At 37.5% G+C, this 72,089-nt stretch overlaps 4 protein-coding genes across 8 annotated transcripts; 1 reads left to right on the top strand and 3 right to left on the bottom strand.

Moving 5' to 3' along the window:
* Positions 1 to 13,244: 13,244 nt before the first annotated feature.
* LOC125185136 (SWI/SNF complex subunit SWI3C-like) lies at positions 13,245 to 18,988 on the bottom strand. Of its 2 annotated transcripts, none has more exons than XM_048081630.1 (8): positions 18,768 to 18,988; positions 17,657 to 18,232; positions 16,270 to 16,805; positions 15,515 to 15,857; positions 15,361 to 15,434; positions 14,678 to 14,783; positions 14,444 to 14,607; positions 13,245 to 14,131 (listed from the first exon to the last, which is right to left on the bottom strand). In XM_048081630.1, the coding sequence occupies exons 1-8, from the start codon at positions 18,784 to 18,786 to the stop codon at positions 13,622 to 13,624; spliced, it is 2,328 nt and encodes a 775-aa protein (XP_047937587.1). In that variant the 5' UTR covers positions 18,787 to 18,988; the 3' UTR covers positions 13,245 to 13,621. The 2 variants fall into 2 exon arrangements, with proteins under 2 accessions (XP_047937587.1, XP_088921274.1); XM_089065148.1 differs by having other exon boundaries at positions 17,657 to 18,229.
* Positions 18,989 to 24,821: 5,833 nt separating this feature from the next.
* Positions 24,822 to 37,747, bottom strand: LOC148934113 (uncharacterized). The gene is made up of 6 exons (XM_089062192.1): positions 36,616 to 37,747; positions 36,221 to 36,408; positions 36,023 to 36,106; positions 33,182 to 34,864; positions 25,545 to 25,898; positions 24,822 to 25,214 (listed from the first exon to the last, which is right to left on the bottom strand). Exons 1-6 carry the CDS (start codon positions 37,745 to 37,747, stop codon positions 24,822 to 24,824), a joined length of 3,834 nt encoding a protein of 1,277 aa, XP_088918318.1.
* A 2,751-nt stretch (positions 37,748 to 40,498) lies between these two features.
* Positions 40,499 to 52,398, top strand: LOC125221211 (P-loop containing nucleoside triphosphate hydrolases superfamily protein). The gene is made up of 23 exons (XM_048123337.2): positions 40,499 to 40,727; positions 40,822 to 40,919; positions 42,085 to 42,174; positions 42,433 to 42,485; positions 43,243 to 43,308; positions 43,429 to 43,482; positions 44,185 to 44,244; positions 45,755 to 45,833; positions 46,139 to 46,206; positions 46,696 to 46,755; positions 46,989 to 47,093; positions 47,185 to 47,289; positions 47,406 to 47,513; positions 47,612 to 47,758; positions 48,419 to 48,601; positions 48,774 to 48,941; positions 49,025 to 49,264; positions 49,443 to 49,583; positions 49,839 to 49,964; positions 50,626 to 50,676; positions 50,856 to 51,149; positions 51,273 to 51,985; positions 52,073 to 52,398. Exons 1-22 carry the CDS (start codon positions 40,555 to 40,557, stop codon positions 51,981 to 51,983), a joined length of 3,180 nt encoding a protein of 1,059 aa, XP_047979294.1. The 5' UTR covers positions 40,499 to 40,554; the 3' UTR covers positions 51,984 to 51,985; positions 52,073 to 52,398.
* A 943-nt stretch (positions 52,399 to 53,341) lies between these two features.
* LOC125221212 (aldehyde dehydrogenase-like) lies at positions 53,342 to 59,310 on the bottom strand. 4 transcript variants are annotated; one of them, XM_089065128.1, is made up of 10 exons: positions 59,023 to 59,310; positions 57,223 to 57,291; positions 57,051 to 57,147; positions 55,755 to 55,961; positions 55,367 to 55,482; positions 54,458 to 54,562; positions 54,210 to 54,382; positions 54,027 to 54,117; positions 53,817 to 53,924; positions 53,342 to 53,738 (listed from the first exon to the last, which is right to left on the bottom strand). In XM_089065128.1, the coding sequence occupies exons 1-10, from the start codon at positions 59,212 to 59,214 to the stop codon at positions 53,505 to 53,507; spliced, it is 1,392 nt and encodes a 463-aa protein (XP_088921254.1). In that variant the 5' UTR covers positions 59,215 to 59,310; the 3' UTR covers positions 53,342 to 53,504. The 4 variants fall into 4 exon arrangements, with proteins under 4 accessions (XP_088921254.1, XP_047979296.1, XP_047979295.1 ...); XM_048123339.2 differs by having other exon boundaries at positions 53,817 to 53,957; positions 59,023 to 59,309; XM_048123338.2 differs by having other exon boundaries at positions 53,817 to 53,966; positions 59,023 to 59,307.
* Between the last annotated feature and the right edge of the window lie 12,779 nt (positions 59,311 to 72,089).

Raw genomic sequence — 72,089 nt, 5'->3', positions numbered from 1 at the left:
TTAGTTTTTAATTGTTCTTCGTTAAATTGTTTTAAATCCAGTCTGCTTCGTTTCCGATTCACGTTCCATCTCTGTTTTGACTGATTTTTTTTGCAAATCGATTGGAGAAGATGATGTCGCTGTTAATTAGTACTTTAGTTAGTTGTTTTCCAGCTTTTCATCCGTACTTTACATTTTCAGCAAATGGTCCCCACCATCAGTTTATTTCTCAGGTCTAGGTAATTTAGAAACAGTTTCTTAGATCTAGTGATTGTCTCGTTTTCCAGTTTACATGCATGATTTCTGTTCTGCCTAGATCTAGCTGTTAGCGTAGCAGATTTCAACTCCAAGTTAGTTTAATTTCCTCAACCCAAAAATGCGTGGCAGCAGCCAACCCAAAAATAGTCTCGAATCCTTGATCATGTTTAATTACGCATTCATCTATGTGGGATCGATCCCTACTTCCTTGTGCTAATTTCAGTATAAGTGGTTGAGGGTTTTTGAAGCGATAATCTGTGTGTCCGACGACCGAGATCTTCCAATGATCCGTGAGTTCCTAGACCTTGTGATCTAGTGGATTCACTGGACCTAGGAGACTTGTTATTCCTTTCTGTGCACACAGTATTTAAAACACATTCACGCAAGTGGGCTTCACCTTTCCTCGTCAAACCAAACCTCTTAATGGTTATTTGTCGTCACTTGTTTCCTTCCAAATACAAATTTTCCGACACTCAATCCTCGAAAATAAAGATATATTTATGCTTTGCTTTGTTTTGCTTCATTGTGTCTTTCTTTATCTCTTTTAGTTTTATGATGTTTTTTTTTCTCAATATCATTTTATTACCTTCTTTGATATGTTAGGGAGTAACTGTTACATCCTGCTTTTTGGTAAATATTTTCGACCATTTTTTGTGCTTCTTGTTTATGTTACATTTATTGTTATTTTTATTATTGTTTAGCGTTATCAGCCACAAATATAATGTGTTCTCTAGTGTGATTACCTCGCTAATTACTGATTCATTAAGCATATTTATTGGCAGAGAAATCTTCGAGTTATGGCTAATGCGGGATCATCCGCTAAACAAGAGAAGTATGATAAAATACAAAGGATGAAACAAGAAGTTGCTGAAATGGTGAAATCACGGACTGCGGGCAAGAAACACAAACACAGCTTCAACAATGTGTTGGAAAATAAAATTTGTAAATTATATGATCTTTATGTTGAGGTATGCATCTAATTACTGTAGCTCAAGCAAACTGTTGATCTCCCCACCCAATAGTGAATGAAACTGAAGAGGAGTATGGGAAAATAAACAACAAACTGATCCTCCAAATAATATAAATAATATATTTTGGTTTTTTTTAGGTTTTCAATCCTAAGTGTTATTTGGTTTTCATCTCAGACACTAGAAGAAGACTCAGGTCCTCCTGTCGAAAAGATATATGAAGAGGTAATTTAAAAAGTTGAGAAAACGTCAATGCCTTCTCTAAATATTTAATTGTGTCTGTAGAAGATATTAAGAAAAGTTAATAATACTTCATGTTCGTCAATAAGTTTTGTTGTGCCTACGTTGATGAAATAGAATTGCACGATGGCCATTATATTTAATACAATTCGTTGCAATGCAGCTGGCTTTGTTGTGGCCCGGTGGCTTCATGAGTACTAATAGGATTAAACGCGCTATATACAGAGCTAAAGAAAGGAAAGGCATTCACAATTTCCGGAAGGTGTGCATTTTTAATTTCTTTCAACTACAATATAATGTGCTTCTTGATCCTGTGAAATCATATCATATGGTTTTTGACGGTTTGCCTCTAAGCCTCATCTTACTCTGTCCGATGAAATATGAATGCTCTTGTATAATCATAGGTTTCTCCTTATATTTACTCGATGAAGTCACATGTTAGTTTTTCGTTGTTCTGCTCACAGTCATATTCGTTTCATTTGTTGGCATAGGATCAAGAGAATTAAAGAAGAAAAATATTTTAGCACATGGAACAAATTCTTATGAGAAATTGTTGTCTTGTTATCGTGGTTCTAAGTTGGCGAGTTGAGCAGCTCGCAGTGCTATCCCCTCAAACGGCCTCAATTCAGGCAACCCAAAGCAGGAAAAATTAAAGAAATTTATCTTCAGCAACAACCTAGACCATACGGATACAAAGCCGTTTGTTACCAAAAGCAAAACGGATGCCCAATGCCGAGGAGGATGATCTTCTCCTTGAGAAGCTGGTAATTTCACGGAGCAGAGAAAGGGCACAAACTTGATAAGCATTTGTGTGAAAGTATTGAACTTGCAAATATATCGAGTTGTTAGGTTTTGTTTCGGTTTATAAGAGAGATAGAAAGAAAAAGTGATTGAAGTATTGTTAGTGAAGAATTGATTCCATCGAATTAAAGAGAAAAAAAAAATTCTTAAATTAAAAAGTGCATTTTTAGGAAATACTCCCTCCATCCTAGATAATTAGTCCCATTATTCTATTTCGGTCCGTCCCACATAATTTGTCCCACTTCACTTGTATCATTTTTTGTAGTGGACCCTATATTCTACTAACTCATTTCTACTCACATTTTATTATATAACTAATACTTTAAAAGTAGGACCCACATTTCACCAACTTTTTCAACTCACTTTCCATTAGATTTCTTAAAACTCGTGCCGGGTCAAATTGTCCCAAATTATCTGGGACGGAGGGAGTACTCAAAAGGGAAACTGTCTTATTTTTAAGAGAGTAGTAATATTTATTGCAACCGAACTACATTTAATAAAGGAAGTTGAAGAGAATGAACTTTGGATTTGCCATGCTAACGTACAAGTACATAATTAAATAGAAACTCTCATGTAGACAAATTTAATTTGGACTATTAATCTTTGTACGATACTGCATGATAAGGGCTAATTAGTAACTAAAATTATTAAATTTAGTTAAATTTTAGCCGTCTCAAAAAATATTTGAAATCAAAATATTTAATTATAAAATTTTAGTTTGTATCAATTGTCATATCCATATATAGCAAACTGTCTTTCAATGATCTGAGGGGATCCGAACCCAAGCCATAGAGCGACCAATCCCGAAACAGAGGAGCCACGCGACGTTGCCGGATTTACGCACCCTGGTGACGCAGATTCAAGGCGGCTCTACGCCTCATTTGTCGTTTGTGGACGGACTGGTGTACTTCAACCACCGCGTTCTGCTCAGCCAATATTCCAAGTTCAAGCGTCCTTTGTTGATGGAACACCACTGCACTCCAATGGCTGGTCATCCGGGGTCACACATGCTGCTCTCTGCGGGTTTTTATTGGCCCAATATGCGCAAGGATGTTAGGAAATTTTTCGACTCTTGCGCCGTGTGTAAATCCACCAAATATTCGACACAGCGGCCTGTCGGATTGCTTCTGTTGGTTTCTAGATTACAAGAGATAAAAAGCCGGGCGTAATACAACCCAAAAGGAATACAACAGAAATAACTGAAACTGAATTACAAGGAGATCGAAACTATAAACCGTAGGAAAAGGAAATAGCCGAGTCGACGAGGCCTCTTTCCGCAAGACGAGATACGCCCTGGTAGTGCTCTTCGGATTGGCGTTTCGTCCCCAAAGATAAAACGGCTGCGTCTCTGGTGAAGCAGCACCGCTATCAACAGAGCTCCGTCGAACTGGATGGAGGAGAGAGCAGAGCTTCGACAGAAGAACAATGCAGAGGGAGGAGAGAGTGTATGATGCAGAGTATGGATTCTAGTTTCTGGTGTGTAGAATGCTAGAATGACTAGCCTATTTATACGCTCAGTCCACTGTAGGGGTCAACGCAGCCTTGATGGCTGTCATCAATGCCAGACCGTAACGGTCGTCGGTTACCGGCTGTAACGTTCGGGCGTTACACGCTCAGAGCAAGAGAGGTTGAATCTAGACGCTTCTAGATTCAGTCATGACGTGTACTGTCACGTGTCAGCCACGTTGGCTTACCGCGTCATACTGACAAGGTGTCATCCCGCTTGGCTCGCTGACGTGGAAACGGTGGTGGTCTAAAAAGAATTAGACCCTAGACCCACTAGCCTTGGGCCAAGCCCACAACTAGGCCCAAGCACCAAGCCCACGACGAGGCCCAAAGAACAGCCCAAAGACCACCCAAAGACCAATTGCCAAGATCCAAGTCCAAGTCCAAGTCCAAGGGCACGAGCACGGGCTCAGGCTCGGGCTCGGGCTCGAGGCTCGAGGCTTGAGGCTCGCGGCACGTGGCACGTGGCGGGGCGGGCGGCGGCGCGCGCGTGTAGGCTCTACAGCCCATCTTAGTCCACTATAATTATTCCATGTAATAATCCTTCTTATTAAATACTAGTTTAATAAGGTTGTAACTTCCAATGTGGGATAATTAACTCTCTTAATTATTCCCTAAGCTTCTCTCATAGCTTATTAAGTTTGCAATTTTGCACAACTATAATCCCTTATTTATCACTCACCGGGAATCGGATTTGAGAAAATGAATAAACCACGGTCATCTACTCCGAACGTAGATCGACGCTATATCATTTAGTTTCACAAAATTAAATGTCTCGTTGAAATTATAATTGGTCAGAGTTCATTAACCGGGCATAGATTCCAACAATCCCCCACATGAGTGGAAATAGCCAAATGCAAATGCATGCAGACATAAGCTCAACCCTCGAGAGGTATATAAGCATAAGGATAGGTAGCTTTTAGCTTTGAACCTTCCATAGTCAACGCCATCGGATACACAGGCAGCCTAGTAGCGCGATGCTTTGAACTAGTCCCCCACGGCGTGCAACGAGACAATGGTGTTGACACTTAAACACCTCAACCTCATCCGTTCTCACGTTTTGTGTCCTTTGTGGCCTTGGACACTACTTTGGATTCATAAATGTGTAATTTGAAGCGGCCACACTTCACACTTACATAGGTGATTCCTGCTCGAGTATCTTGCCCTACTCGGTTTCTTTGAGAACTTAATCTCCTTGAGATCCTTAGGAATTATTAAAAGTCATAGAATTATCCTCACCACAAGGCAAGTTTTCAAACACTCTATTGTTCTTTAGGGAATAGATGTAGATGAGTGTTTCTCACGAACTCTCATAGCTTAGTTTTCCCATTGAACCAAGTTCTTGGGATCTCCAGTCATCATGGTTGGGTTACCACTATGACAATTCTTTAGTTTGTGGATTTCAAACCCATTCCCTCTGGCAACTTATTCATCTGATCACGGTTTAACCCTTTGGCTAGCGGATCCGCTAGATTATCTATTGACTTCACATAGTCAATTGTAATCACGCCTGTTGTGATCAAATGTCTTACGGTATTATGTCGTCGATGAATATGTCGAGACTTACCGTTATAGAAGCCATTATTTGCCCTCCCGATAGCGGCTTGGCTATCACAGTGAATCAACACTGGAGGCACTAGCTTACACCAACCTAGAATATCCTCAAGGAAGTTCTTAAGTCATTTGGCTTCTTCCCCGGCTTTATCTAAAGCTATGAATTCTGATTCCATAGTTGAACGGGCTATACATGTCTGTTTCGTGGATTTCCACGAGACAGCACCACCCCCAATATAAAGACGTATCCACTTGTTGAAAGTGAGTCCTTATTGTCGGATATCCAATTCGCATCATAGTACCCTTCAAGTACCGGGGGGTATCTCGAAAAGTGTAGCCCATGATTTTGAGTATGTTTTAGATATCTCAAAACTCTTACAAGAGCTCTCCAATGCTCTTTCCTTGGATTACTCGTGTAGCGACTCAACTTGTTCACGGCACAAGCAATGTCCGGCCGAGTGCAATTAGTTAAGTACATAATGCACCCAATGACCCGTGCATACTCTTCTTGTGCAACGGGTTCGCCCTTGTTTTTGCTCAAGTGAACATTGAGTTCAATTGGAGTCTTAACCGGCGCGCCATCGTAGGCATTGAATTTCTTCAATATCTTCTCAACGTAATGAGATTGGGTTAAGATGGTTCCATCGGATGTTCTTAGAATTTTCATTCCAAGAATTACATCGGCTAGACCCATGTCTTTCATGTCAAAGTTTCTCTTTAACATGGTTTTTGTCTCGTTAATCACTTAATTGTTACTACCCATGATTAACATGTCATCAACGTAGAGACACACTATAACGTACCCGTTATCAGTGCTTTTAATATAGACACATTTGTCACACTCGTTAATTTTAAACCCATTTGATAGCATCACATTATCAAACTTCAAGTGTCATTGCAGCGGCGCTTGTTTCAATCCATATAGGGACTTTACGAGTTTGCATACCTTTTTCTCTTGTCCAGGAACTACACACCCTTCGGGTTATTCCATATAGATTTCATCCTCTAATTCACTATTTAGAAACGCAGTCTTAACATCCATTTGATGAATCTCAAGATTGTGCAATGCAGCAATCGCGAGAAGCACTCGGATAGATGTAATCCTCATTACAGGTGAATAGGTATCGAAGAAGTCATGTCCTTCCTTTTGTTTAAAACCCTTTACAACTAATCGGACTTTATACTTATCCACTGTTCCATCGGCCTTAAATTTTCTTTTAAGCACCCATTTGCACCCTAAAGGTTTCGCACCTTCGGGCAAATCAACCAACACCCAAGTGTGGTTTAGCAAAATTGAGTCAATTTCGCTTTGAACAGCTTCTCTCCAATGTAACCCGTCTGGGCCATCGAATGCTACTTTTATTGACGTTGGCTCTTCATCCAACATAAAAGCAATGTATTCAGGACCAAATGTTTTTGGTGTTCTGACCCTACTAACACGTCTTAGTACTGCATCACTTGGATCAGGTCTCACTCGCTTGCGCGATTTACGCTCTTCATCCGTGGATTTAGAACTAGTGGCTTCATCCACTGTTTTAGAACTAGTGGCCTCATCCTCAATTCTTGTCTCAGAGTTGTTTGGGACTTCTTCTTTGTCCTTGCAAGGAAATGTATTTTCGAGAAATACGGCATTCCTTGACTCGATTGTTGTTCCTTCTGTGATAGTCTATATTTCAGACTTGTGAACAACAAATCTATATGCACTACTGTTAAGTGCATATCCAATGAAGAAACAATCGACTGTTTTAGGGCCAATTGTAACTTCTTTGGGCGGGGGAACCATCACCTTTGCCAAACACCCCACACTTTGAGGTATTTGTAGGATGGTTTCCTACCTTTCCACAACTCATAAGGAGTGACGTCTTTTCCTTTGAGTGGAATTTTGTTTAGGATATAGTTGGCTGTCAAAATAGCCTCCCCCCACATGTTATGTGGTAATCCTGAACTTAGTAGCAACGCATTCATCATCTCTTTTAGAGTTTGATTTTTGCGTTCTGCTACACCATTAGATTGTGGTGAGTATGGAGCTGTTGTTTGATGAATTATACCACTTGCGTTGCATATCTCCTCAAACGGGGCTACATACTCGCCTCATCTATCACTTCGAATCGCTTTGAATTTTACAACCAAGTTGATTCTCAACTTCGTTTTTATAATTTTTGAACGCTTCAATTGTTTCATCTTTACTTCTTAAAAGATAAATGTAGCAATATCTTGTGCAATCAACTATAAAAGTGATAAAGTACTTTTTACCACCTCTAATTTGCACCATCTTTAAATCACATACATCCGTGTGAATTAATTCAAGGGGTTTTGTTTTTCGTTCAACTGAGTGAAACGGTAACTTAGTCATTTTAGCCTCAAGACATATTTCACATTTGTCTTGGCTATCCACTTCAATTGCCTTTATTAAATCTAAGTTCACCAATCTTTTAACGGCTTTTGAATTTACATGTCCCAATCTACAATTAGGGCTGGCAATTTTTGACACGACACGATAACACGACACGAACCGGCACGAAATTAATGGTTTTGGGTCGGAGCTTATTGGGTTCGTGTCCTTATCGAGTCGACCCATTAAGGACATGAAAATTTCATGTCGTGTTCGTGTCGTGTTCGTGTCGGGTTCGTGTTATCCGTTAAAAATGCGTGTTCGTGTCGTGTTCGTATTATCCGTTAACAAATAATATTTTAATATTATTAATTCTTATTATTTTCATTTTTCAATACTTATTAAATGACTCTTACAATCTCATTTTTCAAAGTCGTGTTGACCCGAAGTGGTTCGTGTCGTTAATGGGTTCGTGTCGTGTTCGTGTCTGAGGGTAGCAGGTCGTGTTCGTGTTCGTGTTTGAGGTTTTCTTAACGGGTCGTGTTTGTTGTTATCGTGTTCGTGTTGTTATCGTGTCAACACGATAACGACTTGACACGCACGATTTGCCAGCCCTATCTACAATGCCACAAATTTGAAGACTCGGTCAAATAAGAGGAAGTAGATGCTTTATTATTATTGTTAGCCAAAGGCTTTGGAACAAGGCGCGTAGCCACACTAAGCTTGAAAAGTCCGTCGGTTACATAACCTTTTCCGAGGGACTTCCCAAACTTGTACAAAACAAACCTATCAGACTCGAATACAAGTTTAAACCCCTTATTAACTAGTATTGATCCTGACACTAGGTTCTTGCGGATGTCCGGGACATGCAGCACATCCTTCAAAGTGATCGTGACGCCAGATGTCATCATGAGTATCACATTGCCAATGCCGAGGACCTCGGACGATGCTTGATTCCCCATGTTGATCTTTCTCCCTTCAACAGCAGTGTAGGAGGCAAACTTGCTCCTATCTGAGCAAACATGAGCAGTAGCGCCGGTGTCGATGTACCAGCCGCCCTTGTTGTCAACAATGTTGACTTCTTCAGTGACCACGGCAACGAGGTCATCTTCATTCCAGTCCTTGAACTCTTTCTCAACGACGTGGGATGCCGGCTTCTTCTTCTTGCTGCGGAAGTCTTTGGCAAAGTGGCCAATTTTCCCACACTTGTAGCACTCGCCTTCAAATTTCTTTGCAGGCTGCTTGTCCTTCCCTTTGTCTTTCTGATTTGGGCGGGGGCGTTTGTTGGAGGGTCCGCCCCGCTCCAACAAGTTGGCTTTGGCATCAAGTGGGCTAAAGCCCTTAGCCTTTTGATCGATCTTGCGCACATCCGCTTCAATGCGCAGCTTCACGATCAAGTCTTCAAGACTCATCTTCTTTCGCTTGTACTTGAGGTAGTGCTTGAAGTCCTTCCAACTAGGAGGGAGTTTCTTAATAAGTATGCACCGAACAAAGTTGTCGGGCAAATTCATCCCTTCAGCCGCGAGTCCGTGGATGATCATTTGGAACTCTTGAACTTGTTCCATGACCGGTCTAGAGTCGACCATTTTGTAGTCCATGAATTTGGATACTACAACATGTTCCGTACCGGCGGCATTGTCGATACTATACTTCTTTTCTAGGCTTTCCCACATCTCTTTGGATGTGGTTACAAGGGAGTATACATTGTACAAGCTATCATCTAAAGCACTTAGAATGAAATTTTTACAAAGATAATCTCCTTTGCACCATGCTTCATAGTCCGCCATGACCTCAACACTTGTCTCTTGATCACTTGGCGCGGGCGGCTCATTCTCCGTGAGGAAGTTGGCGATGCCCAATGTTGTCAAGTAGAACAACATCTTTTGGTACCACCTCTTGAAGTCAGCTCCTCCAAATTTAGGTGGTTTTTCGGCGGGTGGCATCATTCTCGGTGCCAAAGGTGCCGCCTTGGTCCTTGGAAGGAACCAATTTCGTTGCCCCCGAAGGAGCCAACAACATGGTTGGGCATAGAGCCCCCACCATTCATGTTGGGCGTAGAGCCCGCCATGGTCGCATTGGTCCCGAAGGAGCCAAAGCCCGTGTTGAACCCGAAGGTTCCAACACTCGCATGAGACCCGAAGGCCCTAGCAGTCGCGTGAGACTCGAAGGTCCCCGCATTCGTGAGAAACTCGAAGGCCCCAACACTCGATCCATTAAAGGATCCGAAGGAACCACTAAAAGTGGAACCAACCGACCCACTCGAGGTGGATCCACCAGTGAGCCCCTGGGTATTAGTATGCACCCAAGGGGTTGTTGATGAAGATGGATAGAGCGCGGGAGTTGGCATCATCGTGGTGGATGCCATGGTGGAGGAAATGATGGCAGCGGTGGTGGCCGGAGTGGTGGAAGCGGCAGTGTTTGATTCGATCGACATCTCCAAGCAAAGGTGTTAAGTTGCGAAAGTTTTAGGTTCAGTTATGTCCAAATTCCTTCAAAGGCAAGTTATATCTCGTCTTGCGATTGTTGGTTTCTGGAATACAAGAGATAAAAAGTCGGGCGTAATACAACCCAAAAGGAATACAAGAGAAATAACTGCAACTGAATTACAAGGAGATCGAAACTATAAACCGTAGGAAAAGGAAATAGCCGAGTCGAGGAGGCCTATTTCCGCAAGACGAGATACGCCCCGGTAGTGCTCTTCGGATTGGCGTTTCGTCCCCAAAGATAAAACGGCTGCATCTCTGGTGAAGCAGCACCGCTATCAACAGAGCTCCGGCGAACTGGATGGAGGAGAGGGCAGAGCTTCGACAGAAGAACAATGCAGGGGGAGGAAAGAGTGTATGATGTAGAGTGTGGATTCTAGTTTCTTGTGTGTAGAAGGCTAGAATGACTAGCCTATTTATAGGCTCAGTCCACTGTAGGGGTCAACGCAGCCTTGATGGCTGTCATCAATGCCAGACCGTAACGGTCGTCGGTTACGAGCTGTAACGTTCGGGCATTACACGCTCAGAGCAAGAGAGGTTGAATCTAGACGCTTCTAGATTCAGTCATGACGTGGACTGTCACGTGTCAGCCACGTTGGCTTACCGCGTCATACTGACGAGGTGCCATCCCGCTTGGCTCGCTGACGTGGAAACGGTGGTGGTCTAAAAAGAATTAGACCCTAGACCCACTAGCCTTGGGCCAAGCCCACAACTAGGCCCAAGCACCAAGCCCACGACCAGGCCCAAAGAACAGCCCAAAGACCACTCAAAGACCAATTGCCAAGATTCAAGTCCAAGTCCAAGTCCAAGGGTTCGAGCACAGGCTCGGGCTCGAGGCTCGAGGCTCGCAGCACGCGGCGGGGCGGGCGGCGGCACACGCGTGTGGGCTCTACAGCCTATCTTAGTCCACTATAATTATTTCATGTAATAATCCTTCTTATTAAATACTAGTTTAATAAGGTTGTAACTTCCAATGTGGGATAATTAACTCTCTTAATTATTCCCTAAGCTTCTCTCATAGCTCATTAAGTTTGCAATTTTGCACAACTTTAATCCCTTATTTCTCACTCACCGGGAATCGGATTTGAGAAAATGAATATACCACGGTCATCTGCTCCGAACGTAGATCGACGCTATATCATTTAATTTCACAAAATTAAATGTCTCTTTGAAATTATAATTGGTCAAAATTCATTGACCGGGCATAGATTCCAACATCTTCAACCTCTACCTATTCTGACGCATGTTTGGGAAGACATCTCCATGGATTTTATCACCGGGCTACCTCCGTCGCGGGGATACACGACGATCATGGTGGTCGTGGACAGAATCTCTAAGTATGCCCATTTTGCAGCGTTGCCGACCCGTTTTGACGCTCTTCGCGTTGCGCATTTGTTTGTTAACACAGTTGAGCGGCATCACGGTTTTCCGAAGACGCTAGTTTCTGACCGGGACTCGGTTTTCTTAAATGCCACATGGAGGAGATGCTTCGTTTGAGTGGCACTCAGCTCAAACTTTCAACTGCTTATCACCCTCAGTCAAACAGCCAGAGGTTCACAATCGGGGACTAGAACAATACCTCCGCGCATTTGTGGCGGATATGCCTTCCAAGTGGTGTAATTTTTGGCCGTGGGCAGAGTTGGCCCTCAATTGCTTCCACCATGCGGCATTGGGAACATCCCCTTTCTGCGCACTATATGGTCGTGACCCCTCGCTGCTCATAGCGGCACCACCGTCGACCAAAACTCCCCCGAAGGTGGCTGAGTTAATTCGCCAGCGGGGCCAGCTGCTTTTGGAGTTGCGTCGCAATCTAGAACAAGCACAGCAAAGGATGCGAGAGTCGGTGAATAAGAAAAGGAGGCATGTTGAATTTGAAGTGGGCGACTGGGTGTGGCTCAAGCTGCAACCTTATCGTCACCTCTCTATCGCTAAGCCGCTCTCGCAAAATTAGCAAGACGATTCTATGGACCATTTGAAATTTTGCAACGAGTGGGACCGGTGGCCTATCGTTTAAAGCTGGCAGAAGGTAGTAGGATTCACAATGTTTTCCATGTTAGTTTGCAGCGCGATTTCGTCGCTGATGGACATACTCCACCCATATGGATCTGCCAAAGGAGTTCAAGGGCGATAGGCCCATCGTGCGGCCGGTACGCTTCCTCGATTCTCAGATCATGTGCATCAATGGCACAACTGAGGAGCATGTTCTGGTTCGTTGGTCAGACGGCGTTGATGCTCCGACATGGGAACCTCTAGCTGTCATCCGGAAGCTCTTAACCGGGGGGAGTTGATAAGACCATCCCAAGCACCCTCGTGGAACCAGCAACCAATCCCGAAACAGAGGAGCCAGGGGAAGAGGAAGCAGCAGGTTCTTCTGAGGACGACACGGCCGGGAAGGAGGCTACGCCGGCAGCCGTGTCAACGACAAGGACTCTGCGACCGAGGGACAAGCTGACGCAGCCGCAGAAGTTCGTGAATTACATCGCTAAATAGCGAGTAATTCCTTAGTTAGTTATTGTTTATCTTTAATTTCCTTTTTGCTATTTAATTGTAATTTTCGAACTATTATTTGAGTCGAGCGTTTTATAAGCTCCGTTCGGGTTTTCTTAGTTGGTTCTTTCCCGGACGTATAGGTTAAGTCGAACCAACCCTAGGGTCTTAGATATTATAAATAAGGTTATTTCATTATTCTTCCAAAATTAATGAAATCATATTTGACGGCCCACTAAATTGTGCAACAAGAAACCGTATCTCTCACGCTGCCGATGAGAATCTCTCTCGCGCTCAGCTCCTTTATCGCCGGAAGATACCGCCGACCCAAAGCTCTTGGGCGCTCGGGTTGTCTACGGTACCTGTTTCTTGTTCGAGGAATTGCATTAAGGGAAGCCCTCCCTTAACACCATACTACTATTTCCTCTATAAAAAAGAGACAATACTTCAATTGTAAACTTCGCATGTTAAATGGTACACGTGCAGTGCAGATATTACCTCTTATACCTTGAACATGGAAATAAGATGAACTGCTACAGGATCTGAACAGTGCCAATTTAGCAAATGTGTCATGCAAATTTGAACCATCAAGGATAAAAGAGTACTATTATTCAGATAAGGAGCCATACCAAATACTAAAAATTTAAAACCCATCACAGGCAATTTCATTGATTCATGCAATTTTCATAATCTGTACAGCTGAATAGTAGTACATTCCTAATAACCCACTTGCCTTTCCTCATCTAATTAGTAATATGGTCACAATCAATTAGTTGTTCGAATCTCAAATCTTTTCATATCCAAGCAGTTGATCCATGCAATCTCAGGTTTGCACATCAAGCTGCACCAGGGGGTACAGGTTAGCCCCCACTCCATTCCATGCAAGTCTACACAAAACCAAAGGTTCAAGAAAACGTCCTTTCTCCATTTTCGACTCTTTCAGTATGGTACACCTAAGCTCAAGAAACGATCCAACTCCAGGCGCGTATCAATATGTAGTTATCATCCTCCCCCTAGCCTAAACCAGATTTAGTCCCAGATAGTGGTCTGAGCATTGGATAGCCGAGAGATGGCTGAGAATTTGATGTCGGGTTAAACATGGTATTAGAGGCTGAAGAAGATGGATGTATAGCTGAAAGGGGCAACCTAGGACCCAGACCATACATTCCCTGCTGTTGTTGTTGTTGTTGTTGTTGTTGTTGTTGTTGCTGCTGCTGCTGCTGCTGCATCAGGGACATGTGAGGATGTATGGGTTGGTTGTTTCCGTATCCAGGAACGAAAGGTTGCTGGGAGCCTTGAACGTGCTGTCTATTTCCTGCATAATTGTTCATAGCAGAATTACAATTACTGACACCTGGCAGCCCCATTGGCCGTTGCACCCCAGCAGAACCAAACTGTCCCGACATCACAAGGGCCCGTTCGGCAGCAATCCTCTGCCTTGTCCTTTCCATCTGCTCACATTCTCTCATTAGCAATGTTTCAATTTCTGCAAACTGCTTCAACTTTAGCTCCAATCGCTTTAACTGAAAGAACAATCGATGCAGTACCATATGTCAACATACATTGCATCATGAGACATCACCATCATAAAAGTGCCAATTTCGGAATGAAGAAAACAAATTGGCCTACATATAAGGAACATTGTGGCAGGAATAGAAGTTGAGCCGAAGCAAGACGAAAGAAGTAGTTTTAATTTCTTAAGCAATGGAAGATGGTATTGCAATCAATATGAGCTGAGTAGAGCATCTAAAGCTTTCAACATAGCATAAGTGCATAACGAAAGCTTTCAGCAAAACCGACCATAAGATTATACATAATCATTGCAAGGATAGTACCTGATGGTTAATAATATTAGCAGATAACCGCTGGATTTCACGCTCTTCATGATCAGCAAAAAGCTTTGCCTTCATAGCTGCTGCAGCAAGGCCATCTTCGGCCGCAGAGATCACTTTTTCAGCAGATAGTGTAGCACCTTCAGCATCATGTTGGCTCAAAGAACCTTCACGGAATGAATTTCAGTAGTATTAATAGGAGAAATTAAAGGCCAACAAAAGATTAGCTACACGTACCTCCAGGACTCCCTTCTTTGCTACTCTCCTTAGACAATGAACCCAAAGATGCATGGGCACAGGCTGCAGCCACTCTTGGCCCCAATGCAGAAGCAAGAAACGCCACCTATAAGAACATCAGGTTGATTATAAGGACATGCTTAAACAAATTAGTATGCAGCAGAAATTCCGAGCTTCTAACGACATTGGACGCATATACATGAGTACAAGGATGAAAATGGAGCTTCAGATTATACAGTGCATAGCAGTGATATTTCCAGAAACAAGTTAAGGTGAATCTGAGAAGCTTCCATAACCATCACATGAAAATCTACAGAAAATTTTCAGTTCTGACCCATCAAAATGTTTTCAGTTGTGCCACAGCAAGATGGGCAGGAAGAAACGAAATAGATATCATAGAACAGATTTAGGGTTTCAGTTTTAAGTCCCTAAGAGAATGGTAATTTCAACAATCAGGAATCCAAGATGTGCAAGGAACAAACATGATAAGATATATTTGTGAGAACAAAAGAGATGAATAATAAAGGAATCATGTCATTACAGTATTCCCAGGAAGTAGACACTAAAACGATTACGGATGGGGCAGAAGACAAAAACCCGCACATGGAGTAAAAAAAGGAAGTGGTGACAAGGTGAGGAAAGACACTTAATATAAACAAACAAGCATACTTCATGAGCAATACCAGAGACATCACTGGGTTTCCAGAGCTTGAGAAAGGAAATTTTCTTTCAGTATCTTCCCCTTCCAAGCAGATTCCTGTGTCAAGAGTTAATGCCAAACTTAATTTATAGAACTCCATATTATGCAGAAAATATAACTTAGACATTGGCCCCAACCATTTGAAATTGGCTCTGATCTTTCATGATTGCTCAAATTCGACGAACCAGATGTGCTTGGAACATCAATACTGTCCAGTGGAGCGCCATCCAGAGGAAGACGGACAAAATGGAGAATGCACTGTGCTTTTGATTTGGAGCCAACATGCTCTGCAATTTTATTCCAATTCTCATTATAAAGCTGCATTCCCTCAAGAAGCAGCAACGTTTCCTGGTCAGACCAACTATCCCCGTCCAGGTCTCCATAATCTTTCGTGGAATTCTCTTTCATAAAATCAAGGCTAGAGTGACCAGCAATGAATCCTGCCTCATGATAGCAATCCAAACAGAGTCTCGCATCAACCTATCAAGATCAAGGGTCAGCCACACACACAAAAGACTGATCACATTCCTGCTCTCTACAAACTATGCAATATGCATCTTTTTATTCAATATTGTTGAGTGCAATTATCAATAACACGTGTTAAGCTACTTTAATACACAAATTATCCTTATAAAAAATTAATACTATCACAGCTTTACTCTTTCCAGGGTAGAAGGGAAGATTGCTTGGTGCAAGCTCATCTATACATCAGGAATAAAAAGACACCTTTATTTGTGGCTTTGGGCAATCCAAACTATGGACAGCATACAAACAGTACCATGTCCATACTGCTGTAAGGAGAGGCAGGACACCAAAAATAAGGAAAAGTGCACAGTATTTAACACTTATGCTTAGTGTATGATATGCCAATTGCAAAAAATATTACATTTACCTCCTTCTGCGACTGGTAGTACACTGCAGGAATAGGTCGTGAACAACAGTTGCATTGATGCTCGGATAATTTTTCTCTAATAGCACTGTCAATGTCAGAATCCTCTTCCTGCTGACATGCAAGTTCTGGATAAACATCAGTTGCCTTCAGCCTACATTTTGGCTTGTCAAACTTGATTAAGCTGTCTATAGATTTCAAAGCAGACAAAGGGACGTGAAGTTCGTTATTTGAATCCTCACACAAGTAAGTTCCACCCTTTGGGGCCTCATGCTTAGGAGGAGTTGCACAATAGTTGATAATCCCCCAGTGATCCAGAAACCTAAAAATTCGAGTTAAGTCCTCATTATCAATACCAGCTTCTAGGCCCTGACAGTTAGCCACAGCTAGGTTCTTTTCAGGGTTTTCCATATACATAGCAACAATGAAATTCCGACATTCCATATACTTTTCAGGTGTATGTTCTGTGGATTTTCCAGAAAAAAAATGTGGAACCACTTGTCTCTCCAATCTATGCACTGAATTTGGTGAAAACCATTCTGTATAAAATAATGGCATTAGAACCAAGAATCAGAAATGGAATAGTCTATTTTCAGGAAACATAGATTATGGTAAGATGAATAATGACTTGGACAGCTACATAAGCTATTCCAGAAAAGCATATAGGGGAAGGGTAGGCAGGCATATATGCTTCAAGTTCAGAGTAATTTATATCACACTGACTGAACTACACCGTAGGAATTTTAATAAACATAAAACTAGTTAGTTATTAACTTCCACAAAAAGCAGAATAGTCTCTAGTCGCTAATAAGGTGACCAGAACCAACGTATAAGATAGATGCCCAAATTATGCTACACAACAATAAAACTTCCAAAAAAAGTAAATGTTGGAGATGTATTATAAATTTTGAATATGAAGCGTCTACAATCATATAGGAAGATGTCCATGTCCCACATTGAGTTAACCAAGCCAAACTATTTTTAACCATATAAACTAAAGGAGATGACCCGTGAATCCTTGTTGAAACTTGAAATTATGCTCAGTTCATATAGCCGACTACTACACTACGACCTTAAACCAAATTAGATTATTAAATACTCAAACAAAAATTGAATGCTACAAACAATTTTGTGTGCAGTTCATTGAAGTTAACAATCCAATTATTTAGATCCAGAACTATTTCGGAATAACGAGTTAACTTGGAATATTAATTGCATGCGTAAGAAGAAAACCTACATGTTTACAAACCAATTGTAAATTAATCTGAACTATATTCGTTTAGAATCAAATTTGAATAGCACTCCTAGTTGCCAAGCATGATAGACGAATGGAATAAACTCAAGTTAATACAATAAATATACAAACACTAGTGAAAGAAATTGAACCGACCTGAATGTACTGGGACAACATGAACACGACCTGCGCTCCCGAGCCTTTTAGTAACACCACTGCCAGCGACTATCCTAGGTGGCCTGATCACATATGAACCACCCCCACTAGCACTTGCAGTCTCCTCTGAGGGAACCCCTAAAAGAGCAGGATTGTCTCGAGGCACTGCAGAAAGTGCCTGCAGCTGCCGATAAGAAATATTCTCCAACACCGGCACCCTACTCTGCCCTAGGCCTATGCCATCCCCATATCTTGCAGCCCTCTCAAACTCCACAATTCGGAAGACAGATGAGTGGGGCCTATTTATCACCCTCTTAATAGCAACTGGAAACTCACATAACTTCAGTCCACCAGCAACTAGCTTTTCATCCCCTTTCTCTCCTGTAATCTGGGCTGTCCTATCAGAACTACGAATTTGAGGATCGTCTTCACTTTCCAGATGGTTCTGTGGGGGGTCCAGATCTGGGTCATCATCGTCATCGTTATCATTAAGTATGTCATCATCATGCTCTTTCAGTTTAGACTTGCGCGCCACTGAGTTATCCCTTTTCCGCTTTCTCCACCTTGCTCTTGCTTCTTAAGAAGAGGATGCAAGCATAAAGGGAAGAAAAATAAGCAAATAGAATGGCATCCAGTTTTTGTAGGTTTCACGAGTAAAGCAATGGCTAATATATAAAACCTTTTTCAAAACCTAGCAACTTGATTTTAAAATTGATTTATGATTGAAATATCGCATTTCACATTCTAACATGAATCCTGCATGAGTTTTCAATATTTTCATGAGCAAAGTCTACTCTCAAGTAAAGAAAAGGAGAAAACCTAAAGTTTGTAGCAAACACAATAAAAATAGCAAATTGCATTTCAATTGGAACCAATAATTCGATGCTACCCGCATTTTAAAATGAAGAAGCTAAACTTCACTGTTTAGAAACAAGTCACAGGGCATAGAAAATGTGAATGGGGATTTGCAAGATTTCACAAACACGCATACCAATCGACGCAAAAAACGTAAAAGAGTCATCAATCTCAAGTCCTCCACAATAAATCAGAAGTGCGCACACGCAAATTGAGGCAGTAAGAAAGTAGAATTTCGGGGTTTATAAAGAGCTACCTGAGGAGGAAGCTGGCATTGCTCAAGGGAAAAATTGGGGGGAGAGATTTATGGAGGGTTTGAAGTTTGAGGTTTAGGGGAGAGCGAGAGATCGGTGGGGTCTCCGTGATTGGTGAGGTGGAGAGCTGAGATTGTGGTGTGCGAAGAGTGTGTGAGTGGTGCGTGAGAGAGAAAGAGAGGAGGGAAGAATGGGGATGAAATTGTTGTGTTTTTTTCCCTCTCTAAACATTGTAGCGTGCTTTGCTTTGGGGTGGGAGTGCTGCCTCTATAATACTTTCTCCGTCCCCGATTAGGAATCACACTTTAACTGGACACGAATTTTAAGAAATGTAAAGAAAAGTTGGTTAAAAAAGTTAGTAGAATGTGGGATTCATTTTTTTTATTGATTTTATAATAAAATGTGAGTGAATTGAGTTAATGGAATGTGTGACCTACTTACTATTTATGGTAAAAATGAAGTGTGACTCTTAATTGGGAACGGACCGAAATGGAAAAGTGTGACTCTTAATCGGGGACGGATGGAGTATATTATTAGTACTTTTTTTTTAACAGCTAGGAAAAAGGGGAATTCCATTTTGGTCCCTGGATTTTTCATTTTGATCCATTTAAATTTATGTCAAACAGAAGAGTTAGATCAAAGTATAACTCATATTAAATGCATAATTAGATAATACAAATTTAATTTATTATGGAAGTGTTCGGTTTGCAAAATTGTATCTCGGGATTAAATATGTATTGTATTTGATTCATGAAATTCAATACCACAACTCAAACTTAAATGGATAATCATAGAATAATTAATCATATCTAATCCCTCAAACTAAAATAATATCATAACTCAAATTATAAGAACTATTTTAGTTCTAAATAAAAGTTTCAGTATAATTTATAGTGAAGTATTTACTCCGTGAAATATTTTAGTTCACTATAATGGCATTTTTGTTCACTCCGCGTTTTCAAATTTGTGTTGTGAACTAAATCGCTTTTATAGTAAACTAAATTTATGTTCTCTAGTTATACATTAGGTCATCTCCAACCATTTACACCAAACTCAAACCCACTTTTGAGTATATATTAACACCAAAAGTAATTTACTACAATCATTTACACCAAACTCAACTCAAACTCAAAAGAATATTCTATATCCACTTACTTTTTATACCTTTCCAATTACACCTACATACTTATTTAAATTACATATTAATCCCACAACATTATATCAAAAATTTAAATTAAATTAAATAATAAAATAAATTTTCTTATTATATATTAAATATACTCTATTTTTTTTAAAAAGACTTACTTGAAAACTAATATACATTTCACATGATAAAATTAAAACATAAATCAAAAAGTTTTCAAAATATCACAATTACAAAACAAATATACCACAATATGGATATAAAACTAAAAAAAAAATTCAAGACTCAAAATTTGTATTTGTTCCCACAACTGATCAACTAGTGCAAGTCCAGAGGAGAATTTTATTTCATTTTGCTATATACTCCCTCCGTCCATGAAATATTGTCCAAGTTTGACTTGGCACGGGTTTTAAGAAATGTGAAGAAAGTGAGTTAAAAAGTTAGTAGAATGAGGATCTCATATTTATATATTACTTTTATATGAGAATGTGAGTAGAAAGAGTTGGTGGAAAGTGAGAACCATTTACCAAAAATAGAAAAAAGAAAAGCAAAGTAGACAACTTTTCACGGACAGACCAAAATGATAAAACTGGACAATATTTCATGGACGGAGGGAGTGTCAAGTCAAATACTTTTGAAATCGAACATCTTCATTTGTTAGTGTAATTTTTTCGTGTTTTAATTCACATAATGAAATAATAATAGATCGATTTGCAATATCTTATAAACTTTTGCAGTAATACCATATTTGGTGTTGCATACCATATTTGGTGTAAATTCCGTAGAAAACACCAAAAATGAGTTTAAGTTTGATGTATGGTTGGAGATGATTTTTACACCAAAAATAGGTTTTGGTGTATGGTTGGAGTTGGTCTAAGTGATTTTCCTATATCACTGATCTTTATATTATACATGTTGTGTAAATTACTCCTATGTAAACTATGTAATACGTAATTGCATTGATTAACATTTTTACGTGAGAGATCAATCATTTCGCTGGGTGGCCGTAGGGCTGGCAAATCGTGCGGATTGGGTCGTTATCGGGTCAACCCGATAACGACTCAATCCAATAAGGTCAAACCCGAACCCAACCTGTTAAGGAAACCCCAAACCCGAACACGATAACGGCACGAACCACTTTGGGTTGACCCGACACGATAAGAACACGATATCGACCTGGACACGATAAGAACACGATATCGACCTGAACACGATACCGACACGAACCACTTTGGGTTGACCCGACACGATAACAACACGACAACAACCTAAGCACGATAACAACACGATTACATATTGCTTCAAAAAATGATCAAGACTTTAAAAAGCCATATAGCATGAAGATGTTCCATTTTAAACAACAAAACTCCAACAAAATCCAAAAAAACCCAACAAAATACATAACTTTTGTTTCAAATACATAACTTTTGTTCCAAAACCCAACAAAAAAATTTGAAACAACATAAAAGAACTAAAGAAGTAAAAAGAAAAAAATAAAAAAGAGTGAAAATACTAAAAATTAAATTAAATTTATTGAATCAAAATAAAAAGAATATAATAGTAAAATAAATTATATTATAAAGTTATTTGTTGATTAGTTTTGCTAGTACATAATATCTGAATTAACGTTTTGTATCTATAAGTATAAACTTATTTTTTATAAATTTATTCAAATTATCCTTTTATTCTAAACACTAATTGATTTAGTTTTATTTTTCACTTGGATCTCTCACGTACATTGTATTATTTCATTTCTTTCGGCTACTTTAATTTTTGTAATTTGAAATATAATTTGAAGCTTGTAATTTCAAATATTTTCTATATATTATAACACATGAAGAAATATGCAAAGTAGGGTCATTACATGGTCATTTAATATCATTATCCAAAATTACATGAATGAAGACATAATTATATATTTTGAATATATTAACTAATATACTTGAAGTGTCACATGCCTAGACGTTGATAACAACAACCTTTTATCGTCGAACTAGCTCTTATGTATCATTTGATGCACTATAATATATAACAGATTATTAATCATAAATTAATTTTATAATATGGGTCTAAAATTTGTTTTGGTTTATCATAATATTTAAATATATCAATTTATATAGCAGTCATATAATTAAAGGATATGTTACAACTTACATGTTGGGTTCCACATGTTATCATCATACCATCTCTATTATGATATTATTACGCACTATGAAAATAATTATAAAAGTAATATTAAAATAATACAGTAAATGAAATATTGAAAATATTGTGATTAATCATATAGTAATACTAATAATTTTTCATGATCTTATCAATTTTTGGAGCAAGTGCTATACATTTGAATGTTGTATTACTATTATATGTGTTGAGTCCAATAATGTCTCATCATTGAATGACCCATATTATAATGTTAATAATTTTAGATAGAATAATCAACCAATATGTATAATATTATTTTCAAAATTAAAAGTTAGAAATTAATGATAAAATATCAATGGTTTCAAAAATAATATGAGAGAATTTCCTAACAAAAGAGTGTTTTCCTAATTTATACTTTGTAAAAAAAAAAGCAATTTATTTATCTTTATATCATTGTGATAGTTTAATAAAATGAATAAAAAATTATTCCATTATTATTCCATTAAAATACTATGGATGGTTATTTTCTCTAAAATTTTATCTTTTAATAAGGGTCTTGGTACATATTGTACAACAATACAAATGAAAAATGAAAAATTATAAATAAGGTCAAATTAGTCAAAAAAATATGTAATTAATGATGCTATCTAATCAAAATAAATTAATATTATCCTTTTTAAAATTTGAAGGGCATTTTGTGTATACAATTTTTGCAAATTTATCTTTACTCAAAATAAAAATAATAATATTAATTTTTAACGGGTTACCCGACCCGACTCGCATCCAACCCGCATCCGACCCGATTTTTTCGTGTTCTTAGTGGGTCGACCCAATAATGACCCGCATCCAATAAGACTTGATCCAAACCCAATAATTTCGTGCGGATTCGTGTCGGATTATCGTGTCGTGTCAAAAATTGGCGGCCCTAGGTAGTTAGTAGGTTTGCAATATTCTTAATTAATAAATTTCATGACAAAAAATAATACTACTATGACTGCTGATTAGTTGAGTTTATCATTATTTTAACGTACCATATTGTTGGATTTCCATATTCTTAATTAATAATTTCCATAACAAAAAAAATTATTATGACTGCTTATTAAGTACTACTCCTTCCGTTCCATAGTAATGGAGGTAGTTCTTTTCGGCACGGAGATTAAGAAAAACTGTGTTAGGTGAATTAAATAAAGGAAGAGTAAAAAGTGGAAAATGACTCTATTAATATGGAACGTACCAAAAAAGCAAAATGACTCTATTACTATGGAACGGATGGAGTATTACTTTAACATATAATATCGTTGGATTTTATTTATTATGCATAATTTGCCACAAGGTTTGAAATTACATCCTTTGCGAATTGCGCATAATAGAAATGTATACATATTCTGATTAAAAAAATAAAAAAGAACGTCGTTCTTGGTAATTATTTGTTCTGCTTATCTTGTACTAATTGTTCGCGTAATTGTTAGGAAAATAGAGAAAATAAATTATACTATGCGTATTTTAGGATTTTTAGCTAGCAATCTAAAGAAGAAATCAATACAAGTAAGAACAAACGAAGGAGAGAAAAATAAAACATAAATAAATAGAGACAAGCTAATTATTAAGTTCAGTCAAAGAAAAGTTTTATTTTCATATAGTAACAAATTACTCCATGATTGATACTCAGCTCTCAGATTGACGCATGAGCGGATCCAGGTATTGAAATTACTTTTTAAACTTTTTTCTATTAGCCTTGATCTTTCATATGGCCAAGGCTTTTGGACTTTCAAATCTTCATTTCTAGATATTTGTAAAGTTTGAGAAAGAAGAACACACAACATAATTATAAAGTCTTCTCTTCTCTTAGCATACATCATATTTAGTTAATTTTAAAGTGTTAGATCAATTCTCAAAATTCCACGAAGTTTGACAAGTGCCTAGTGAATCTAGGGTGCTTTTACATGCTATATTTCGAGAAAATACGTCAATCTAGGGGCGGACGAATAAATATTTTTCGATAGCAGCTATGATTCCAAATTTTATTTTAAAATATATTTTAAAATTATTTAAATAATTTATAAGAGCATCCACAAATAGCAAGGACTTCCTCACAAACTAGCACTAGGACTTCCCAAAAACACCTTCTGTCACGTCACTAGGACTTTTCACCCCACTGCCACATCACTAGGACTTCGCATTGTACAATAGTGGACTAGCACTAGGACTTTCCAACACCACAAATTCACAACTTATATGCGGAATTAAATACAGAACTAAAATTTCGACACGAATACGGGGAAAATGCGAACTACGGGGAAAATGCGAACATTTATATATATAAAAAACATACATAATTTTAAAAAGTACATAGTTAAATTTAAAAAAATTACATAGTTCACAAAGAAAAAAAAACCATCCCAAGGCTTCGACACACGTGGCCCCCTCTCACTCCTCGTCGTCCCCTAAGCCATTCGTAGTGGCATCGGAGTTCCCAGATGCTCTCGCCCCAGATGCTCCAGCAGCGCCGATGGGTGACATCCCCAAATCACGCCTCATCAAGTCGATGACTCCCTGCAACATCTCCTTGTGTATGGGGTCATCCGTCGCTCGCCACTCCTTTATGGTTTCTATCATGTTTGTATAATGCTGGATCATCGCTATACGGGACATCTCGGCGGATGGCTGGGCTGCTGTAGGGGCTGTTGATTGGACCTCCTGGGACCCGCTGCTGGCGCGTCCCCTAGACATCCGCATTGCCGTCGTTTGCCCAACCGGACGACGGTGGCGGTTAAATGAGCGAGGGGTCGGGATATCTTCGGCATCGTCGGGGGAGGTCGGCGAAACCGACACTGCTGCTGTAGTCGCCGGATAGGTTGATCTTTTGCCGCTTTGGCCAGCCAGCGGCAACAACCGCCCGAAACTTTTCCGATTCCATCAACACCACATACGAGTCCCAGTGTTTGAACGGGCCGTGTTTGCCGAGCTCAGGGAACTGCTGCAGCATCATTCTCTTCACATCCTCCATGGTTTGGCCGCTGGTAAGCATGCAGGTTTTCTCGTACAGGCCGTCGTATCGGGAAACAGCGGTCCTTAATCGGTCCCATGTCTTCCGGCACTCCTCAGGCATGTGAAACCTTACATCCGCCGGTTTAAATTTAATGTAGGTCGTGGCGATGCGTTTCTACATGTTGTCGATTTTCTTATTGCTCGAGGGAATGGGATCATCGCAAACGTTGATCCAAGCCTTCGACAAGGCCACACACTCCTCCTCACTCCAGACGGTCCGCCGTACCTCATCCTCCTCACCCCCCCCCCCCCCCCCCCCGCCCGCGAAGACTCAACCGCCATCCCCTGCCCTTGCCGCGGCCCCTGCCCCTGCCCTTCTTCTTCGCACCACCCCCCCGTCCTACTGCCGGTGGACTCTAAGTCTCCGGTACCCTCACCGGAGATAGACCCAACTCCTCCAGCGAGAAAGTCTTAGTAGGAGTGAACTGAGACTCCAGTGGAGTACAGGTCTGCGACTCCCTGTCAAAAAATCAAGAGTGGGGCGATAGACATTGTCCCGGGGTTGCCCCTGCATAACCCCGCTCATCGGGACATCATCCCCGAAATCATCTGGGGCAAGGTCCCCGTTGTGCCGGAACTCATACCCGCCATTTGAGGCATCATCTGGGACATACCAGCACTCATACCCGCCATTTGCGGCATCATCCCTGCCATCTGGGGCTAGGAGTACATGTTGTAGTAATGGGGCACCATCGCCGGCATTTGGGGCATCATCCCGCCCATTCCACTCCCAACCGGGATCGTGGGAGCCTGCGAATCGGGAACTGGTGGAGAGTCGCTGTCGTGGTGCTCCATTTATCTTGAATAGAAATGATAGTAGAAAGAGAGAAACTCGTTAATACAAATGGTGCAAATGAAAATGGACCGAAACGAGCCGTATATATAGAGTTTTTTAAAATTAAAAAAATTAAAAAATGCTGACGTCCGTCGGGAGCCCACAATAGCGGACGACTGGACGGACGAGCGCGTTATCTGACGGACGAGGGGTCGTTCGTCTGGCTTGTCCATCTGCCGCTCGCCGGTCGCAATAGTGGACGAGCGCGACGGACGAGCGGCTCACCGGTCGCTCGTCCGCCGGTTCGTCCACTATTGTGGATGCAAGGGATTTTACATAATAATTCACACTAAACTTGAATAAATTTTTGAAAAAACCTATCCCATTATCTCTACGTTTTCATCAATTTCTCACATTGGTTAGATCCCTACAAGATCAAACCAAGATAAAGAAAAATATGCATATTATGTAGAAACTTTGTTTAGTCCTCAAAAATCAGTATTACACTTGGAATAGTAGCTTGGAGCTTTGACTTTCCATTATTAATAGTAGCAATATCCATACGGTCCAGTGACTGGTGGACATGATGCATTGAATCAAACCCCTTTGGGCCCTTCCTTAGCCTGATTATTTTAGTTAACGTGTAAAAGAGAATTTATAGTACTTAGGATAATTTATAATCACCATCATCATCAATCGGAACATTTTTAACCTCCAAAATGGCTTCAATTGAATTTATTTTTTACTTTAAATTTGCAGCCATTGTTATCTCAAATCCGCCAATAAGCAGGTGTTGATTTTCACTCTACAACTTAATTAAAACTTTTTTATTTGTGAAGATAAAATTGGCACTTCTTGTTTAGTCATCTTCACTTGATTCTACAAGCATTTCCCCCTACTATTATTTCCGATTCCCCCCCCCCCCCCAACCACTATAAGAGTAACCACAATAGGTGCGCCGCGGCTGCCACCGCGGTGCCCTATTGTAAGCCGGAGGGGAGCCACGGCGGAGGTAAAACAGCCGGGTGTCCGGCGGAGCTGGGCGGCGGGCGAGAAAGCGGTGCCGCGGAGGTATTTTTGAAAATTTTATTTTAAAAAAAAAAAATTGTAAATAAAATATCTATTCCCAATTCATTTTTTTCATTTCATTCTGTTTAATTTTTGTCCAATTAATTTTGTTCCAATTAATTTTGTTCCAGTGCAGTTAAAATATACCAACAATTGATAAAATAATATGATTTATGACTATGGCTTGGTGAATAAGTTTTTGGCTGTGATGACTAGACGGACAAGTTTTTTTTGGTTGTGGTGTGACTGTGCCACCTATTGCGGACAATCTAATACCCATCTTCTCTCATTACTTTTCAATTCCATTCATGCAATTCATATAACTACTAAAAAATTAATGGATTTTAATTTTTAATGAAGAATTCATGCAATATCTGCCACCTAAATTTTCCATATCAATTCAATTTTTCAGAAAAATTCCAATCTTTCACGGGGTCCAAATTTATTCTTCTTAATAACGAACAAAGTGATAAAGTTTAATGGTAGAAGATTGCCTACAGACCAGTGGCGGAGCCAGAATTTTTACGATGGGGGCCCAAAAAGAAGAAAAATTTAGGGGGCACAAAAAGAAAGAAAATTTTAGCTCTGGCATTGTTAATAATTGCGGGTATCTCTTGATGTTTTTGTCACCACAAGTAGTCGGAGGTAGACCCTCTAATATTTTGTCTTTTTTTATCATATAGAAAATCTTAAAAATAAAAGAAAGTTTTCAAATATGTAGTACTCAAGAATAAATGCATATCCAATAAATTTAATCACTTCAAGAATAATTGATATAAGCAATTTGTGATGAACTAAAAAAACTATTAGTAATAAAATTAAGTTTTTTCACAAGTAAAACAAAATTGGTTAATTATAGATATTAGAAAATAAAATGTAGTTAAAACTATTAGTTATATTACTATAAAAGGTAGTTAAAATACTATTAGTCTATTACATTGGGCAAAAGTAGTTTAAAATATATTACTGACATTGGGCAAATATATAAAACTGAAGGCGTGAGTGGGAGTTGAACTCTGCATCTCCTACTGGTAAGCTCTTAACTACAAACGCTTTGCCAAGTGAGCCACCGAATTTACATTTAAATGTTTTACGAATATATATATTATACTTAAATTTCAAATGGCTGGGGGGCCCAAGGGCCCCCATGCCCCACCATAGCTCCGCCAGTGCCTACAGTACAATTATAACAAGGACAAACATGCCGAGGAAAATATCCTGGACAGACTTAATTTTTATATTGATAATTTTAAAGTTTTGAGTTTGTTAAAATGTGCATTTTATATGAATAGGGATTAAATTAGAGATTAATGTACAATGGAGATGAATTTAAACTCCCACCGTTCCAAGGAAGATACACCTTCCTTGGACGACACGAGAATTTATGCAATTTTATTTTGTGTGTGATATGGAGTGAGTAAGTAAGAGAGAGTGAATAAAGTGGGGAGAAAAGTGTCTCTATTTTTAATAATGAGTCATCTTAGTTGTGACAAGTTAAAAAGGAGACGGAAGGAGTATGATTTGTGCATAAGTTGATTTATTTGTGGTTTGTATGAAAAGTTAATATGATAGTAGACGAATAGATGAGGTATGATGTGATTTGTGCGTGTATGGTACAAGCAGTTCTCTAACACTTTATTGTGTTAGAAATATAAAAATAATTATGAGTTGTGTACAAGCGATCTCTAACTGTTACAACCAAAGTAAAACAACAAAAACAATTATGAGATGAAAATAATAATGAAAAGTACAACAAATTAGCTATAAGTCGAGTTGAGAAAATCCTCTTCCAACAAATTAGTTGTAAGTCGAGTCGAAGACTGCTATCGGATTGATTTATTGTCCCAAAAATAATACGACTTTCTCATAGCATATAGAAGTACCTCAAAGCACTATCGCAGATGACAGAGTTCTATCGAGCAAACAAATTTCTTATAGGCTAGATGAAGAATTTAAGATATTATTGAGAGAGGTGACGGTGTAGTTTGTGTTGTATTTTTTCTTCTCAAAGCATATGCCTCTTTATAGAACAAAAAGGACTTGATAACCAAACTAAGTATCTCGGAGGCTGGGCAGGAACAAGAGCTTCACGAAGAGGTAGGTTGTGTCTGACTTTTAGTTGAAATCCGGGCTCTTGTTGTTTTTCCTTCTTTTGTAGCTTTGTTATGGGTTTTGGCTCGGTGGAGGGTGGTTGGTTTGTTGCTTTGTTGGGACTGCTTAGTTAGGTTGTTTTTTGTTTGTCTTGGATCCCTATTCTGGGAGGTAGGGGGTTTCACTTTTGTTGGTGGTCTCGTCTTTGGGATTTGCCTTTTTGTTGCTTGCCGTCTTGTAGCTTGAGCATTTGCTATTTATCAAAAAAATGTCTCATAATGATGTGAGTGAATATCTCTACATGATCATTTGAAAGGGAAACGTTTTGCCTTGACACCAATAATTTCACGTTTCTAACATGTGGTTAGGGTTGCATTGCTTCATTTTTGTGTTAAACCTTTTGAGTTTGCAAGTGCCAACCAACGGGTCGTAGTGCGGAGCTGTGGTGACCTTTAGGTCACGGGTTCAAACCCCGCCACCCGCTGAAAGACTTTCTACCTTAATCCGTAAATCCGATCGAGCAGGATTAGTCGAATTCCGTCAAAGGCGGTGCTCAATACGGTCAAACAAAAAAAATTGATATATACTACCTCCGTCCCTGAAAGTTTGTCACAGTTTACCATTTCGGTCCATCCCTGAAAGTTTGTCACATTTCACTTTTTACCATTTTTGGCAGTGGACCCCATATTCCACTAACTCATTCCTACTCACATTTTATTACTCCTTCCGTCCCCCAAATTTTGACACAGTTTACTATTTCGGTCCGTCCCTGAAATTTTGACACACTTCACTTTTTACCATTTTTGGTAGTGGACCTCATATTCCACTAACTCATTCATACTCATATTTTATTATAAAACTAATACTTTAAAAGTAGGACTCACATCCCACCAATTTTTTCAACTCACTTTCCATTACATTTCTTAAAACCCGTGCCGGGTCAAATTGTGTCCAAATTTGGGGGACGGAGGGAGTATAAAACTAATACTTTAAAAGTAGGACCCACATTCCTCCAACTTTTTCAATTCACTTTCCATTACATTTCTTAAAACCCGTGTCGGATCAAAGTCTAATAGTATTTGGGGGACGGAGGTAATACATGATAAAGTTATTAAAGTTATTTTGCTGTATTAAATCTGAGAACCCCTGCTAGAATTACAAGAATTACATTTTATAATCAACTTTGGACCTATTATGTTGCCTTGATTGCCAAATGGCACCCTCTAAAATCCTTTTCATTTCTCCATCTAAACAAGTATTAATTGGAGGAACTTAATCCAATGGTTTTTTACAAATTTGCTTTGGTGTACTTGACTTATACATTTGTAAACGGTAAAAATGAGATTTTATATGAACGAAGAAAAATACCCTAGTAGGAGTTTGAATGGAGGAGAGAAAACATAGACATGCTCAGATCGAGCCGGCAGCTAATCGCCGGTTCGTAACTGGAACTAGAACCGGTGTGGCGGTTACGGTTCCGAACTGCCAGACAGCTCAACAGTTCCCACGGTCCGATTAAGATTCAATGTTATACAAAACCAGAACCGGCGGTTCCGAACTGTTGGTTCAATGGTTAAACCTGTTCGAATAAAATTTTTTAAAAAAAATTATTAATCAGTTGTCAAAATTAATTTTTACATTCAAAAATTAATTTTACAAATAAATAAATACAAGAATTTCATAATAGCCCATATTTATTTGTTGGGCCTATGATATCTAAGAAACTATTTTTGGTTGTTTCTCTTTTATAGAGACATCCTTGAATGTTTTATGTTGCACTTTCAATGTGGGACAAAATATTTTAAAGTATTTTCTTTTATAACTAATTAGATCACTCATTCATCTTTTTCCAATGTGGGATACAAAACTTTAAAATGTCTTATACTTTTCTTTATTTTTTACATTTTATTATTCACTATTTTTATCTTTATCTTTTTCATAATTCATTTTCTAAGGCAAATATGGATAATAATAGCATTAACTAGAATAGTTTAGTTAAATTTGAATGTTGCATGTTACTCATAATTTGTATATTTATAAAATGTAGACGTGCCCAAATAATTGGATTTGAATGTAAGTATGTTGCTCATTTTTTTCAATGTATTGATTAAAATGTGCAAAAAGTAACAATTAATATAATAAGGATAAAAATAGACAATTAAAGAAAATATGATTTGTATAGCGGTATAAGTATTAGAAGAGGACCCTACATATTTATATATTACTAGTAGTAGACTAATACTATGATTTTGTATACTCTCTCCGTCCCATTACAAGTGAGCAGTTTCTTTTCGTCCGTTGTTTTGCTAAGAAGATACTTTCTCCGTCCATGAATAGGAGTTCCGTTTTACCATTTTAGTTCGTTCGCGAATAGGAGTTCCGGTTCATTTTACTATAAACGGTAATATGGTCTTACGTTCCACTAACCCATTCCACTCACATTTCATTTAAAACTAATACATTCTTCATCCCAAGATAAGCGAAACACTTTTTTTGGACACGAGATTTAAGGAATTAATATTTAAAGAGTAAAAGTAGAAAAAGTAAAGTATGAGAGAGAGAAAAAGTAGAAAAGTAAAGAAAGAATAAAGTATGTGGATAATAAAGTAAATGAGAGGATTTTTTGCTAAAAAAAGAAATGACTCACTTATAGTGGGACATCCAAAAAAGGAATGTAACTCGCTTATCTTGGGATGGAGGGAGTATATGCAAGTGAGACTTATATTCCACTAACTTTTTATCACCCACTTCTCTTCACATTTCTTAAAACCTGTGCCGCCAAGAAATGAGACTCCTAATGGCGGACGGGGGGAGTAATAAATAGTTAAAGTTGAGTGAAATTAAAGTAAGAGAGAATAATATAGAAGAAAGTATTGTTAACTCGTTATTGTTTACTCATTTGCAACAAAAGACTCTTACTGACTCGTTATTTAACCTTGGTACTGCACAAATAATTGCTCTTAAAACCAAAGACATTTTCATGGAACTCTGCTGATGTTTCTAGTGATTTTACTTCACGGGAGATGTGGTTAAGAGACAACACACACCCATTGGAAGAAGGGAAGCAGTCATGTTGCTAGTGAAAATATTAAGAGTGAAGCTTTGTGTGAGTCTAAGTATTGTTACTGGACAATATATATATTTAGTATTTTGACGTCAACCCTTGCTAATTCTTGAAATTGAATGATTACCAACAATGTATATTATCCACCAGTGTATGTTATCTATACCAACTTGAAATTTGCACGACACTTGACGGTCACAATCCTAGAAACCGAGTCTATCACTGAGTTAGACTCGGTGCCAGAACATCCAAGCGAGACTAGCAATCAAGAACATGAGATCGTGCCCAACGAGTTGGTCATGTCGGTGATAACTAGAAAGCGGCACAACATCAAACCGTCGGTCCAATCGCTTCCATGACGCAATTTCTTAAGGCTAGCCACTTTACTTTAGTCTGATTACATCATTTAATTATTGTATGGAGTCGAGCCTCGACACCTTATAGCTATTCTTAGCTTCACTCTTTGGAAGTAGAATATTCTTTAGACAATTGCATCTATTTGATATTGATCATATTTCATTGTCACCTTTTGAGTTTGAGAATATTGTTATTGCTATTGGTGAAGGATCCAGAGGAAGTATCGTTTACTTATCATTCATCCTTGCTTCTGGACAGATAGTGGCTCTTAAAAGCTAAAAATGCGAGGTTTCAGAATGAGCATTTCTAGCACAAGTTTGCATAACTTTAGTTTTTGATTTAGATGCATGTAGCATGTATTAATATGTTCTTTTAAAAATTAACGATCATGTTATGCATTATGATACATGCATACATGATGTCGGCGATTAGTGGACGGTGCCAACCACGAGCCGCTCCCTTCACCATAGCCCACTGTTGTTTGTATTGAACTGATTTTCCATTTGATTGTATTATTAAAAAAGATACATTTTACACTCCTATTTATAGGACAAGATCATTGAATATGCCTAGAAACTTATGAACTAGGAACTCTACCATATTAATGATATATTCCCTTGAGTCCCTAAAATACTCTTTCCCATAATCTTGAGACTATCATATTTCCTTTCCAATACTCCCCCTCAAGTTAAGTAATGGGATTCCCGATGCTTAACTTGCCAAGTACATTTGCAAAGTTCTTCGTGCCCACAGCCTTGGTTAAGATATCCGCTAGCTGATCTCCAGATCGAATGAATGGAAATGCAACTATCCCAGCCTCAATGTTTTCTTTGATGAAATGTCGATCAACCTCCACGTGTTTTGTTCTGTCATGTTGGACTGGATTCTCTGAGATACTAATTGCAGCTTTGTTGTCACAAAAGAGTTGGCAAGTTTTTGGAGACAACAGGCCTAACTCGTTCATGACCCTTCTCAACCATAACACTTCAGTCAGTCCACTTTTAATTCCCCTGAATTCAGCTTCTGCACTAGATAATGCCACGACCTTTTGTTTCTTGCTCTTCCACGACACTAGATTTCCACCAACAAATGTAAAGTATCCCGCGGTAGATCTTCTGTCGACTGGATTTCCTGCCCAATCTGCATCTGTGTAGCCATGAATTTCCAAGTGATCATTCTTCTTGAACATAATTCCATGATCAAAGGTGCCCTTGAGATATCTCACAATTCTAACTGTTGCTTCCATGTGATCGGTCTGAGGCTGATGCATAAACTGGCTGACAACACTTACTGCATAAGCTATATCGGGTCTGGTATGTGACAGATAGATTAATTTTCCTACCAGTCGTTGATATCTTCCATGATCTGCCAATGCCGATCCTTCAACTATTTGCAAGCCGTGATTCAGAGCTATGGGGGTTTCCGCAGGCTTGCAGTCCATCATCCCTGTCTCTGCCAAAAGATCTAATATGTACTTTTTTTGATTTGTGAATATGCCATGGGGTGACCTCATCACTTCAACTCCCAAAAAATACTTCAGATGCCCCAAGTCCTTCATTTCAAATTCAGAAGCCAAGTTCCTTTTCAACTTCTCTATTTCCTCCAAGTCATTCCCAGTAATGATCATGTCGTCCACATAAATTATCAAACAAGTGATTTTTTCTCCCTTCTTCTTCGTGAACAGAGTATGATCAGCATTGCTTTGGCTGTAATCGTATTTCTTCATTGCTTCTGTGAATCTTCCAAACCAGGCCTTCGGAGATTGTTTTAACCCATATAGAGTTTTCTTCAGTTTGCATACTTCTCCATTTCCAAATTCATCCGAGAATCCTGGAGGAACTTCCATATATGCTTCCTTCGTCAGTTCCCCATGGAGGAAGGCATTGGTCACGTCAAGCTGATGTAGAGGCCAGTCTTTATTTGCTGCAATTGACAACAGTACTCGAATAGTATTCATTTTGGCTACTGGCGAGAATGTCTCTGAGTAGTCTACTCCGTAGGTCTGTGTGTATCCCTTAGCCACCAAACGAGCTTTATATCGTTCGATTGTGCCATCAGGCCTTCTTTTAATGGTAAATACCCATCTACACCCCACTGGTTTCTTTCCTTCGGGAAGTTGGCACTTTTCCCATGTATTATTCCGTGCCAATGCCTTCATCTCCACCTTCATTGCCTCTCTCCAGTGTTTGCTTTGCCATGCTTGTTCAACTGTTTGAGGAATCTCCTCTTCTTCATACAAGGCTTCTTCAAATGCCCGGGCCATTTTGGAGAGATTAGCCCTGGCAATATTTCCAATTGAGTATCTTGCCCGAGAGCTATTCTTCTCAGAGGAGTATCGTTTGGGGGGAATTCCCCTGTTGATACGATTTGGCAAGATATATCTTCCAGTGTCTCCATCTATAGTATTTATCTGTGTATCATCATTGTTAGTAGAACATGAACTTTCTTGAGGATTAGTAATGATTACCTCAGGTATCGGAAGGGTAATGGGCGTGTTACTTAACTCCACGGGTTGCGTTGTTGTGTGTAAGACCTGCTCGGCAGCAGGAGCGGTTGGCTCGGGTGGATCTTCAGTGGGTTTATTATTGTGTGACATCGGAAACCAACTTAGCGGGTCACTAGATCCTATGGATTCAGATTCCTCCCCCTGACTGGTAAGTTGGCTATGGTAAAAAAATTCAGACTCCAAAAAATCACAATTCATCGTAGTGAAAACTTGTCTATTTTTTGGATCAAAGCACCTATACCCTTTTTGATTTACTCCATAACCTATGAAGACACATTTTACAGCACAAGGGGAAAGCTTGGAACGTTCGTGCTTGGGAATGTGAACAAAGACAGAGCTTCCGAAGACACGAGGTGGAAGAGACAAGGCAGCAGGAATAGAGGTTAAGGTAGATAATTCAAATATGGGGGCTTTGAGTTTCAAAATTTTTGTGGGAAGCCTATTCAAGAGGTAAACCGATGTGGCAACAGCTTCGGGCCAAAAGTATTTGGGTACTTTAGAATCGAACATAATAGATCGAGTCATCTCTAGGATAATTCTATTTTTCCTTTCAGCGACACCGTTTTGCTCTGGGGTATAAGCACATGAAGTTTGGTGGATAAGACCTTTATCAACAAAAAACTTTTTCATTTGAGTATTGACAAATTCCCTCCCATTGTCAGATCTGAGTATCTTAATTTTTGTTTGAAACTGTGTTTGGATCATGGTGTAAAATTCTGTGAATTTTGAAAAAACATCAGATTTATTTTTAAGGAAATATACCCATGTCATCCTCGTGAAATCATCAACAAACAAGACAAAATATCTAATCCCGTTTCCCCCAACAACTGGAGAAGGACCCCACACATCAGAGTGAATTAAGGAAAAAACTGAATTGACTCTAGTATTGCTGACTTGAAAAGAATGTCTGTGACTTTTCGCCAAAACACATGATTCACATTTTAGAGAATGAAGTTTAGCAAAATGGGGAAATAAAATTTGCAAATAACCAAATGATGGATGCCCTAACCGCCTATGCCACAACCATGCCTCCCGTTCTGTAGTTCCATGAGCCAACATTACCCTGCCAGTTTGAGCTATCTCATCCACATAATACAACCCATGACGTTCAGTGCCACGCCCAATAATCGTCCCCGACCGAATATCCTGGAGAAAACAAAACTTAGGATGCATTAGAAGAGTACAGTTTAGTTCTTGTGTAACTTGACTGATGGACATTAATTTTTGTGTCAAGGATGGGACATATAAACAATCTGAAACTTTCAAGGTTGGGGATATTTGAACAGTGCCAGCCCCTTCTACCCTCGAAATTTCTCCACTAGCTGTTTCAACATGGGTCCTTCTAGATTTATGTAGCATTTGAAAATCAGACCTATCATATGTCATAGTGTCCGTAGCTCCACAATCAAAAATCCATCTCCTATCTTTTTTCCGACTTATTTCTCGTACTTCACATGCGATGGCAATATCAGGGTCATTTTTAAGTACGGAAAAACGATTTTGGCACATAATATTATCATGCTCCTTTTTCTTGGGTGTATTTTGCAAGGAATCAAAGCTATGGGGGGTTTTTTGTGAAAATTTTGAAAAATGGGGGTCAGGCTGCAATTTTAATAAAATAGAAGGGTTTAGGTTATTAAACCCAAACCCTTTACCTTCTGTTATCTCCGCCGCCCCTCCAAAATTTGCTCTAGCCTTCTCTTCTTGATTTCCCTTGTTCTCTGTCGGCACAGCTTGAGAAGCCCACCATCCCGGAGCGGTCTCCGGTTGTCTGCCAACTCCTCCGGCGTAGGCGACCTCTCGGTTGCCCGCCGGAGGATTTTCGCCTTGTGCCAATTCCTGTCCTCCGATGACCATCTTTCCTTTTGCGGTGGTAGAGCGATTTCGCTTGTGGCCATCTTCCCACCACTCCGGGAAACCGACAAGGTGGAAGCATGTCTCTCGTGTGTGTTTCGACATGCCACAGTGGGAGCAGATTAGCTTGGATTTGTCAATTTTTGGGTATTGCGACGAGGCGCTCCGATTCTGTGGTGGTGCTCCCTTGTGCGGCGGCGGCGGTGGTCCCCTGCTTGGTCGATTGAATTGGGTAGGCGGTGGTGGTCCGCCGTACCGGGCTCCAAAACCCGACCCTATCTCTGAGAATCCCGGCTCTTGAGTTGCTGGATTCCAGATGCTTGTTCGATTTTCTTCTTGTTTGATGGCGGCGAACGCCATTTCGGCAGTTGGCTCCGGGGTCTCTTTGAGTAGATCCCGTCGAAGTCGATCATATTTCACATCTAATCCGGACAGAAATTGGTATAATTTCTTTGTCTCGTTTTCTCTCTGGTATATTAATGCTCCTTTATCACAGCATGTATATGGGCAAGGTTTTCTGGTTTCGATGCTTACCCATAAACTCTGTAATTCGCTCCAATATTCCTCAAGGGTTTGGTTCCCCTGTAGCGACCTGCTTGTCTTTGTGTCGAGATCGTAGACCTGGAGTGGGTCAGCTCTCACTTCGAAGGTTGTTGTGAGGCTTTTCCAGACGCCTTTTGCCGTTTGGTGTTGAGCAAACTGCATTACCAGCTTTGGCTCCATGTTTTGGATGAGCCATGAGTATACTGTGTAATCGGCTGCCTGCCATTCCTTGAACTTGGGGTCGTCGAGTGATGGTGGTGTGGACTCCCCCTCGAGGTGTTCCAGTTTTTCCCGACTGCCTATTGCGGCCTTCATTAACCGGGACCAAACTGGGAAGTTCTTCCCATCGAGTTTGATTCCAACTGTTACTGTTTCAATGGTTTTGGACATTTTTAATGATGCTCACTTGATTTTTGGCTATTTTGGTTGTAGGGCTGAGGATGGATAGATCAGACGTGTGCCGGATTTTGGTTGAGGGGTTTGAGAAAGGTAGAGAACGATGATGATTTTGAATCTGAGTTCAAACGAAAATTGAAGGTTTTTGGATCGAAAAAACTGCTCTTGATACCATGTTGTTTGTATTGAACTGATTTTCCATTTGATTGTATTATTAAAAGATACATTTTACACTCCTATTTATAGGACAAGATCATTGAATATGCCTAGAAACTTATGAACTAGGAACTCTACCATATTAATGATATATTCTCTTGAGTCCCTAAAATACTCTTTCCCATAATCTTGAGACTATCATATTTCCTTTCCAATACCCACCGTGCTTGGAGGGCTCCGAATGCACGCTCCACATCTTTCCGAGCCGCCTCTTACTTTTGAACGAAGAATGACCTCTTTGGCGTTGTCGGACATGTGATAGTCTTTACGAACACGAGCCATCGAGGGTAGATCTCATCTGCAAGATAGTACCCCATATTGTACCGACGCTGGTTGGCCGTGAACTCTACGTTTGGCGCTTGCCTGACACACAAATCGTTGAACAATGGAGACTCGTTCAACACATTGAGGTCGTCGTTCGACCCAACGACACCAAAATAGGCATGTCAGATCCACAATCGTTGGTCGGCAACGACCTCCAACACAATTGTTGGATGTGTGCCCAAAAAAAAATAAAAAAAATAAAATTGTTGGATGTGTGCCCTTGTGCCAGCTAGTGTATTGTCCTCTTCAAGCCGTTGGACAATTCTTCCACTGCCAGTGCATACAACGATGCTGCCCAGCATCCCCGGGAAGCCATGGGGTCGTGCATGTTCACCAACATGCGAAAGTCGTCGGTTATTGGCTTTCGCAAGTGTGTATACTTGAATGCTTCGATCACTGCCCGGCAGAATCTAGCTAGACACTGGCGTCCAGTTTGTTCACTCACATGGAGATACTCATCAAACACATCTGCAGTAGTTCCGTAAGCGAGTTGCGTTGGCGGATGTGCATTTCTACAAAGTCGATATACTTTGCCGCCGAACAACATCAGTGGTTTGCATGAAATACGAGTCACGAGCTACAACTGCGTTGACGATGCGCAGGAACAAAGGCCCCCGCATCCGGAACCGACGACGGTACATCTGATCACTCCATTGAGGATCTCTAGAGAAATAATTTGTTGAAAGCTGCAAACCAGCTTGTTCACGGTCTCGGTGCATATATATCCGAGTACGTGGTACCCGGACGTGTTGTGCGTTCCACACTTGAACAATAGCTTGGTAGCGTTCCACCTCGTTGTTGTTTTCTTCTTGGATTGCGGGCATCACCGCCTCTAACATTCGGGCCATTTGAGCTTCGATTGCTCTTTGACCTTCACGACGAGGAGGCATGTTTTCGAATTTTATAGTGTGAGAGGGAGAGAAATGAAGTTGAATAGATATGAAAATGGATGGAGTGGTATTTATAGATAAATTTTCGAATTAAAAAAAAATAAAATTTGAATTTGCAGCCCGGTCCTGCCCGAACCCCAACTAACACTGGGCCGGGCCTCATCGCGCCCCCGTCCCGGGACGATTAACGCTGCAGCCGTGATGGACCCTGGGCGCGGCCTAGGCCGCGATTTCATCCCCTCCAACGCACAGTGACGCGGGCCGGGACCCAAGTGCGTTCCGGTCCGCAGCGTTATGTATGCTCTAAGTTTACAAGTATTCCCTCCGTCTAAGTCCCGTTTTTCTATTTTAGTCCGTCCGCGAATAAGAGTCCCGGTTCACTTTTACCATAAATGGTAATAGGGTCCCACCTTCCACTAACTTATTCCACTCATATTACATTTTAAACTAATATATACAAGTGCGATCCCTATTCCACTAACTTTTTTCCTCTCACTTTTCTTAACATTTCTTATAACCCGTGCTGCCCATGAATGAGACTCTTGATGGCGGACGGAGAGAGTAGTAGTATAAAGTTACTCACTGCTATGTGGTATACAACTGGAGACAACGCCAACACTCATCTTTTGCATTTGGCTCCATTCCATTTTCTGCATTAAAGATGTGAACGTACTAACATCACGTGCAAGCATACAACGAGAAAAATCACAAGATATCCAATTTTAAAATCAACTTTGGACCTATTATGTTGCATCTTGATTGCCAAATGGCACCCTCTAAAATCCATTTCATTTCTTCATCTGAACAATATTAAATGGAGGACTTGTCCCATGGTTTTTTACAAATTTGCTTTGATGTAGTAATTGACTGATTAATATTTACATTTGTAAACGGTAAAAATGAAGAACAGAGAAAAATTCCCCCCAAAAATAAAACAAACACAAAAACAAAATAGTACTCCCTCCGTCCCGCTTAAGATGACACGTTTTCCTTTTTAGTTTATCCCAACTAAGATGATACATTTCCTTTTTTAGTAACTTTCTCTCTCCAATTAATACACTTAACCACTTTTTCTCACTCCTATTAAAATATTCATATTTCTTTATCTCTCTACTTTAATACTTACACCCACCTTCTCTCTCTTCAATTAAACACTTTAACCAATAACTCCTAAAACCCCGTGCCAGCTAAGCAATGTGTCATCTTAGCCGGGACGGAGGGAGTAAAAAAAGTATAAAGTTTTATTCCTTTTAATGGCGGGTCCACTCCCCCATCCCATTTGAATTAAAAAAAACGAAATCCCCCCTCCAAATATTTTGATTTTGGAAACTCCGGGCGGCAAAATCAAGCCGGCTCTCGACTTCCGCACCAATGGCTTCAGCCTCCGCCTTCCGCCGCTCCTCTATCTCCCCCTTCCGATCCCGTAAACCCCCTCCCCCGCCTCCCTCCCGCCCCGCCACTCCGTCCTCGCGACAATCAGCTCCGCCGCCTCCCGCCAAAGCTAAGGAGAATGTCACTGTCACTGTGCGGTTCCGACCTCTCAGGTTGAAGGACTCTCGATTTTTAGGCCAATTTCCTATTTTCTATTGTATGAATTTATTGATTTTGGATGACTTGTTTGTGTTTCGCTGTTTACAGTGCTAGGGAGATTGGTAAAGGTGATGAAGTGGCGTGGTATGCGGATGGAGATTACACTGTGCGGAATGAGTTCAATTCCGACATTTCGTATGGATTTGGTATATCTCTGCTCTCTCTCTCTCTCATGCACACACATTTGCTGTGAACGATAATGGACATATTTTCTTTGTGAGCCCTAACGGGTGAAGTCTGGAATCAATAGGCTTTACATGCTGCTTGTGACTTGTGAGGGGACTATGGTTATGGATTGATTGTTTTTCTAAAAGAGGAAGTTATGCTATTTGTTCAAATATAATGTCTAACCGAAATAGATAAATAAATGGAGCAGAATTCATGCCAGTTCTTTCCATTTCTGTTCATTAGAATAACTGGTATGCTTCGGATGATAGTTGATCAGCATTTTTATGTAAAAGTTCCATAATTTGCATGGGGGGTTGTGTAATGGTTTATGTCTATGCACAGTCTACCACTTGCTTATAAATTCTTGTATATGGTATGTGTAGCTAATCAAAGCTGTAGCCCTAAAGCTCCAACTAGATTACAGATCTTTATGATCCGCATATCTCTGGTCAGAATCGGATACTATACAGAAAATCTGTTATGCATGTATTGTATATATGGACAAAAGTAAACTACAATAAGTTTAAGTAACGTTTCTAATACTTTTAGAATTTAATGGACTGGATGAACCTGATGAAAGATGAATTAGTATCCCGTCAGAAATGGGACCTGCTGAGCTCATAATTATGCACAATAAAATAAAATAAAATAAAATAAAGGTATTACTTACTTGGAGTGTTTGGAATAATACCCTAAGCCTGCTAGATACTAAAAATGAAGACCGATAATGAGATTAAGGCGATCCATTGCTTCTTTCTTTGCCATAGCTGATTTCATTGAAAAGGTACAAGTTTTCTCTAAAACAGTTTACAAACAGAAGGTTTTCTTTATGGATAACCATATGGATTGAAGGACTGAAGTGCTTTATAATGAGAGAGACCGGAGGTCAAGAGTCCTAATAGCCTATCCAACGTTGAGAAAATGTGCGCTGCTGCTCAAACATTTCAATCTCCTGATAATTTTCTGAGATGTATAAGGTTTTTTAGCTTGTTAATGCTTGCAAACATGAGAAGATATTGCAGAACAAGCTCTACATTTCCATGTGTATAACAAGTGAACAACAATGATCTTTTAGTTGGTTCCTTCTGTCTTTGTGTTGATAACTTATTAACTAATGCTGATCAAAACTATTTGTGTTCCCAGACAAAGTATTTGGTCCTGCAACAACTACTCGCCAGGTGTATGATGTTGCAGCACAACATGTTGTAAATGGTGCCATGGAAGGAATAAATGGTACTCCACTATCTGAAGTTTTGGTAACATATATTTGCAGCCGACCACTCTGCCCTATCCAAATTTCGTTAGAATTTTTTTCTTAAACATAAAAAGCAGAAAAACAATTCATAATATTTTCCTTCTTTTCCCTCTTCTCTTGAGCGACAATTTTTCACTGCAAGCATGCCTCAAACTGCAATTCTCTAAGGAAAACCAATAATATTTTCTTCTGCATGTGGACTTTGGTTTTTGATTTTGTGCTTACTTGTTTTGTAGGCACTGTATTCGCGTATGGTGTTACTAGCAGTGGGAAGACACATACTATGCATGTAATGGCTATCTGTTCTTCAACCCTACAATTTTCATTTCCTTATTACTGTATTGTTAGGTGCCAGGGATGCATAATGATATGGCGTGAAAGGGAGAGAATGAACGATGCAGGAAATCTGTTGCTAAAATGCACAAACCAGAAATATTGCAAATTATGCTGAATTGACTAAATGGAATAACTTCGATAAATAAACTGGAAAGAATGAATCCTCTCACGAGGCCAGGTGTTTCCTCCATCCAAATGTGATATTCTATTATTCTCCAAAAGATATCTCAATCTATTCATATTGAGGGTCCCACAGTAGATAGATTTTACATTAAGAGTCCTACTCAAACTAAATACATGCGGGCTTGACCCAAAGCGGACAATATCAAACTACTGTTGCACTCAACAATCCGAACATACTCCTTCCCTCCTAGTACAAGTGATTGATTTCCCTTTTTTGGCTGTCCCACTAGAAGTGATTGATTCCCATTTTTAGCAAAGAGCAATACATTTACACTCTCTTACCTTGTAACAGGACAGAGGGAGTATTTATTAACAAAAGTTACGAATTGAAACTAAGACTCCTAAATTACTGCACCATATCTTCCAAATTGTATCTCACAAGATATGTTCACCAACTGGCTATTATCACATAATGCTAGATTTTTTGCTTTACAAATATCTTAAATGCCGTTAATCAAACATAGTTGCGTCTACTTATATTGTCCTAGTTGATGCTAATATTGAATATTTCTGCTTTTGTGTCTTAGGGAGAGCAAAAGTCACCAGGAATCATACCTCAGGCTATTAAGGATGTCTTTGGAATTATACAAGAGGTAAGTCCTATTACCTTAAAGTGGGTAGTAACCATGGCTAGTTTTGTTGTTTAGATCACAATAAAGACACAGGAGTGCTTTTATTCCAACATTTGAATTATCTTTGCTATGCTGTATTAGACGCCAGGACGAGAGTTTCTTCTCCGAGTTTCATATCTTGAGATATACAATGAGGTTAGTTTCATTATTCGCAAGTTGGAAGTGTTCACATTTGTATTTGTTTGTTTCATGTACGATTATTTGAACTAGATATGAGACTGAATTCCCTTAGGTTGTCTTCTGTAGCTGATAATAATCTATGTGGTTAGTTCTAGACTGCACTCTGCCTTAACTACTTAAAAATATACTTATATCCCTTAAGCTACGTTTTTTTTTTGGAGTTAATGCAAATGATAATATTTTCCATATCAAACCATTGTGCAGTTTGGTTGACTTTTTTGGGTCCCTGAAAGTAGTTGGACATTTAGCTAATCCAGCTACGCCATGTTAGTTGGATCCTTTTGGGTGGTGTCTTCTGTAATCTCCCACTTCATTTCAGGAATAATTAAATAACAAGCAAACCATTTTGTGCTTAGTCGGTTGTGGGCTGTAGATATTCAGAAAACTAAAATGGAAAGTCGCTGCTGGTATTCTTGATTTTCTGTTAAGATGAGGTGGGATTTGAGGACTAATATTATTCACCCAGAAAGTTTTACTGAAGTGCATTTCCAGACCTTGATTGTTGAATTGTGTTTCCAAACTGGAAGTAAGCACATTCTTATTATTTGATAATAAAATTCAACACAAGCCTTGGTTTCTTACAGTTTCCATATTCTTGTTAGATATTTGTTTCTGAATTTTGTGTATGACCTACTGCATGTCTGCATGGAAATTTAGGTCATCAATGACTTGCTCAATCCCACTGGACAGAATCTTAGAATACGAGAGGACTCTCAGGTATATATGTCTTTTAGTGGCTTCAAGCTCTTGGACGTTGCTTGATTTTATTGAATAAGTTGCATCATGTTGTAATGCGAATATGTCAATCTGAAGTCAACAAATTTTAGGGACAATAGTTAGTTATAAAAACATCTAGTTTCATTCATGTTTCTGTGATTGATATCAATATAGCTCTTGCGGTCATCTCTATTTTAGTAGTTTATTTATTATTTTTATTGAGTTGTTATCTTTAGAGTTAGAAATTGAATACGATTCTAATTGTTCTCTGTAATTAGTTAGTGTTTTATTTGAGTTGGAGTCTTTAGTAGAGTCCTATAAATAGGTTTATGTTTCTTAGTTTTAGGTGGACAGGAGTTTAGTTTGAGAACCAGCCATTGTTGTGTGGCCCTCTTCAGAGTAATTTATCTTTGTAGTTTAATTTCTGTTCAGTTATACTCCCTCCGTCTCATAAAAATAGGAACTTTTGAAACGGCACGAGTTTTAATGCAAAATTGGTAAAGTAAGAAAGAGATAGAAAGGAAAGTGTGTTAGTGGATAATGGGTCCCACCTCATTAGAGAGAGAAATTTTCTAATATAGAAAGTTTTATATTTTTAGGGTACGCACCAAAAAGGAAAGAGTCTCTATTTTTAGGGGACGGAGGGAGTAGTATTTTAGTTTCAGTCATTTCTTGTGCATGGCTCAATAGTTTGCTGCATCCCTGTTCTCTGCACTGCAGTTAAGAGTCCTACCCAGCCACCTTATCCTTTATCAGTGTTTCTCTTTCTAGTGGATTGCCTTCTGTTGTATTTAAATATTGTCCTGCGTTAAATATAATAAAACTAACAAGTCGATAAGTGATAGTACTCAAGATCTCTGACGAATGATGATCCATTCAAAGGAAATCCATACACACTCAAAGATTTGGCTGGAATCCTTTTGAATGTCATCTCATATCCAGTAACAAAATATTCGGGAAAGCCTTACAATATGATTGAACTAAGCTATTTATTTCACTATCTTCTCATTTTTGTTTCAACGGTTTACAGCAACCTTCTGAAGATGTGGTGTCGCTTCTGTTTAGTTAATGATAAAAACACGTGTCTTAAATCATATTTCTTCCCTTCTTAGTGTTCCTTTTAACTTCTTGGCCCTTCTTCCTTCTTATCCAACGACTACTTGCGATCACTTCCCATGAAATGCTAACAGTATGTTCCCCTTTAGCTTCCTTGTTCGTAAGGAAAGAAACAAATTGAGCTTCATTTCAAGTAATGGGCTAAAATGGAAATAGTTCTTATTTTTAAGGGATGGAGGGAGTGTCTTATTTTCTCCCCATATAAGAAAAAAGGCGGACTCAACTGTGGTCCCATGTCTATTTCTATCAGCTACCCTCCACTGTCAGATTTGTTTTTGCATATGCTTCATGCTCTGCAGGTTTAGTATCAATGCTATGGATGCAATGTGAAATCAACTGTTCTGCTTATATATGAATTAATGTGTGACATTGAGGAATATTATGAATTTTGTAGGGCACGTTTGTGGAAGGAATTAAAGAAGAGGTTGTACTGTCACCTGCCCATGCTCTTTCTCTAATAGCATCTGGTGAAGGTAATTTGACACGTAAATGACAAACTCATCCACACTCTCTTTCAAAAGGCCTTTTTCTTCTCGTGTTAAGTACAAAAAAGGATTTTAACTAAAAGTAGCGAGAGTCCTGCGGATCAAAGTCACTGGACTCTCAGTTGTTCAGACGAAGTGTTCTGTTCTTAAATGCAGTTTTGCTCTCCACCACTTTAATATCCTTAACATTCAATGCCTGTATTTACCTCTGGAAACATCTCCCCTTGTTCTGCTGCTGTGATTATTTTCTGGCTAACAGAAATTTTAACTTTTTTCTGTCAATATTGATGTAGAGCATAGACACGTGGGTTCTAATAACTTCAACTTACTCAGCAGCAGAAGCCACACCATATTCACTTTGGTATTGCAGCTCTTATATTGCTTACGGTTTCTCACATATAATCGCTTGTTAGTTTTATATCTTGAGGGCTGTGCATGTACTTTACCGGAAATAGCAGAATTGGCTTTGGTATTGAACATGAAAAGCTGTAACAAAATAAATAACTTGATGACATGATGCATGGGTTTCAGGAATAGACTGTTGGGCTTTAAAAGGGACATGTCAGGTCTAGTCTTTTTGCCTTATTTGTTTTATTTGATACCATCAGCTACTATGATAAATGAGTTATGAGTTTGCTGGAACAATCATTGACACAATTCGGACTTCAACGTTCTTTTGATGTGGTTTTAACAAGAACAATGATAAATGAATTTAGTAGCATTTGGTATCTTGGTCATGATGACTATTTCTTTTCTTTTGTTCTTTCAAAAGCTAGAAATATTTCAATAGTTGTGGTTACGCAATTGATTTCACTATAATTCCTTGATCTTATTAACTTATTCATCTCAGACTGTTGAAAGCAACCTGCGTGGGGACATTGAAGGAGAAGAAGTGACACTGTCACAATTGGTATGCTCGAACCTGCTAATTGTCTAACTCTACTGTGGTTTCATCTACAACGTTTGTTTTTAATTTTGTCTCTCATTTTTTATGCACCTTAAATAGTTTTGAATACACAAATTTTCCTTCTTCCTCATCTCCTTTTAGCTGTTTCATGCTGTGTGAGTGTCTAATGTGATGAAGCTCTTTTATTTATTTTTTGGTTTTCAATTATTTGGGCAGGACACTGAATTCTTTTATAGCATTTAATTGACTTGGCAGGATCTGAAAGTTCTAAAACAGAGACAACTGGGTTAAGGAGAAAAGAGGGTTCTTACATAAATAAAAGCTTACTTACTCTTGGCACTGTAAGACATATGGCCATGCCTATCCTTTTCACCATTTCTGTGTGTTTCATACTGCATTCAGTTAACATGATCAATACATTCATCTCTCCAGGTTATATCCAAATTAACGGATGGAAAATCCACTCATGTACCTTATCGAGATTCAAAACTTACACGGTTGTTGCAGTCATCTCTTAGTGGCCATGGCCGAGTCTCAGTAAGTTGTGATTCATAAGTTTGTAGATCTACACCGAAGACTTCTTATTTCCGTTTAATGTTAGCTACGAGGATTCTGTTAGTAAAAATTTTATTTTTTGCATGAACTTTTTGCAGCTTATCTGTACAGTTACTCCAGCCTCTAGCAATACTGAAGAAACTCATAACACTCTTAAATTTGCCCAACGAAGTAAGCATGTTGAAATTAAGGCTTCTCAAAACAAGGTGAGGTGTACAAAACTCTTTAATTGCACAGATAAAGAAAGTAGTATCAGTGGGAATCTTTCAAAGGTTTAATTATCTTCTTTAATTTTCATGCACAGATTTTGGATGAGAAGTCTCTCATCAAAAAGTATCAGAAAGAAATATCCAAACTAAAGCAAGAGCTTCAGCAGTTAAAGAGCGGAATGACGGATAAAGAGAATCAGACAGCACCAAGTCAAGAAGATTTAGTTAATCTGAAACTTCAGGTTGGTGACAATTAGATTGTTTTCTGGAGAAAAGAATATTGCGTATGACTATAGTTACTTCTTCTCTATATGCTGGTTTTGAAACTTCCGCTGCTCAGCAAGTATCTTGGTCTTGATTTGCAATTCACAGTCAGTATCATATTTCCACTGGATACACTGGGGCCAAGAGGAGACTATTCCGAGTCAGCATAATAATTTCTAATTACTAATTTTCTGAGTGGGATTTTATCATTTTATGCTTCATATTCCAACGAGGAGTGATGCTCTTTTGGGTCCTTGGAAATACAAAGTAGATAAAACAAGATACAGGAAAGTCAGAGATCATTAGTAATTACGATTTAAAACTTATACCATAGAGTTACCAATAGAGATTTCTTCTCTCTTCGGTGTAATTATAGTGTAAATGTGAAATACATCCTATGTTAATGAAATCAATAATTAAACTTGATTTTCATTTTGGTAGTATGTGCATTTGTTTCCTGCCTTAGTAGAGAATAATGATGAAGAGGTGGGATGGTGTCAGTTAAAATGCAATGATTAGTTCTGTGGTATAAATTTGATGTGCATTTGAATATAGAATGGTAAATGAAGCTAATATTTTTTTATGAGCCAAAAATGGTGCTAGTATATTACCATGTTCTTAAATACTTCGTGTTGCAGTTGGAAGAAAGCAAGATTAAGTTGCAATCAAGATTAGAAGAGGAGGAACAAGCCAAAGCTGCTTTGATGGGAAGGATACAGAGGTTAACTAAACTAATTTTGGTTTCCACAAAAACTACTATCCAACCAAATAGTGTTGAAAAGACCAGCCACTGGCGAAGGCATTCGTTTGCAGAAGATGAGGTGCTAACATCCTTGTTAATTCCTTACTTGACATCCAAGATATTGTTTATGATATTAGATTAGCCACCTCATAAGGGACTGTAAGCCTTGATTTCCATGTACTGAAATTCGAATATTTCATTCAAAGATCTAATATGCAATGTCTTTGTGTTTGTGTTCCTTACTTGTGCAGCTAGCATACTTGCCTGACAGAAAGCGAGAGAGCATTAACGATGATGCTGGAAGTATTGATTCTGAAATTTCGAATGTTGGCAGGAGCGACAATGCGAACATTGATGATTTAGTCCGAGATTACAGAAAGAACAGAAGGAGGGGGATGCTTGACTGGTTCAAAGTGAAAGTAAATTGTTGCTGCATTTTTTGGAATGTTGTTGATGCACAAATCTTGGAACGCATCATAAATGCTTTACATTGTGATTTCAGAAGCCCGAGAATGTGTTTGGGACATCGCTAAATACTGGTCGTGAGAGTTCTGCAAGTGGTTCACCTGCTTCCTCATCAAAATCATCACAAACCAGAGTTATGTTTAGTGATCTAAAAGATGCACAAAGGAGATCAATCAGTAGAAAAGTAGAAGATGCTGCTCGGGCTGGCTCATTTCCTGATAGGACTCAAGCAGGTGATCTGTTCAGTGCAGCTATAGGTGTGCAACGTCTCCCACCGGTGAGATATAGTTTGATTTATTTAATGCATAACAGCTACCTAGACGGAAACTGTCTTTCAAAAAGGAACTCCATTTCAATCATTAGTGCTTATGGATTAAAACTATCATGAGCTTATAGTTATGTTTCTATGTTGGCTTCAATAAATTAAATGAACTTCAATGGTAAATTTATTGTAGACTGGGAGCACCATTACAGACCAAATGGACCTTTTCCATGAGCAGATAGAGATGTTAGCTGGAGAGGTTGCGTTTTCTACCAGTTCTCTGAAAAGATTATCAGAGCAAGCAGCTAAGAGTCCTGGAGATTCGTATCTACTGGTTAGTTGATCAGCACATTTTTCCTTTTATATCTCAATAACCACTGTTATTGAGAAGCAGATTCACATTCTGAATTTTAGATATAAATGGTCTTGGCATCCCTGCAGAAGGGAGCTTTAGAAATTCATTTCCATCACATGCTTTAGATGCTTCACATTAATAGCGGATTTGGATTTTAGATTTGTACTTCACATCCTCAAGTAAAGTGCATTTTAAATTGAGAATAATGTTCATTTCCATTCCACTGTAACTCAGGAAAACATGAAAAAACTGAAGGATGAAATAAGAGAAAAGAAGCGCCAAATAAGAGTTCTTGAGCAACGTGTGATTGATTCAGTGGAGACATCTCCATATGGTTCAAGCAATCTTGCGACGGCTCAGGTAAGCCTGCCAAGAAAGGACAAAAACAATTATAATACTCCGATGAGTTTGCAGACTTACTGACAATCTTTGTTTGGGGTGGTCTGAGTTGTAGAATGTTGAATATGAGAAATTCTCTGTCTAATTCTACTGAAAATATCTAATACCTAATTCTAGAAATTTCTATTGCATAATGTCTAGATATTTCTAGTACAAAAATCAAGTTTATTTCTTTTATTCCAACATAAAATAGTCAACCACATTGCCTTTCCTTGATTTTCCCGTCTCTTCTCCACGAGCTTATGTTTTCAGACATGTGAAATTTTAGTGATTCTTGATTTATCCTAATGTCAAACTTAGGATAAACAAACCATTGAGCTGTGTGTGGATGAGTAGTACTCCATCCCAAGGAAGATGACCCCTTCCTTGGGCGGCACAGGAATTTATGCAACTTTATTTTGTATGTGAAGTGGAGAGAGTAAAGTAAGAGAGAGGGAATAAAATAGAGATGAGAGTATTTCCATTTTTAGTAATGGGTCATCTTGGTTGGTACAAATAAATAAGGAAAGTGAGTCATCTTTAATGGGATGGAGGGAGTACTACATAACTTTTTTCTTAAAACTACGGATATTTTTCTGAGAATATTGTTTCCTTGGCCTCCCCCCTCCTTCCACTTGCACAGGATTTGCCTAGGCTTGCAACTCAATTACATGAGAAGACTTTTGAACTTGAGGTATGTTGAATTTATATTGATCCTGTGCAATAATTTCGGAGTATATGAACTGATGGGAATTAAATAATGCTGCGACTAGTGATTGCTGAAAGATCATATCAGCAGACCATTGTCATTGCTTAAGTTACTTGACAGTTGCACTATAATCTTACTTTTAACAAACTATTGTCTGCTAATAGACAATGGAGGCTACTGAAATGCAAGAAACCATCTCTCTCTTGAGTCAGCAGCCTGATTCCTTGATGTCAAATAAAGATTCAAGTGGAGATAGCAGCACCACTAGGGAGAACAGCTATGGGGATTCCTTCGATATGAAAAATGGAAGGGGGTATGATCTCAACTCTTGTGACGAAACATCCTTGGACAAAAATACACCAACTAGTTTTGGAAGTTTAAATAGATCTATATTCAACCATGGGAATGATAAGGAGTGCATTTGTGGTGCCTTTACAAAGTCTCAGCTTCTTGCACAGGTACGTATTTTCAGCTTATGTTCTCTTTGTGGTCAATGTAAATATACTGCAGATAGTTCCTTTGCAAGGATTCTTCACATGATTTTTCTTTCAGAATCTGACCATTCAACCGTTTTATCTCAGGCTGCTGAGATAGAGTCGTTGAAACAAGACAAGGCAAGACTTGTTGAAGATAAGGATGGTTTAGAAATTCACTGTCAAAAGCAGACCGAGGAAGCTTCTTATGCGAAAGAGCTTGCAGCTGCAGCAGCAGTTGAACTCCGAAACTTAGCAGAGGAGGTAACAAAGCTTTCCTACCAAAACGCCAAACTCACTGCAGATCTGGCTGCTGCTACAGATACCCGCTCTAAATCAAACTTCTGCCAAAAGTATGCTCCAGTTGATATGAAGCAAAACGTGGTGAGTGGTAGCCATTCTGATACACGCTTGAGAAAACAGCAGGATGGATTATCAATGGAAGAACTTGAGCAGGAGTTGAGTGCAAGACACCAAAGAGAGGCCTCTTTGGTTGCTGCATTATCTGAAAGAGATAAAGTCGAAGCTGATCTGCGAAAGAGACTTGATGAAGCAAAGAGGCATGAAGAGAAACTAGAAAATGAGCTTGCAAACATGTGGGTTTTGGTTGCAAATATACGCAAGTCTACTGCTGGTTCTGATGAAACCAGACAATTGAATGGAATTCTTCCATTTCCTGATGGCCAAACTCTGACCAAATTCCATGAGAATGAGGAAAGTGAAACTGCTGAAGATGCATGCTCGTTTGATGAGCTGAAAGTGCGCTATCAATCTGAAAGAAGGAAGTTCAAACACCTCGATGGTTTGAATATGAGATAAAGGTAAGCGGCCATTATTTCGGATTGCTTCCTCAAAATATTTTGGACACTCAATGAGATCAGCTTCGGTTATTGTAATGTAATTTGCAGGGCTCAGAGTCTCAGACTATCTTTCGTAGGACTTCCTCAACATAGTTCCTCGGATTTAGGTGTTCATGTCTGATGAGGGATTGACTCACTTATTTATTGCTCAGTGCAAGAAGCCTGGACTTATTTGTTCACCTAACTTCAAATTCCACAGAAATCAGGTAAGAACGTGTAAATATGTATTGGTAGACCACTGTTAGTAATTTGTAATTGCCAATCTTCCTATGTGAAATAGTGAATACTGTAAGACATGGAGTGACCATTGTTAGTTATTTCAAAGATATAATGGCATCGAGTGCTTACTCAAATGAGTAAATTTTATTGGGGTATTTGTACTTTATTTACAAAAATTAGTCGTATTTCTAAAAATGAAATTTTTTCCTCTTATACTTTATCTACTTTTTCTCATCTCTCATACTCCCTCCGTTCCATAGTAACGGAGGCAAAACTTTTCGGCGCGGAAATTAAGAAAAATTGTGTTACGTGGGTTAAGTAAAGAGAGAATAAAGTGAAAAATGAAAAAGGTAGAGAGATGAAGATAGAAAAAAGTAAGAGAGAGTAAAGTACGTGTGGAAAAATGTATGGACTTTTACTAAAAAGGGAAATGACTCTATTACTATGGAACGGACGGAAATGGAAAAACGCCCCTATTACTATGGAACGGAGGGAGTATACTTTACCTACTTTTCCTTCGTATCTCTGTTACTTTATCTATTTTTTCTTCTCTTCTGTCTAAAATTGTGCCGTCCACAAATAAGACTATTTTTATGGACGTAGGGAGTATTTGAGAAAGAAATTATAATTAATCACTATAAAGTAAAAAATTAATTTGGTTTGGATACTACATACTCCCTCTGTCTCATTAGAAATGCAATGTATTCCTTTTTGGATTGTCCCAATAAAAATGAAACGTTTGCTAAAATGGAAACAATCCTATCTCTACTTTTTATTCTCTCTTACTTTACTCTCTCCTCATTAACTCACAAAACAACACTGCATAAAATTCTGTGCCGGAAACCAAATGTTGCATATTTATTGGGACGGAGGGAGTACATAATTTATTTATGTATTAAAACTATTCATTAGATTAGTGATTAATATGTCCTCTTGTATTACGAGCAAGGTAACGATAATAAGACTAATTTAGTCCAATAATAAATAATTAATCTAAGACAGGATCACAGTTGTTTTTTTGTTGTCTCAATGCAAATTGAGAACTAATCTTTTAAATAAATAATTAATCATTTTTGAGATCATTGTAATGTATGTCTATGATGAGGAGACCAAATCTTCTTACCACACAATAATTGAAGTACATATTTCCTGGAATAAATCCCCATATAACACACACACACACACACCCTAACTTCTACACGAATAATTTAGTAGTGGTCATTTCTTAGCCGATCAACTAAAAAGGTAAGAATTAGCAAAGTTACCAACAACTGCCCAATGACCGAAGAATGTCAAATAAATTGCCTTGTACAACTGTGCTGAGAAAACGACATTTTCCGGGCGTGTAAGGTGGATATCTAGCAGATATATCAATTGTAAAACTCCGTTTTAGAACAGGCTTCTTGTGGCTGAAAGCATCAAATGAGAACTTGCCATGATATGCTCCCATCCCACTTTCGCCTACACCTCCAAAGGGTAAACCCGGCTCTAGAAACTGCAAACACACGTTCGAATGTCTAAATCTTTTGAGTCTGTGAGTTCATATAGTATTATGCAAAGGAGAAGGACTTACATGTAGAATAGTATCATTGATGATCATACCACCCGCTGATATGTTTGCAACGAACTTCTCCTCCAGCTTTTTGTCGTTCGTAAAGAGATATGCCGCTAGTGGCTTCTCCTTACCATTGATCACACCGAAACAATCCTCAATCTTATCAACCTTCATCATAAAATTTTCAGTTCATCATGGAGAAAAGTTAATCAAATGGCAAGCTTTTACCGTTATTATGGGAAGTATGGGACCGAAAATTTCCTCGTCCATCATGATAGAATCTCTTGAGACGTCCAATATAATCGTCGGAGCAATCTTGCTGGGTAATTAAACAACATGCATGAGAGGTTAGATTGAGTAGTACTACTATATCATTATTCTTTAACCAACAAACTCAAATTGTAAACTTACAGATTCGATACATCGCGTTCGCCTCCACAAACGATCTTACCAGACACTTGGCCATCGTCCAAAAATTTAACCAAGCGGTTAAAATGGTGGGCGTTGATGATACTTGACAATTCCTTTGACTGCAGAGGTTCTTTTCCGAAGAATTTCTCCAGTTCAACTGACATAATATTTACCTGAATATATTTACAATGTGAGTAGATGTGAAATATGTGGAGTAAAGAGTTGATAATAGTACTATTAGTTATTACCAGTTGAGAAACAAAGTCTTTTCTAGTGATTATGTAGTCAGGGGAAATGCAGGCTTGCCCACTGTTGCAGCCCCATTTGCCGGCAATTATTCTTCTTGCCGCTACCTTTTACTCAAGTTACACATTAGTCATTACTATAAGAATAAAAATTAAACATCTGATCCATGAGCTATCTAGCATGTACTATTTTCGATTGCATGTTTGGTGACTCCAATAAATCGGGCCAGCCTCAAAAGACTCAAATCAATTCGGGTTTGTTGAAATATTCGCAAGTGAGTTGTTCCACGTTGAAATAATTAGTATGGAATAAAAGAAATCAAATTATATATAATGAGTTACTCCTCCTATAAAAAATGAACGACATTTCGCATGAATTAAGAAAGAATTCTTTCACTGCCATACTATAATTGTGTTTATCAATCTTAAGATTATGCAATTTTTTCTAGACATCGCTTCCATTATTACAATAGGTCGTCCACTGCCAATCTTATGCAATGTTTGGTTAATGGCCCTTTAGCTAGATCATTTGTTCTACAAGCTTCATTGTTATGAAACCAATGCTTAGGTGCACAGTTATAAGACTGGGGGAAATATAAAACACTTGGTTTTTTGCAAATTTAATATAATAGTCACTCAGTTTCTATAGAATTGCAAAAGTACCTTATATTAATATATGTCTTTTAATTTGCAAAGCCCGAGAAACCCCAATCTTTGAATAAAAATAAGAGATACAAGCCTAAATTACATTGATAGGAGTTAAAACTATCAACAAAGCATCACATGAAAAATAGAAAGAAAAAATTATTTATTTTTACTGTAAATTTTATATGAAAAAGGAAAAGATAATGATAGGCATTTCAGTATTTAATTAAATTTGAGCATTTTATGTAGATAATGCAGGTAGCGTACCTTTAAATTGATACTAGAATCAACGACGGCTGGACACTTGCCACCAAGCTCCAATACAACCGGAGTTAGATGCTTGGCCGCATAAGTTAGCACGATACGCCCCACCTCGCTACCCCCTAAAGTATATATAAGGCTCCATTTGGTAAGTTAACTAAACTCAACAGTGTTTGAGTTAGTCTAATGGTAGAGTTGTAATATTTGAGATCGAACTTGGATAGTTGGGTTCGAATCCACCGTAACACTATCATTTGAATTAAAAAAAATAATATATACTCATCTTTAAAAGAAGAAGACTAGGCTAACATACTAAATCAAGATAAATAATAATGTAATTAAATTAGCGAATCTTACATACCAAAACATTGCCTATAAATGGTTGATGATTTACCTGTGTAGAATATCTTATCCCATTTCTGGTGCAGCAATGCAGTGGTTTGGGCGACTGCCCCCTCCACCACTTTCACAGCTGATGTGTCCATGTACTTGTCCACAAGCTTAGCAAGCAGTGATGACGTGGCAGGGGCACTCTCCGATGGCTTCAAGACAACAGCGTTACCAGCAGCGATAGCCCCCACCACCGGATCAAGTGATAGTGCTGTTATCAAATATATAAAACTGCATAAAATCTCATGCTAAATAAGAAATGTTCCACTTAGAATCAGACAGATCAGGTGTGTATAGGCCTCCTTATTCGGCCGGTTCCGGTTCTAACCGGACCGGTTGACCGGTTATAAATTTTCATAAACTGTTGTAGAATTTTAATCCGAATTTATTTATAATTTTAAATAGTTCAATACTAAAAAAATAATAATCCAACATCTAGAAATATAACAAATAATACCTAAAAATTCAAATAAATACACAAAAAATACAAACCAACAATACAATAATATTCATATATGGATAAGAGTGATGCCAAGTGTAGTAGGTCGGACAAGTTTATGTTAGCAATTTTTTAATACAAAAATAGGAGTTCTAAACTTTAGCAATTTTTTTAAAAAATAAGTTTTAAAATTGAATTCCATTATCCCTTTTTTGGCTAAATAAATATTCATTGGAATTTCCAATACTATTTGATCTTGTTGTGACTTTTTGATCTACAACGGAACAGTTAATAAATTATTCACAAATAGGTTAAAATCGTATGTGAAATGAATTGTTACATAAATTTGTTATAAAGTTAAATTTCTATCATATGAAATAATATTGTATTTGTATAAGTTCTTTTGGAAATTAAAAACAAACTTATGATGTCCTACTCATTGTAGTTAGTTAATAAAAAATGGATTAGGGAAATAATTGTAGATTCAAAGTATCACGGTTTAAACATTTTAAATACTTTAGAAAATAAAGCTCGTAAATCTAACACTGTTTATATCTAAAAATCACTCAATGTTTCAAATTATTTTACTTTAATTCAAAATTAATTCAATTAAATTAGATTTATTAGTATATTAAATTATAAAAAAATAAAATTGAATTATGATCCGGTTCCCGGTTAGGAACCGGTCGGTTCCGATTCTGAACCAGAACCGATTTTATTTAAAAAGTTGGAACCGGTACCGGAACCGGAACCGGATTCTGGTTCCTCAATCAACCAGTCTGTTCCGGTTCCGATTCCGATTCCGGTTAACCGAAAATCGGAGAACCGTTTAAGCACCCCTAGGTGTGTAGTAACACTTACCAAATGGAAAGTTCCAGGCTGATATAACTAACACTAGGCCCAAAGGCTCTGACACGATTTTGGCCGATGATGGAAAACTGATTAATGTGGTTTTCACCTGCAATTTCAAGCCGACAAATTCAATATTTGATGCATGCATGCAAACATTTATGAGAGGGAAAGATAAGCTTACCTTTTGGGGTTTCATCCATCGATGCAATTCCTTCAACGCCAATTTGCATGATGCTGATACTACACAAATCTATATATCATCATCAACCACAAATGTTATCTAAGTTGTCCGTAACGTAATGGCTATTTTCTCTTATACATACAATAAATACATACAATGGAGGAGTACCAAACAATTAATCTTGTACAAACCTATAAAAAGTTAAAAACAATAAATAAGCGTAAGTGGTGGAGGGCCAAAAACTAGTACGACAAAGACATGACACGATATATTACTAGTACACACACCTATCATGTGATACATCACAAAATAATAAAATTTGGAAATTGGATCCACATCTTGCTTGTGTGAATCCTTAACAAATGATGAGGATTTTCCCAAAAATAGGATTGTATTGTGGTGATGGGTACAATATAATAATAGATGGTGCTCTACACTCTAGATATATAAAAGAATAGGGATGTACTAGTATAGCAACTAATTTTAAAGTTACAACGTACATCCAATCTGGTGTTGCCATATGACACAAAAGATGCAATATTGTAAACACTAAAATGCAATATATATTTATAGAAGCTATAAATGAATTTCGGCAGATTGCATTTTGTTATACGCAGATTGCATTTTTTATTTTTAAGTTTTGCATTTTAGATATTGACTGTTTAATTTGCATTTTATATATAGACGGATTGCATTTATATATGTGAAAATGCAATACTTAAAAATATAAAACGCAATTTATGTGAAAATGCAAAACTCAACAATATAAAATGCAATTTATCTACAACTAAAATGCAATCTGCGGAAATGCATATACAACTAGATTGCATTTTTGTGCCTAAAATATTGCATGTTTTGTGCCACATGGCAGCACCAGATTGGATGTACGTTGTGACTCTAAATAAGGGGGCACGCTAGTGCTTCCCTATAAGAATATCTCTAGAATTTTGATATGTTACATAGCTTATGTGAGCACCATCTATGAACCCTACACTAGTTTAATGCACGTTTAGCGTCGTTTGTTTTATTTTACAAATTCAAATAAATGAATAAAATGACAAATCAAGATTTTATTTTTATGAAAATTGTAAAATTAAAAGTGTCAACAATAATTTGTAATGTATTAGAATCAATCCACATGTATAAAACAAAATAAATAATGCTAAACCTACATGACATTAAACGAGCGTGGTGCTCACGGATGATGCTCAGATATGTAGCATATAATTAAACTTAAATATTTATTAAAGTTTTATAGAATTTGACTTTGTAGGTAATTTCTCATGATATATATTTCCCGTCAAATTAAATTTGCATAAAAATATAAAAAACTGAAATGGAAAAATAAATCTATAATATGATACACTATGATTATTAAAATTTTTAAAATAAGTTAAAAAGAATTAATAAAAAATAAAAATACGAAAAACACACATTTTAAGTCATTTTATACTACATAATTCCAGGACAGGAGAAGCTCTCAGTCGCTTCGTGTGCTCGGTGTAGCTTAGTTTACTCTCAGTGGTTTTCTCCTTGTTCGTTTGCCGCAGCCCAGCCTCACCTCGTGGCCGCTGCCAATTTTCACGTTACGCTACCTATTTCCGTTTCCCTTTCTCCTCCACCCCCACCAATATATGTGTCTTTTCCAATAAAACCCTCGTTAATCTAGAGATAATGAAATTTCAATGAATTGAATTGAATTAATTAATTAATTAAAATGAAATTTGAAGACCTAGATTATGATTATGTATAAAACGAGGAAACACACATGTAAAATATAAAAAAAATGAATATTCGGACCTCATGAATAACAGCTTCAAATTCTGGTTTATTGAGATCGGAGCGCAAAGCTTGGATTATTTGGTCGCTGTGAAGAGTGAGCATCTTCTGTATAGCTTTCAACTGCGAAGCCCGCCACTCGAAACTCTTGGTCTTTCCGGTGGTGTAGGCGGCTCTCAGCTCCCTCACCGTCGCTTCCGCTTCTACACCCATAATTCTCTCTCACTCTCTCATAATTGATAATGATATGCAAGTTGTATATATAGATAGATGTATCCAAGTTGTATGCGTGCTTCCCAAAGTAGAGGATTCTTAATAGTGAAAGGTTAATGTGACTTTTCCTCAAGGGGGAACGTAGGGTTTGTACGTTCCATCCCATGTGTTACCAATACTACTTTTAATTTTAGGTCTGTGTGTGTTGATTTATATCGTTATGACACAATTCTTTTCATAGTTATAGCATGATTTTTATAAGCTTCATTTTAATAGTAGTAATAAACATCATAGGAAACTGTACTAGTAATATTTAGATTGAACCTAATTATATAGCACAGGGAAGATTCAGAGCGAATTTTATAATGAACCTAATGTTTAATGAATTAAATTCTACAATGAATTCGGTAATTTTATAAGTATGGTGCAATGAACTACTCTCATATTAAGATTAGAAGGGGGTAATATATAATTATAAACCCTAATATGTAATCAAAATAAGAACTCATTTTGACATGATAATGAAGATTATTATTTTCATCCAATGCAGTCCGCATATCTATGATGAATGCATATTTCTCGATGGGGTTCAAATGCTAGCTATAAAGAAAGAAAAAATTATTAAATTCATATTTTTAGTACAATTAATTATAGTTTTTTACGATAAAAAATATTTTCAGGTCAACCCATACACATATGTAAGAAGAAAAACAATATGCTACGTACCTTATGTGAGGTCCTCGTGTGAGTATCACTCTCGTTTGATGCATGTTTAGCGTTGTCCGTTTCGATTTTATATACTTAGTTTAATTTTATTACATTAAAAAATGTAATTGAAATTTCGAATTTCACAAAATTTATAAAAATCAAAGCTCGATTTGCTCTATCTGTCTATAATTTCAAATAAATTAATAAAACAACATATCAAGCTCTGGTTTTTATAAATTTTTAGAAATTAAAAATTTCAATAACATTTTTTAATGTATTAGAAGCAAATTAAATATATAAATCAAAATGAACAAAGTTAAAAAATGAATTAAACGAGAGAGGTGCTCATATAAGATATTTAGCATATCATTCCTCTATATATGAATTTATTGTGAATTATCAATGATTTCGACTACGATGTATGAATTCAAAAGTGAAATTTTGATTACCTATTAGATTCAAACCCATGACCACAAATCAACCAATAATGTGACGACTTTACAGTAGATCTTCACTATTAAAGGGTTGAAAATTGTTAATAGCTTAAAAAAGTTATTTTTGTTTTAAATGCATCTTATACTTATCCAGATGAAGAAAATACTATGCTAGATGAAAACGGTACCCATGGGAATGTGATCAAATACAAACCCTAAATATTGTACAAATTCCAAACTATGATCTTGACCATTAAAAAATGTCAATAGATGACAAAATAGTAGCAACAGAAAATGTTAACACAGTGTTAACGGTTGATGTTATGTTGATATTGTGTTGACATTTTCTGTTACTACTATTTTGTCATCTGTTGATATTTTTTAATGGTCCAGATCACAGTTTGAAATTTGTACAATACATGAGTTTGCATTATGTCACTACCCCTCATGGATGATATTCACATTAATTAATACTACTACATCTGTTCCACAATATGAATTACATTTGGTGTGGACACGAGTTAAAAGAACATAACATTTCTCTCTTCATTTCTATATATACATACATATAGGGTGGCGATAATGGTAAAACACTCCTTTAAATACGGAATGCAAAACCAAAAAACTAGGTCATTATAAGATAACACATGCATAAGGTCCTTTAATCCTTTAACTTCGTTTTAAGTTCATTATAGTATATTCGATTTTTAAGATGAACAAAACAATCTAAAAATACTATAAATTTCCTACAATGTCCTGTTTTTTGGTTATACATTTTGCTCTAATAGTATATATTATGAGTTAGTAGTGAGTTATGTAAAACTCATTTTTATCGCAAATACTATAAATAATTAAAAGACTAAACTAAGCGTATAAACTATTTTTTAAAACTTAACAACATTAATAAAATTTTAGAAATAAATGGACATTTTAGAAATTATAATTTTATATATAAATCTAAACATCTCAATCAAACACAGTATCACATTATATTAATCTTTCAACTTTATATGTATAGTATTCAATTATATGAATCGATCAAAGCAAACCAATGATACAATTTTACACGTTGTATTACCTACTTAATTTAATTAAAAATAATTGAGGATGTTATTGATAAAAGGAAAACAATTAAAACCGACTTAATTTAAATAACAATAATTGAGGATACCATTGATAAATACAATATGAAATGGTATGACAAGTAATAATTGTTGGATGGCATTCAACCAACCATATGTACATCTCTCTCTATGGGGCCACAAGAATTTTAACAACAGTCTCAAATAAAACAATTTTTAAATTCAGCTTTAACTTTTCTCATTCATTCGTCACATGTTCAAGTCATGAAATTTCACAATCATGGGAGGACTAGTGGTTGTTTGGTTATTATAGTGCATGAATGTCCCAACAATTTTTTTTTTTTGGCAAAAACATACAGTACATTTACGAGTATTTTATATAGAGAATTTCTTTTCGTTTTTACAATTTCTTCTACATTTAATTTCACTCCGTCAGATTCTTATTTGATGAATCTCATAAGTTGTATCTTAGTAGTGCCAAACCTGAAATAGCTTATGCCTTATATATGGCATTGTCTACGTCGTTGTATTATTTCTCGCAAATTAAAAAAAAATCATTTCTGGAACACAATTTGCACACAACTCTAAATCATACTTAATATAGTTCTAGTATTTAATTTTCTGAGAACCTATTAGTGGGGTAGATTTAAATCATATTTACGACACCTATGTCTATATTATTAATTTTATATAATTTTATTGGTTTGAGTTGGGATGTTAGTATTTCCTGCTCTTTGCATAAGCTCTAATTGTCGAAGATAGTAGTATTACTATTCATATTATAAGTTTATAGATACACGTGATATGGCTTTGAGTATAATATTAGGCCGAAAATATTATACATATATGTGATATGGCTCTATGGGTGCTTCAAAATCGACACATTTATATACCTAACAAATAAATTTGAGAATAGTAGAAGACTTTTTCCAACATAGTCTAGACTTCTTAGTGAGAACTTGTGATAAGGATCCATGTAATTTGTGATCTATTTCCCAAGAATTTTATACTTTGATGTTTGATCTAAAATATTTTTGTGAGACTATTTTCAATTTATCAATACAAGGCAAAAGATAATAAATGATCCAACCAACAAAAATTGAATCTAAACAAGAAAGGATGATAGATTAGGAATGAAAAACATGTGTATAAAGATGAGATAAGAGAGCTAAAACCATAGGACCTTAACCAAAAGGATGGAGACAACCCTAGGCAACTTTCATTAGCTCTATCACCCATTGGCTCCACTACTCAATGGATACACTCCATTGATGCATACCTCTACTTGAATCAATCAAAGATGGAAACAAGCAACCTTTAAGGAAGGAATTGGATACAATCCTCAAAGAAAACTCTCTAGGGTAGAAACTTTAATTCAGCAAAATCCGGCAAATGAAATGACATCAAAAGGTATTTATACTAAGGGTCCAAAAATAGCAAATTGGCCCATGAAATCTAAGTATTGGCAAAAACGCCTATGAAAAACGCTCGGCCTGGGCGTTTGCCCTGTCCCCGGGCGATTTTACAAGCGAAACGCCCGACCCGGGTGTTCTTCAACGGAGGGGAATCGACATTTCGCCCTGTCGGGTGAATTTCACCAGCAAAACGCCCGACCCCGGCGTTCTTTCTGGACTCCTCGGTCGGCCCTCATTTTTCAGCACGATCCTCACCGTCATCCTAGGCTCCTCCCGCATGGACTTTTGAATGAATGTAGCAAGCCCATCCCGAAGCCGCCTCGTCATGGCCCTCGTCGTGGGTCCGTCAAGTGAGTTCGCATCAACTTGTTAGAGTTTCTATACTAGAAATCACCTTTCGAGTGATTGAATACTGTAAAACTTTTATTTTATTTTCCAAGGAATAAAACAAATTATTTTTGTCATAATGTTGTTTTGTTTTAGTAGACCGGTTGTGGGCGTCGTCCACTTTAAGGAAACACAGTCAGTCCTAAACAAAAAAAAGAAGAATTTCACAACCTAGATGGAATTAGAATATCCATCATGAAAGGTTGCAATGTCAATCCGCATATTTCTAAGTCTTACTGAAATAAGATGACATTGGTGTGGTAAAGCACTGAACGGATTTAACAGCAAGACGAGTCTTTATGCTATCTACTGAAAGGCGAGGTCTTGATAAATATTTGTTTCTTAATCAATGTAGGTTAGCATTGAACACGATATTGATTATGCATTGCCTTGACTTATTAAATGGTGCGGGTTTTTCGCAAACCAATAATCCTGATATATTGGGTAGTGGTGATTAATATCTAGCGGTCCTAGGATTGCTATTATGTTGAATCGTGTGCGAGGTGAGTCTCGTTTGATAATGTCCTCAAGATGAGCGCGAAACGAGGTTTTATTATTCGGAACCTAGCTAGTTGTAGTTTGATTACTTTATGAATAATAAATAAGTGTTTCATGCTAAGTCCACTCTTGGATTTTATAAGAAGTTAATTAATTAAGTCCATAGCATAAATTAATTAATTAATGGACATTTTTATCTTTAGCGCGGGAAATGAAAGTTAAAATGGAAACACAGATTACTTATAATTTTGGATTTGGATGGTTAGAGTTCAATATTATTTCTGTAGTGGCTGCTCGTAATATTCTAATTAAAGCTTGTATTAAATTGTGGGTACATGTAATTAGTAAAAAGTAAATTGGGTGAGCCCATATCCAAAACCTTCCATAGATTATTGTTTGGGCCCAAAAGGAACTTAATATTAATAGGAGAATAAAGGAGACATAAAATACACTTTATTATTTTCTCAAATTTTCGTCCACTCTTATACGTAGAGGGACAAAATTTTCGTCCAGCTCTCCTCCGTGGATTCGAATTTCTGTCTCTTTTATTTAAGTCCTAGTATCTCGGTGAGATCAGCCCACACTGATATTGGAATACAGTTCGGGAACCAGAGAGAAGATCCGTGGTCTAGTATTTAAAGCATCACACGGAGAAGTCGCTAGCCATCATCGATTCTTTGGAGAAACAACAAGTTTAACAAACGTAACTCAGATCAATACAACATCGAAAGTTTCAAAGAAAAGAAAAGAACCTTCAAGTTCAATCAACAAAAAAAAGCATCTACTCCAAATAAGAGAGAGGGACGATTTTTTCTTGATTTTCTCCTCCGTGCGATTTTCAGCTCTTCCTCCGTGAAGAATATTTCTGTCTTCTTTATTCGAGTCTTAGTATTTTGATAAGATCAGCCCACACTGATTTCGAAATATGGTTCGGGAACCAGTCAGAAGATCTGTGGTTTAGTATCGAAGATCATCATGGAAAAGGCGCGAGCAATCAACGATTCTTTGGAGAATCAAATCGGTAACTCTAAACCTTAGAATTCATGTTTAGGATTTATATTCTTGAAGCATGAATTATTTGCGTTCTAGCATGTAATTATCTGTTTAACATGTGAATTGATTAATCGCATAATCGGTCAAATAGATAATTATATGATTTATTTGTTTTGTACAAGTCTTCCGCTGTGCAAGGGGCACCAAACCCCAACAGTTTTGGTAATTGATTTTGTTCGTAATTTTTCGACGGCTGAAATCGTAAAAGACTGTCTTTGACTTTCTAACAACATTTTATAGTATATGTTAGTTTTGTGACGATTTATTGACGACAAACTTTATTTTTTTGAGAACCCTATTTGTCCATCAGTCAATGTAATTTGGAGGATTAGACCATCTCCAACAGTACTGCAAAATTTAAAATGCAGTAGAAAAAGACCTCCAATAGTACTGCAAAACCAATCCTATTATAAATTTTTGAGGAAAAAATACCTATTTTTAGTTTTACACTAAAAGTATACCAAAAACACTTTTCAGATTTTGGTTTATTGCATTCAAGTCCAAATCAATTTATATTATCAAAATAGAAAGAGGAAAGGAAGAGAATTAAAATGCAGAAAAACTTACAGAATAACTTGCAGGAAAAGCGCGGCTGTGTGAGAAGATAATATGAATAATAACCTAATTAGTTCTACTAATATTTGATTACTTTTCAATTAGTGGGCTGGCCCATATCAGTATAATATTAAAAATGATTAGTTAAATTAATAATATTAATAACACTACACGTACATAACTGAAAAAAAGTTAGTAAATTAAATCTACTACTACACGTACGCTATTATATTTAATACTACAGATACGTAATTTTCAATATTAATAATTGTTTATTAGTTTAAAATTTGTCAGAATCTTAATTTTAAACAAAATCTTATTATATTTAATTTTAGTTATTGACAATGTTATGGGTCAGTATGTAATTTAGATCAAATATATAGGTGTGATTGAAAAGAATAAAAAGTAAGTGAGTGGAGAATATTCTTTTGAGTATGAGTTTAATGTAAATGATTGGAGTAAAATCAATATTTAGTGTGACATTTACACTAAAATAGGTTTGAGTATAGTGTAATGGTTGGAGATGCTCTTACGGACGTGTATTTGCAGTTGATAAATCTCGTGTTTTAATGCGGAATATACAACCTTGATTTATGCATTATTTATTATTATTTCAATTAAAAAAAATTCTTTTTGTACTTTCAATTCAACATTACACAAAAATGAAAACGAAAAATTTAATATACTTGAAAAAAAAAAAAAAACTATCCTTAAAAGTTCAAAATATTGCAATGATTAAAATACCCTAAACAACGAATGGCGTTTATTATTTCACAGTGCAAGAAATCAAGAACCCTTTAAATGAGGATTAAATGACGTTGAACACAAAATATACGAGAATCGTAATTCTCTCAATAAATAAACGCCAATAATTTACTGACATAGAAGTGTGCTTTATCATTGATTAATAAAGATATGGTCCCATTTATTTTCTTATATTAATGCCAACACGTTTATTTCTTATCATCATATATTGTATGGTCCCCATTATTTTCTTGAATTAATATCAACACAAATTGCGGGAGTCTTTCTATTCCCATTGGGTGAGTTGAATCGGGTGATGGAGATTCTATAGCTGATGAAGCTATACCCGCCAACTTGATTATATTTTAAAATGATTTAAACCATTATTTTTATTCAATTCTAGTGAATCTCATACAGTAACTTTTAAAATTGAAGTATAAAATTTTATTAATTATATAATCAAAATTAAGGTAAATTGATTAAACTAAGAGGAATTAAAAATGAAGTCCTAGGATTCTAACTTTAATTTTAGTCATGAACAAAATGAGTCATGCATTGCATGGAAACCTATCATGTCGTCGGTGGTGTGAGAAAATTAATTGATTAAACTACGATTCCATTGAATATCATGTGTTGCCGAGTTGGCATATTGGTGTTCCGACCTAACTTTAACTATATAGTTAATAGTTAAATGTGGAGTGCCATAAATAATGATTAGATATTGTGAGCCAATATGGTTAATCATTAGTATGAGTTGTGTGCCACGTGTAAATTCATGTAGTCCGTCAGTTTCCAAAAAACAAAAAAACAATTTAAATTCATATGCATTTTTATATAAAATTGATAAATTAAAAGTGAAAGTGTATTAGTATTGGAATGAGCCCTACCTCATAATTAAAATAAAAAATTTTTATTTTTAAGAAACAGATTAAAATGAAAAAAATTTCTTTTTTTAGAAAATGGACAATGGCAGGAGAGTTCTTCTGATTTTCACTCAAATTGATCTGATTATGATTATAGTAAGTGTTCTGAAATAAATATTGTACGTATACATCTTAATTATACTCTGCACTACTCCATTTTTAAATCTATTTGGAACGAGGTAAGCTAGTTGAATAGGTAGCATGGATATGTGGTATATGTGAAGTTCTTCTTGTAGTAATAATTAGAAAAAATCGTCTTCAATTAACTTGGAAAAAACTAATTAATCAAAGAAAATAGTTCAAATACCCACTAAAATATAAAATGAAGTTAAAATATACTCCCTCCGTCCCCGATTAGGAGTCACACTTTGACCGGACACGAGTTTTAAGAAATGTAAAAAAAAGTTAGTTAAAAAAGTTAGCGGAGTGTGAGACCCATTTTTTTATATTGGTTTTATAATAAAATGTGAGTGAATTGAGTTAGTGGAATGTGGGACCTACTTATTATTTATGGTAAAAACGAAGTGTGACTCTTAATTGGGGACAGACTGAAATGAAAAAGTGTGACTCTTAATCAGGGACGGAGGGAGTAATCTATATGATGCAAAATGTAGCACAAGATCAATGACTAAACTGATAGAGAACGAAACTCTAATTTTATAAATTCAAAATAAATTAATAATAATAAATACTAATGTCAAACAATGATAGTAATAACTATTTATAAGTGGTTTGAAAATATTAGGAAGTAAAAAAAAAATAAAAAATAATAAAATGATGATTTCGTCTTTTAATCATTATACATTTATGTATGATTATATTCAGTTGTATGTTCGATACACGATATTTTGTTTAACAATTATAACAAATTAATTTTACGATTATGCAATTGCTACAATAAAAGTAGCGCCCAATCGCCCATCACCTTGAAAAAGAAAAAGCCATAAGATTTCATATATTATGCGAAATATATTGTAAAATACACTCACTATTTTTCTTTATAATTCAAATATTTTAAATCACCAATATTTTGTTGAGGTAGAGTGCAACTTCTACAACAAAATACACGGACAACAACACATCAAACGTTGAACTGACCAGGAAAAAGAAACATCAAAAGTTTAAGATGGAAAAAAAAACAAAATTATCCAATGGAAAACACACAACTAGCAACTAGGAACGCTAGCCAAGCCAAGATAAATCCAGACAATAAACATGAAATCAGAGAAGAAAGAAAAGCAAGCCATCAACAAGATAGTCACCTTCTATGTGAGTTCGTTGCCTTCGCCAACATTCTAATATATACTCCTCCCTCTGTCCCTAATAATTTCACACCATTTAGTTTGATATGGGTTTTAAGACATTTAATAGAAAATGGGTTGAAAAAGTTTATGACATATGACTCCTACTTTTATATATTAATTTTATAATAAAATGTGAGTGTGAATGAATTAATGGAATGTGAGATCCACTACCAAAAATGGTAAAAGGTAAAAGATAACAAATTTTTAAGAACGAATGAAAAAAGAAATAAGTGACAAATTTTCAGGAATGAGGGAGTATCATAATAGAAAATTTCCATCACTTGTCTTGACAAGAACGGAAATTCCACACCCTCTCGTCAAAGCTTCAAGGTTATAAAAAAGAGTGAACTACAAAAATGGTCTCTAGACTATGGGTTTAGCTCGTCCATAGTCCCTAGCCTTTAAAAATATCAACAGTAGTGCCTGGACTAAGAGTTTATCTCGAAATTGGTCCTTTTGGCTTTTTTGGTACGAAAATGCCCTTTTGGGGGGTTTTGGCAATTTGGTCTTTTTACACTTTTAACATTTTAAATATGATATTATTTCAATTATGTACTAAATCTGATATATTTCAAAATTATCATTCTTCTTTCCTTTTGTCATCCTTCACTTTGTTTCTTTATTTCAATATTAGATTTAATTTTATAAAATTTTAAATTTCAATTTTTAAATATATATAATTTTTTAATTATAAAATTGTTAAATAACAAAAATTAATAGTCATAATCAATATTTGATAGTGTATAATATTGAATCAATAAGGTAGGAGAACGCCTTAGTTTTAATCAATATTTAATAGCTTTAATCATAAATAGATCATATAACGCGATTTATTTTGAAATAAATATGCATCTAATGTAAGACTAATATAATTTTTATTTATTAAATAACAAAAACTAATAGTTTTAATCAATATTTATAGTGTCCATGAATTAATAGTTTTAATTAAAATTTTTTATTGATATTTAAAAATCAAAATTTAAAATTTAATTTTATAAAATTAAATTTAATATTGAAATAAAAAAAAAAGTGAAGGATGACAAAATGGAAGAAGAATGATAATTTTGAAATAATATCAAATTTAGTAAATAACTGAAATAATATCAGATTTAAAATGTTAAAAGTGTAAAAAGACCAAATTGCCCAAAGCCCCCAAAACCCCACAAAAGGGCATTTTCATACCAAAAAAAGCCAAAATGACCAATTTTGAGATAAACCCTTAGTCCAGAGACTACTGACGATATTTTTAAAGTCCAGTGACTACAGACGAGATAAACCCATAATCTAGGGACCATTTTTTAAGTTCACTCTATAAAAAAAATACTACCACTGTCCCAACTAAATTGAGTCACATTCCTTGTTGAAAATGACTCTAAAGTTCGATTATTTTCTTTTTTGGCTAAAAACAAAACTTTTAATCACTCTAATTTTATTCCTTCTCCGACTTTACTCTCTTTTTTCTCCTATTTTTTTTCTCTCCTCTATTATTTATCTTCATTTAACTCATTTAATATAGTAATCTCTATGCTCAAACCCCAGTTTAATTAGAATGGAGGGAGTAGTGCCTAAACCCGCTGTGTTGACTCTATTCGTTTCTTCTTAATTTCCAATTATAGTGGATTAAACTGGCATTTTAGCTCACACAACTCCTCCTCACCAGACGGTCCTCCGTCCCTCGTCGGCCTCCTCCCCATCGTACCTCGCACGCAAGGACTCACCAATGCCCTTTCCCTTGCCCTTCTTCTTCGACTTCCCTGCCGAAGCAACTCGTCCCCCTACCGCCGGTTGATCCTGAGTGGGAGGCTCCCTCATCGGAGATAGACCCAACTCCTCCAGTGAGAAAGTCTCAATGCCGGTGAACTGAGTCTCCAGTAGAGTACTCTGGGAACCGGCAGAGAATAAATCCATTTAGGACCGATAGACATTATCCCCAAGTGATTGGGGGACCCCGCTCTGCTACCCCCCTCAGGCCGACATGCCCTGGCATCATTCCTCCCATCTCGGGCATCATCCCGCCCATCATCTCAGCCGCCATCCCCGTCATCCTCCCACTCATCCCGGGCATTTGGGGCACCATCCCACCCATCCAAGGGGACAGAAACCATAATTAATATACTTTTCATCTGTTTGACAAGATCTTTTTATGATCAAAATACTCTTGTCCACCAATTAAATAAATTCTAAACTCAATAGTTGTTATATTACAGTACCCGCCCATCATCCCCGGCATCCTTGCACTTCCGGCATTTCTCCCACCTCCAACGGGGAATGTCGGCGTTTGTGACTCGCTCGTGGCGGGAGAATAGGGATGTCCGCCTATGGATGTCCGCTCGATAGTTTTCTGCACCCTGAGAGTCTTTCCCAGCTACCTTATCCTTTATTAGTGTTTCTCATCTAGTGGATTGCCTTCTGTTGTATTTAAATATTGTCCTTCTTTATAATAAAACTAACAAGTCGATATATGATAGTACTCAAGATCTCCGACGAATGATGATCCATTCTGTAGGGATCAGACTAGTCCAGACTCACTAATTATCAAGACCTCTTTGTTCTTGTACAAGAGAGATCAGCAAAACTCTCAACCACGCGGCTGATTTACAACGCAAGGTAATTACAGATTGAAGATACAATTAATTGGAACCCTAATTATTACAAGTTTCTTGACCGAAACCCTAACTGGCTCAACCAATCACTTCATACCCAACACACTCAAAGAAACATGTTATTAACTTCACACAAGATCCTTTCGGATAAAAGATGAAAGACTAACAACAATCAATAAAACAACAAATCAGAATAGATCACAAATGTGGCTCAGAACTCACCACATAGCTTAGATCTATTCAATTAGAACCGAATCCAAGGGAGCACCGATGAATCGACTGGAGTCTGCCCTCGCACCGCCAATACCTCACCACAAAGCCCCTTCACACCAGATTAGTTCACCGCGCACAACTCAAGTCAAAAACCCTAATCCTCACAACACCAAGCAACCGAAGCAGTTGCCTTCTCAACAACTCACACACGATTAATCACACTAAAACGATGAAGAATCTCAAGGAGTTGATCGGGAAAGCCATCGGAAAAGAGGAGAGAAGACAGAGTATCACCGAGAGTAGAGAGAGAAAGAGTAGAGTGTAGAATGAGATGAAGCGGCGCCTTGATCCACACTTATCACACACAAAAGCACAAACCCTTGATCCAACGGCCGAGAAGCAAGATCCAGCGGTGGTGGAGGCATTGACGGTGCGAGGGTAGACTCCGGTCGATTCATCGGTGCTCCCTTGGATTCGGTTCTAGTTGAATAGATCTGAGCTATGTGGCGGGTTCTGAGCCACATTTGTGATCTATTCTGATTTATTGTTTTACTGATCGTTGTTAGTCTTTCATCTTTGATCCGAAAGGATCTTGTGTGAAGTTTATAACCTGTTTCGTTGAGTGTGTTGGGTATGAAGTGATTGGTTGAGCCAGCTAGGGTTTCGGTCAAGAAACTTGTAATAGTTAGGGTTCCAATTAATTGTATCTTCAATCTGTAATTACCTCGCGTTGTAAATCAGCCGCGTGGTTGAGAGTTTGGCTGAACTCTCTTGTACAAGAACAAAAAGGTCTTGGTAATAAGTGAATCTAGACTGGTCTGATCCCTACAGTGGTATCAGAGCCCTGGTTCAAGGGCTGGGCCTGTGTGGCTTAAGGTTCGGTGGTTGCGCTTGCAAGTTCTCCGATGTCTCCGCGTGAGCTCGATTAAGACCTGTGGGGACCTGGTGACCTGTAA

This window comes from Salvia hispanica, chromosome 1, assembly GCF_029641045.1.
Source record: "Salvia hispanica isolate PSC_SH4W2 chromosome 1, Shi_PSC_v1, whole genome shotgun sequence".
NCBI lineage: Eukaryota > Viridiplantae > Streptophyta > Magnoliopsida > Lamiales > Lamiaceae > Salvia > Salvia hispanica.
This window is presented reverse-complemented; position numbering and strand designations above follow the sequence as displayed.

Coding starts and splice junctions, on each gene's coding strand:
- LOC125185136 (XM_048081630.1), bottom strand. Junction 14,784..15,360: donor GAAACCCAGTGATGTCTCTG/GTATTGCTCATG, acceptor ATGTTCTTATAG/GTGGCGTTTCTTGCTTCTGC. Junction 14,132..14,443: donor CTAATATTATTAACCATCAG/GTACTATCCTTG, acceptor TTGTTCTTTCAG/TTAAAGCGATTGGAGCTAAA.
- LOC148934113 (XM_089062192.1), bottom strand. CDS start 37,747: ATGTCCAAAACCATTGAAACAGTAACAGTTGGAATCAAACTCGATGGG. Junction 36,107..36,220: donor AAATATCCCCAACCTTGAAA/GTTTCAGATTGT, acceptor TGTTTTCTCCAG/GATATTCGGTCGGGGACGAT. Junction 34,865..36,022: donor AGATAGCTCAAACTGGCAGG/GTAATGTTGGCT, acceptor GATGATACACAG/ATAAATACTATAGATGGAGA.
- LOC125221211 (XM_048123337.2), top strand. CDS start 40,555: ATGGCTTCAGCCTCCGCCTTCCGCCGCTCCTCTATCTCCCCCTTCCGA. Junction 42,486..43,242: donor GGAAGACACATACTATGCAT/GTAATGGCTATC, acceptor TTTGTGTCTTAG/GGAGAGCAAAAGTCACCAGG. Junction 49,584..49,838: donor CTGGAGATTCGTATCTACTG/GTTAGTTGATCA, acceptor ACTGTAACTCAG/GAAAACATGAAAAAACTGAA.
- LOC125221212 (XM_048123338.2), bottom strand. CDS start 59,214: ATGGGTGTAGAAGCGGAAGCGACGGTGAGGGAGCTGAGAGCCGCCTAC. Junction 54,118..54,209: donor GAACGCGATGTATCGAATCT/GTAAGTTTACAA, acceptor TTAATTACCCAG/CAAGATTGCTCCGACGATTA. Junction 53,739..53,816: donor TCAATGATACTATTCTACAT/GTAAGTCCTTCT, acceptor GTGTGTTTGCAG/TTTCTAGAGCCGGGTTTACC.